Source organism: Zonotrichia leucophrys, chromosome 2 (assembly GCF_028769735.1).
Source record: "Zonotrichia leucophrys gambelii isolate GWCS_2022_RI chromosome 2, RI_Zleu_2.0, whole genome shotgun sequence".
Lineage (NCBI taxonomy): Eukaryota > Metazoa > Chordata > Aves > Passeriformes > Passerellidae > Zonotrichia > Zonotrichia leucophrys.
This window is the reverse complement of record NC_088171.1, coordinates 151,834,213-151,903,620: the sequence shown is the minus strand read 5'-3', so window position 1 is coordinate 151,903,620 and position 69,408 is coordinate 151,834,213. Positions and strand designations below refer to the sequence as shown.

At 49.2% G+C, this 69,408-nt stretch overlaps 2 protein-coding genes across 6 annotated transcripts; one reads left to right on the top strand and one right to left on the bottom strand.

Annotated features, from left to right (window-relative positions):
• Window positions 1–20,479: 20,479 nt before the first annotated feature.
• Window positions 20,480–46,988, bottom strand: RHPN1 (rhophilin Rho GTPase binding protein 1). 4 transcript variants are annotated; one of them, XM_064706773.1, is made up of 15 exons: window positions 46,000–46,987; window positions 38,265–38,383; window positions 34,321–34,449; window positions 32,112–32,187; window positions 31,766–31,843; window positions 30,800–30,924; window positions 29,957–30,123; window positions 29,307–29,494; window positions 29,045–29,201; window positions 26,870–26,989; window positions 24,804–24,998; window positions 24,487–24,563; window positions 23,610–23,756; window positions 22,595–22,753; window positions 20,480–22,504 (listed from the first exon to the last, which is right to left on the bottom strand). In XM_064706773.1, exons 1-15 carry the CDS (start codon window positions 46,087–46,089, stop codon window positions 22,313–22,315), a joined length of 2,019 nt encoding a protein of 672 aa, XP_064562843.1. In that variant the 5' UTR covers window positions 46,090–46,987; the 3' UTR covers window positions 20,480–22,312. The 4 variants fall into 4 exon arrangements, with proteins under 4 accessions (XP_064562843.1, XP_064562844.1, XP_064562840.1 ...); XM_064706774.1 differs by having other exon boundaries at window positions 20,480–22,501; window positions 46,000–46,986; XM_064706770.1 differs by having other exon boundaries at window positions 20,480–22,753; window positions 46,000–46,988.
• Window positions 46,989–49,764: 2,776 nt separating this feature from the next.
• Window positions 49,765–69,172, top strand: TOP1MT (DNA topoisomerase I mitochondrial). 2 transcript variants are annotated; one of them, XM_064706769.1, is made up of 20 exons: window positions 49,765–49,899; window positions 50,453–50,550; window positions 50,780–50,843; window positions 50,964–51,040; window positions 51,471–51,564; window positions 53,635–53,693; window positions 55,630–55,702; window positions 55,828–56,798; window positions 58,738–58,853; window positions 60,084–60,205; window positions 60,774–60,896; window positions 61,215–61,402; window positions 62,154–62,298; window positions 63,590–63,733; window positions 64,257–64,442; window positions 64,923–64,991; window positions 66,136–66,250; window positions 66,726–66,853; window positions 67,517–67,611; window positions 68,075–68,228. In XM_064706769.1, exons 2-20 carry the CDS (start codon window positions 50,510–50,512, stop codon window positions 68,226–68,228), a joined length of 2,964 nt encoding a protein of 987 aa, XP_064562839.1. In that variant the 5' UTR covers window positions 49,765–49,899; window positions 50,453–50,509. The 2 variants fall into 2 exon arrangements, with proteins under 2 accessions (XP_064562839.1, XP_064562838.1); XM_064706768.1 differs by lacking the exons at window positions 49,765–49,899; window positions 50,453–50,550; window positions 50,780–50,843; ... (2 more) ...; window positions 53,635–53,693; window positions 55,630–55,702 and adding an exon at window positions 68,426–69,172 and having other exon boundaries at window positions 56,566–56,798; window positions 68,075–68,224.
• The last annotated feature ends 236 nt before the right edge of the window (window positions 69,173–69,408 follow it).

The following is a 69,408-nucleotide window of genomic DNA, read 5'->3' as shown; positions in this document are numbered from 1 at the left end:
CAACAGGACCATTCATCATCCGGAAAAGGCAGCGGCGACAACCCCAGCACCAAAAAAATAAAAAAAAACGGGGAAAAAAAATTAAGTTGTGGGTTTTATCCAAGCTTAAATGATCTCGGCCATTAATATGACACGACAGGCAGAGCACCACGCTTCCCTGGCTTCCCTGGTTTCCTTGGGATCTAACAGAGGTCTCCAGGACAGCGGCTCTATTACCTGGTCACCTTTGCTGCTGCGGTTTCCTGGCTCCAGGGAGGTTTTTCCAGGGGATTTTGGTACCAGTGTTTGTGTTGAGCTTGTGTGGATTTCTAGGATGGGTACAGAGCAAGATGAGGAGTTGGTAAAGAGACAAGGGGGAAGTTTCTGAGCAGAGCTTTCCACCCAATTGGGAATGGAATTTTTCCGGGGATGGTTTGGAGTAGAAAGATTCCAGACTTGCTAATTTTTTTTTTTTTTTTCCACAAGCCACACTTCCAGCTTGACATCTGTTGATCTGTCAGAGCTTTGGGATGCTCCCCCATCACCAGAAGTGCTTAAGACCAGGTTGGACAGGGCTTGGAGAAGCCTGGGATAGTGGAAGTTGTCCCTGCTCATGGCAAGGGTTTGGAATGAGATGATCTTGAAGGCTCATTCCAACCCAAACCATTCCATGATTCTGTGACCACTCCTCAGCTTGGAGGGCACGCTCCTTGTAAATCAATCAGCTGTCACAGAACCCTCTGTTTTCCTTGTTTGTATCCCATGGGATTAGTCCAAACAATCCTAGATCTTCTCTCCAAATATCCAGGGCTAAGATCCTTCTGTCTGTCTTGCTCTTTTCCCTCAAGATGCAGAATCCTGTAATTATTTGGTTGGAAAACACCTCCAAGATCATCGGGTCCAACCTGGGAGCAATCCCTTCCTTGTCACCAGCCCAGAGCACTGAGTGCCACATCCAGTCATTCCTTGGATACCCTCAGGAATGGGGACTCCAAATCTCCCAGGCAGCCCCTGACCACCTTTTCCATGCGGAAATTCCTCCTGATGTCCAACCTGAACCTGCCCTAAATGATCCTGCATTTGGGAAGGTGAATATAGACATAGATTTTCCAGGAAGTGACAATGACACCTCTGGATGGTCCAGCTGCATCCTGAAGGTCTGACCTTCCTCCTGGGCACAGGTGGGATTCTCCCTTCTCTCTCCCTGCTGGGACTTTTCCAGGTCCTCACATGGGACCCATCACGTGGAGCACATCCATGACCACCTGCAGGACCATTCCATGTGTGGCAGGAGGACGTGGATCAGGATTTTATTTAGAAACGCTGACTGATAAGGAGCTTAGATCCAGATCCCGTGGATCTTAATCCTCTGGGAGTTTTGAAGGCAGAAATGAAATCAGAACCAGAAGAGGAAACTTTCACTTTCTTCCCTCTCCAGGAGCTCTTGGAATGGGTGGGATTGGTCCCTTGCCAGCATGAGGGAGATGAGTTGATGGGAATTTCTGGTCACTCTGTGTCACCCTCACCCAGCTGGTGTCATCACCAGGTCAGGGAGACTTGAGTGGACCTTCCTGGCCTCAAAATCTCATCCCAATCTTTCCTCATGGCTAAAATCAGCCCTGAGCTGTGCCCAAACCCCGGGTCCTGCCCTTGTGACCCATCCTGTGCCTGGTGACAGTGACCTGAGGGGCTGGCAGGAGATTTGTCACCTGCAGGGCTACGTGCAGTGGATCTGTGGTGACGTTTTGTCCCCAAGCCGGCTGAGCTGCCCCACATTTTCAGCTCCACGTGGTGACATCACCCCTTCCACAGCCCCACGTGAGTGTAAGACGCTTTCAGGGGCTTGCAGGATGATGAAAATCCCAACAGGAGCCTGAGGATCAGTTTTAGCAGTGGGAAAGTTTCCTTTCCCTGGGTGCAGACACTTTCCCACCATTCCAGACATTCAACTTTTCTATTTCCTCAAGCCCAGGGAGATCCTGGAGGGCTCAAATGTTGCAGCCCAAACCTTGATGTGCCACTCACAAGGGTGGAAGGAGAATCATGGAATGGTTTGGGTTGGAAGGGACCTTTAAGATCATGGAATTCCATCCCCCAGTCATGAGTAGGGACACCTTCCAGTATCTCAGGTTGCTCCAAACCTCATCCAGCCTGGCCTGGAGCAATTCCAGGGATGGGGCAGCCACAGCTTCTCTGGGAATTCCATTCCAGGGCCTCACCACCACCACAGCCAAGATTTCCTTCCCAAAATCCCATCGAATCTCACCCTGCTCCAGTTTAAAGCCATTCCCTGTGTCCTGTCACTCCATCCCTTGTCCCAAGTCCCCTCCAGCTCTCCTGGAGCCCCTTCAGGCACTGGAAGGGGCTCTGAGGTCTCCCTGGAGCCTTCCCTTCTCCAGGCTGGACATTCCCAGCTCTCCCAACCTGGCTCCAGAGCAGAGGGGCTCCAGTTCTTGGAACATCTCCATGGCCTCCTCTGGATTTGCCCCAGCAACTCCATGTCCTCCTTCTGACATTGGAGGTCACAGAACTGGATGCTCCAGGTGGGACCATCAAGGCTTCAACACCCTCAGGGCAGATCTCCAGACCTCTCTCTCCCTTTTCCCAGGATTTTACAGCTCAAACCCACAAAGGATTCTCTGTAGTTCAAGGTCTTTTCTTTGTCTGTCCTGATCTTTTTGATCCCAAGGATTCCATGATTGCTGGGAGGAGTGAACAGGGAACATTGGGAATGACATCATGATGAGATTGATTTTATATTTATCTTCTGTTGTCTCAGATCACACAACAAAAACCTCCAAAACCCAGTCCAGCTTTTTTATTTTAAACGAAATATCTACCTTGGGCTTAGCCACACTTGAGAACACCTCATAATTTTTCTTTAAATCATAAGTGGAGCATTTGTCAAGACAAGAAAAAGTGGGAAAAAGTCAAAAGTATCAAAAATCAAAAGTATCATCCTAAGGTGTTTGGGAAGCTGAAAAGTTCCTCATTACTCAGTCATGGTATCAAAAAGCCTTTTCCCCATCCTTATAAAATAATTCCCTGGATCTAAATTTAAACAATTTTAGGCCATTTTGTGGGAAATCTTGGGGAAAAAAATTTAACTGGTGTCTTATGAAAGTCAAATCAGTCAGGTCTTTTTCTTTCTTTTTTTTTTTTTTTTTTCCTTTTCTTCAAGGTGATTTTCCCCTTTGGATTTTACGGATCTTGGTGTTCTTCCTAAGGGAAGCAGGGAACAAAGTCCTTGGGAACAGACGGAGCTCTTCCTTGGCTGTTTTCATACTGAGCTTAAATCTGTGGAGGAAATTCAAATGGATATAGATAAATTTATAGATAAGGATATGGGTATATGTGCAGGTATGTGAGAAAAACAGAATTAAGACAGGGCTTTGCTTTAGCTTAAAATATTAATATTTAAGCTGAGCTCCCTCTCCCATCTGCCTCATTCCCAATTTAATCCACTTTAGACATGGGGGAAACTGAGGCACGGCCATTCTGCCCACATTCCCAGTTACCCTGATTGCTCAGCTCTTGGCTTGGCACCTCTTGGTGCTGGATCCTGGTCTCCTGGAGGATGAGCATCCTCCAATGACAAGGAACAAACCTTGGGAATGTCACGAGGCAGAACCGCTCGATGACGCCGAGCCCATGCTGGGAAGTCCCTGTGGCTCCTGAGGTAATTTCTAAGCAATTCCCGACCACTCAAGCATTTAAATCCTTTGCAGACTCAATTAAAAGGTTTTGGGGGAGTTGCTGGGGTGTTTGGGGAGGTTTGTTTGGTTTTTTTTTCCCCTAAAAGCCTTTTAAACACCACTAAAAAAGTCTTTCCTCATTTCTGCCGCAGGATTGGCGGAGTGAGGACAAGGAAAGCGTGGGGTCATTCCAGGAGTCATTAATCCTGCTGGACAGGAGCTTTGTTGGCAATATTTCCCTCTCCAGCTGGGTGAGATCCCACTGTTCCCGGGAGCCTGGAGGAGTCAGACCCAGCTTTGGGCCCAGGCTGGGGCAATAAAGCTCAAAGTCACCCTACAATGCTAAACTGGGCTTATCTTGATTTTGTGCTGTGAGGCACGACGGGGTAGAGACAGAAATTTCTCCTTGCTGAGGGTTTTCTTCACTTTTTATCTGTGGTTGGAGGAATGTGGGATAGTGGGAAGTGTCCCTGACAATGGAAGGAGGTGGGATGAGATGGGCTGGAAGTCCTTTCCAAGGTGACCCTTTCCATGATTCCAAGGCTCTTCCTTTTGCTGGTTTAACTGGCCCCGTAAAATGGGATTTTTCAGCTGCTCTGGTTTTCCTTCCAGGCTGTCACATCCATGTGGGAAATTCCCTACAGATGGCAGAAGGCAGGACACTGGAATACTCTCAGCCAAACATCTCCTGGCTTGGAGAGGAAGACAAACTCTTCCCAAATCTTTTCCAATCCATCCCGGTGACCAGGCTGCTCCTTCATCCCCCTACTGGGATCAGTCTTGGAGCACTTTCCAGGTGATGGGAAGATGCTGTGAGTCCCCCTTTGCTTCCTCTTTCCCACCTGGGATTGCTCCTTGCATTCCTGGCAGTTTTGGGTCATCTTTAGGAAAAGCAAAGCTTGATCCTTCTCTTTTCCCCCTGTCATCCCAGTCCTTTCAGGAAGCTGTCCAGAGCAATTCTCATCCTTGTCAATACTGCCTGGGTGAATCCTGTCAGAATCCACCCCAGAAAAATTTCCAGGGATATTTATTATTTTATTAATTTATTAGGGATAAAATCAATCATTCCATGAATGACTCATTCCCAGCTGGCACAGTCCAGGCCTCCTGCATCCCAGTTTTGGAATAAATGAATTTTGCTTTTTCCTTGCTCCACCTCGGTTTCCAGCAACCCCTTTCCCTCCAAACATTCCTATTTCCCATCCCAAGCCCTGGAAGGTGCCTCTAAGGAGCCAGCTGGGCTCCATAAGCCCTTAAGCAGCTCGGGGCCATGCCCACGTCACCGAAGGCGCGGCTGGGATGGTCGAGGTGAGCAGGACAGATTTTCGGGAGCTCATCTCCCACCGGGATGCTCCAAGGCTGGGACAGACGTTGGATTAGGGGTTATTATCCCTCTCCAATTATAGCAACGCCTAATCCAGGGATGATGCTTTTGACAGGTGGAGATGAGGGATGGATCCATCCCTCCTGACATTAAGGAGCTTCCAGTGGCTCTGGTGCTGTCCAGACTTCCTGTTATCCACGGGGATCCCAGATCTGCTCCAGGTGAGGCCCTTGCTGCTGCTGGACCCTCACCTGGGGATAAAAAAATCCCCCAAAAGAGTTTGGGACAGAGTTCCCAGCAGGGACAAACAGGAGGGATCAAATCCAGGCCGTTTTTCCTGGGGAAGGTGGCTTTGGGACACAGCAGCTCCAAGGATTTTTCCTTCAGTGCAGCACCTGACGTGGCACTTTTGCATCTGTGTCCTAACGAAGCAGTGATTAATTAGCACTGGGATCCTCCTAAAAACAGCCAGCACATCCCAAACCCGGCCCTGGCTCCCCTGGATCGGAGCTGGGCTCTCTCCTCTCCCCCTTCCTTGTTTTTCCACTCTGCCTTCCCTCTCCCACTAAATTAATCTCCATTGCTCCAAAGGTCTCTCTGGCACACGCCGCTGACCCAAGCTCAAATTGATTTTTTTCCCTCACCCCTCACCCCTCGCTGTTTTCTGCCAGCAAAGCACAGCGAGGATTTTATTTTTTTTTCCCCACCTGGAATTATTTTGATTTTTTTTTCAGTTTTGGAGGGACTAAACTTTGACCTTTTAGAAGTGAAAAGGAATTATTTCCATTTGGGGAAGTGGGGAAGGAGCCTGGAGGGTGGGGGCTCTTTTTTATGGCTGTTTAAGGGGTGAAATTATGGAGGCAGCTCCTGGGGATTCATTTTTCCTGGTTTTCCCCTGCTTGTCCGGATCCGACCGTGAGTTAAGGCAACAGATTTCTCCTGTTTCCAAACAAATCAGTGGAAAACCATCCTGTCCTGTGGCTCAGGGGTGTCCTGGTGGCCCTGGTTTTCCCTTTTTTTTTTGGAAAATCTTCAAATTAGGAAGAAATTCCTTACTCAGAGGGTGGTGAAATACTGGACCAGGTTGCCCAGAGAATCTGTGGCTGCCCCATCCCTGGAAGTGATGAAATCCAGGCTGGATGGGGGTTGGAGCAACCTGAGATAGTGGAAGTGTCCCTGCCCCTAGAAAGGGGTTGAATTCCATCATCTTGAAGGTCTCTTCCACCCCAAACCATTCCCTGGTTCCATGACTTCACCATTCAAATCCTCTCACTGACCAAAATGAGGCTCCTCTGGCAAATCCCTGCCTTTGAGGAGGTTTTCCAAACCTCTGGAAAGAGCTGGAAATGTTTCCTGCAGGTTTCCCTCCAAAGGTTCCCATGTCTCTGTGAGAAAGGAATTTAAATTTTTCCATAAAAGAAGAAATCTTCCTGCAGATGTGGAGCAGGATGGTGGGATGGGACTTGATCCATTTCCACTTCCAATTTTTCCTCTTCAGGGAGGAAAATCCACTAGCATCGGCAGGAAATGTCTCCGTGAAGGAGAAGGAAATATAATTATTATCCCTGTTCCATAAATTAGGGATGAATTAAGATAAAAGCTGGTTCATGGTGTGCCAGAGAATTCCCAGGACGTCCCTACAGCACCAGCTCCCATTGGGAACACAGAGACTGCCAAGGGGAAAGAGGTGGATGTAGAGAGCAGGAAAATCAAGGAATGACTCTGATCCAGTGGTCTCCAACTTGGATTTTTCAGCACTTTTCTAGGGAATTTTTCCTCCTGGGAAGTTGGAGGGAGATGGAGAGATGAATGTGGTTCTTGATCCAACTTTACCTACCTGGGATAGGCACTGGGAAAGGGAGCATGCCTGGATTCCCAGGAATTCCTCATCTCTTATGGGGGGAATTTTTCTCTTCCCATTTTTAATTTTTTTTCCCTTTTATTCTTGTCTTGCCAAATGCTCCACTTATGATTTCTCATCTTCTCTTCCCACTCTGGATTCTGGACACACTGCAGGAATACCTCTCATGGAGGAGCACAGGGGAGCTTTAATCCTGGATAAAACATTCCAACATCCCACTTGGCATGGCAGGGCCTCCTCCTTCCCTGCACAGCATTCCCAGTGTGCTTCTCCTGGATGTGAGGCAGGGTGTTCAGGAATTCAGGAATGTGTTCCATAGGATGAGAGCAGCCTTCTCAGCCCTGGCATGAAACAAGGGATTCATCTTGGCCAAAATCCAGGAAAAATAGGACCCTATGGATCTTCTCATTCCAGGGCTTGGACAAGGAGCCAGCGATGCTCTTGGCAGAGGCACTGAGGGCAGTGTTAAACTGCATCAGAATCCAAGGAATTTTTTGTCCAGGGAAGGGTCTTCCTGCTTTTTCTGGGTCTGAGCAGGTCTGAAAAAGGAGTGGGAATGTTGGAAAGCTTGGCCTGATCCCACCACGGGATTTGGGAGCAGCATCCTGGCAGGGACAGGACATTCAGCAGCATCCCAAGGGTCAGCCTGGTGTTGGATTTCAGCTCCAGGGCCCAGGTGGGGAAGCTGCTCCCAAAATTCCTCCCTGCAGCCAAGTCAGCAGCTCTGGAATTGGCTCCTCAGCAGGATCTGGGGGATGTCTCAAGGACAAGGCTCCCGCAGAGGCCACACGGGGCTGGGGACACCAGGATGTCACACGCGGCGTGGTGTGAGCAGGGTGGGATTGGTGGAGAGGAGGGAAGAGGGAAAGAGAGAATTTTTCAAGGAATTTTGGTTGGATTCATCCGTGAATTTGTACAGGAGTGAATTTGGGATAGGTGGAACTGGGAAAGTGTCATCTCTAGAAGTGTCTTGGGGACATTTGTGCTGCTGAGAAGCACCTTGGGATTGAGACATTCAGGACACCCTTTCCTAGATCCCTAAAGCAGGAATTCCGGGCAGAATCCCTGATCCAAGTGGTCTCCGAGATGGGACCTTCAGGAGGGAGAACCTTGGAATCACCCATTCCCTAAACTGAGCTCCTTGCTGGGAGCTGGAAAATCCAGGTCCCTCTCCTGAGGTTCTTTACCATTGACACTTCACATTCCAGAGTCTGGTGGTTTCAGAAAAGGGTTGAAACATCCAGACAGGAAATATTTTGGAATTCATCTCCTGGACAAAACAGATCCAGGTTTTGTGGTGTCCTCAGGAGCTGCTCAGGTTTCTTCAGCTTTGCTGGGCCAAAACCTGGAATGGAGGGCAGGAAAAGGGAGAAGTGGTGGCTGGGGAGGAGAATTCCCAGCTGAGCTGCTGAGAAATACTGGGATGAAAATTCCCGTGTAATTCTGGCCTGCAAATGAGGGGTTGGAGCAGCTGGGAGAGGATTTAGGGAAGGATTGAGACCAGGAACTTCCCATGGGATATGGTGGAGTTGGAGGAATTTTGTCACCATCAGAATTTTTGGGATGTACCCATGTCACAGCTGAGGGGATCAGTGTGGGGGGTCTCCAACAATCATGGAATGATCAAAAATAGACCCAGCCCTGCTTCCAGAGGCTTTGGAAAAGCTGGGAAATTGTGGAAATGGCAGCACGTCCTGCCAGGTTAGAGCCAGGCCAGGCACTTTGGAATGATGCTGCAATCCTGGAGCAAAAATCTGTGTAGGCATCCCCTCCTCGGAACAGGATCCCCAGGGAATGGTCAAAACTCCAAGGCTTCCGGAGCTCTGGAAAAGTCTGGAAAATGTCCTCATGGTGGAAATATTGGAGTTGTCATGTACAGGGCCAGGAGTTAGACTCAATGATCCTTATGGATTCCTTCCAAATTTGGATATTTTGAATCTCCTGAAGATCAGCAGGAATCAGGTCAGGAATTGGGGTGATGGAGAGAAGGCAGACAGCAGCAAATTCTCCAAATGGAGAATTCCCTGGAAACCTGGCCTTTCTATCCCAGGAGAAGATGCTTATTGCTCCAATCCCAAGGATCCCCACCTTTCCCGAGGTTTTCCATGACTTGCTTTTCCATCACTCATGAGGATGTTCCTGGGATGGGTCTCTTGCATTTTTGGGAACAAGTGGAGGCATCACCCCCCAAAGTGTCTCCAATCCCAATCCATCACCATCGACTCCAGGGATTTTGTCTCCGTTCTGCTGAGCTGGTTGGAATTCCAGGTGTGGGTTGGCATCAGGATCACATGAGCAGAGGGAAAACTTTCCTGTGGGCATTGCTTCCCTTGGGTTTAGGATGGAAAAAACCAGAGAGGATCCACAAAAAAAAAATAAATCCACCTGCCCTGAGGAAACATCGCTGTGGATTTTAATCCCAGCAAAATCCGGGCTGGATCAGGCCAGCCCCATTTTCACTCATTAATTTGTTAAAAATCCATTAATAAGGGCAGAAAAATCTGTGGATTTACCTCAGGTGAGATTTTCTCTCATTCATTTTTATTTTCCTGAAATTCTCTGTGTTTTCCATGAGAAAATGAAAAGGCCTCAGTTCCCAAGTTTTTCCTAAATGAAAACACTTCCTATCAAGTCACCAGAGGAAACCAGCTGACTTTAAAAAAAGACACAGAAATAATATTATGGGATCATAATATCCTCGGAATATCTGCAGAATTTGGGCTTCTAAAGTCCATCCAAACACCACTTTTTCTGGGAATTTTGTTTAAATGGCAAATTACAATTCCCAATTCTTTTCTTACTGAAGTTCTGGAGGGTTTTCACTTTTATTTTCATTTGTCTTTTCCTTTTTTTTTCCATTAAAAAAAACAAATTCATCTTTTCATTGGATATTCCTGAAGGAAATCCACCATGAATCCACTCAAATTCTACAACTGAGGGCCAGCAGGTGTGTGGGGACAATCCAGCAAGAATTCCACAAATAGATTCCCAAGGGGAAGTGAAAATCCTGATAAAATATTGGCTGTTATTCTCTTTCAGCAGACTTGGAATGTTTAACATCCAGGGAGGATCGTGGGGAAAATGTGGGATCATGATCTCGTTGCCACTCCATAAATACAGGACTGGGGAATGTGGTTGGGACTTTTCCAGCTGTGGATGTTTGGGATTGTAGGAACATGAGCAGTGGTGCTCGTATGGATATGTTGGGGAGCATCATCCAGACTTTTCTGGGTGAAATCCATGAAAATCTGCTCAGTCGACAAAAATTCTTCCTGGTAATCACCAGTGAGACCTTCAGGGATGGGCACAAGGAAAATATTCCATGGGGAGGTGTCAGATGTGGGATGAGATGAACGGGAATGATTTGGGAAGAGGGCAGGATTGTGGGATTCATTTCCTAGACTGGAAGGAGAACTTCTGCAGCTGCTGGAGGCTCTGGAATTATGGGATTCATCCCTGCCTTATGCCTGAGCTGCAGAAAGGATTTCAGATTTCTGGGATTTGCTGCAGGACACAGATCCCTCCCTTCCTCCCCCCACCAGTCTCCAAAATCCTGGATTTTCTCCCTCCAAAGCTGCTCCCAAAACAAAGCAGCTCCACGGGCAAACAGGGAATTTTGGGAGTGTGCAGATCCCCAGGATTATTCCTGACCATCCCCACCTTTCTGAGGTGGACCTCACTGGTCCTTCCCCTCCTGAACTGAGTTTTACACAGGAATTTTATATTCCAGGATTCCAAAGGATGAGGAAAGGGTTTAGAGGACTGGGAGCTGCTGCTGTGGGGCTGGGAGTGGGGGTTGAGGACACTCCTGGGAATTCTGCCTCATCCACAGCCCATTTCCAGAGGCTTTTTCCAAGCTTTATTTACCTGTTCAATATCAGGGAGCAATTCCCGCTGCAGCCGTAACATTCCATGCTCCAAAGTGCAAACTCCACAAAATTCCCCTCTCCCTCTTAAAGGAGCACATCCCACAGCCCCCTGCATCCCTCCGTGGGGCATCCATGCATCCCTAAAAATGCTCCATGAGGCACCAGCCAGCTGCAGGGACCATCTGCACATGGATTTGCACGCACAGCACTTTTCCAGGGAATTTGTGTGTGCTCGGAGTCAGATCCAGCCCCACTCTGCAGGAAAAGCTCATCCGTGGAAGCGAGGACTGAGCACACACAGGGAATTGGAGGGGTTTTCCTCAAATTCTGCCTGGGTGGGAATTTCAAAGTGCTCATTCCAAGCCCATCCAGCTCTGAATGTGTCCCTTGGAGGTTATCCAGGGAGATGTGGAAATGGGATCCCACTGTGGTGTCAGGAAGTGAAGGAAAAACAAAGAACTACAAAGAAGGGGGGAGAAGAGGAATCCCAGAGCTCTCTGGGATTCTTCAGTGGGATCTGGTGAGTTTCAGAGAAAAAGGGGGCTGGAAAGCCACTACCAGGATGAGGAGATGCCCCAGGGTGGAATTCCCATGTCCCCAGCAATATGTCCATGATCCATAGGGACAGACAAGGCTCAAAAGGCCTCACTCAGCCCTGGCTGCTGCATTGGGAACACCATTCCCAAACCCTGTGGAAAATCCAGGATTCCTTGAGCCACCAGTGTGTGACATCCCTGTCCCTCCTCATCCCTGGATTGTATCCAGAGCGAAAAATCCCATCTCATCCCACTGTCACCCCAATTCCCATCCCGAGGTGGGATCCTTGCTCCAGCTGCAATCCTTCACTGCAGCTCCATTCCCCAAACAGGTGCTTTTTCCTGGAAATCAGGATAATGGAGGGGTTTTTCTTGGACAGGGATGTCCCCCCTGCCCTGCTGCCAGATGTGCTCCACAGCTGGTGGTTCCAGCTGCCGGTGGCTCCTCTCCTCATGCCAGGCTGATGGATGGGTTTTCCCAGCAGGAAATTGCTGGCAGCGGCTCAGCTCGATCCATCAGCTGCTCCTTGCTCCCCATTTTTCCCTTTCCCAGCTGAGCTTGGCATCCTTGTCCATTCCTCAAGGCTTGGAAAGGTCTGGGAATGGGGATGGTTCAAGGAAAGGAGGAGCTGTCCCCAGGAAATTGGGACATCCTGATGGGATTCGAGCTCCCCAAGGGCTTGACGTGGTTTCAGTGCTTCCAAACCTGCCAGGAATCATCTTGACATCCATGTGTTTATTCCCAGATTTTGGATGTGAAACTCTTCAGGGCAACACTGCCATTGTGTTGATGAGTTTTCCTTCCTTGGAAAACCGGATAAGAGGCGGGGGGTTTCCTGCTTTTCCCTCCATCCCTGAGGCTGGAAAAGGGGTGGTGGAGAAGGGCAGAGGGGCTGGAGAGGGGATCCTGCTGGGAAGCTGCTCCCTGCTCCTTGGCAGAGCCGGAGCCTCAGGATTAATGCTTGTCCTTGCATTTCCGACGGAATTCTGTCTGCTCCGGAGGAGCCGGCTCGCCTGGTACTTTTCCTGCTGGAGCCGGAATGCTGGGACAGGGAAAATCCTTTCAAGGTGAGGGGGAAGGTGCTGGGGCTCCAGCTTGGATTCCTCGTGGCATGGGAGAGCAGCTCTGGAGGTCGGTGCAATGTGGATGCCGGCCTGGATTTGGAGGCGGAAAAGGGAAAATTCTTTCATTCCAAGGGAAAATTCTTTCATTCCAAGGGAAAATGTGGAAGGGGTGGGATGAGGCTCTGAACAGCCAGATCTGGTGAAGGTATCCCTGATTATTGTAGGTAATTGGACTGGATGACCTTTAAAGGCCATTCCCAAAACCACCCTGAACTCATGGAACAGGAATTGCACAAAATTCCAGCCCAGATTTGAGCCAAGACCCTCCTATTCCCTCTGGATGAACTTGAAGAGCCCAGCTGGTCTTCCCAGCTCCCAGAACCATCCTGGTGCCTCAGGAAGTGTCTCCCTGGAGAGGGGACTCTGAGGATCCTGCATCCACGCAGAGATCCCTCTTTTCCACCCTCTCCCAGCATTGGGATCAATCGATACCTCTGGATCTAATGAGCCACAGGAGCAGAGTCCGTGTGGGCTTGGGGAGGGTAATGGATGGAAAAAGCCCGTTCAGCCAGAGGGAAAGTGGGAAAAAAGGAAGGAAAAATCAATGGGAGGATTGGGATGACATCATAGCACCATTATTATGTCATCAGCCCCACTCCAAGGATTTATCGCTCTGGCCATGGTTTTCCTTGGAGCTTCCTGCTCTTCTCATTCCAGAGCTTTCCCAAAGCTGCTCTTGGCTTTAAAAAAACAGGGAACAGGGACATTCCAGCCCTTGTGACATCCCTCTGGCCTCCCCACGCGCTGCAGGTGTTCCCAGAGGAATTTGGGAAACAACGCTGCTGGTTCTTCCCTATTTTCCTTTTCACCTTTCATCCTTTGGGAATGAGCCTGGAAGCCTTCCTGAGCCTGCCCTCTTCTCTCCAACCATGTTTTCATCCTTTTCCTTCCTTTTCCTTCATTTTTTCCTTCCTTTTCCTTTTCTGTGAAGAAAAACATGGAAAACAGAGCCCAAACCTCTTGGAATGGGCAGGTTCAGGGATCAAAACCTTTCTGGCCATCATCTGTTCTACCTGTCTTGATATCAGGATAGAAATCCAGCTGGATGAGTTTCCCACTTTCCCGGTTTCTTTTCCCATTATTTTCTGCTCAGTTTTGCTGGGAAAAACCATCAGGATGACACAACACCTGCAGTGTTTCCCTGTGGATAGGGAAGGGAAGAGACTATTTTGGGATACCAAAACCACAGGAATATTGCTGTTTGCCTCAGCCTGATTTAAAGGAAAGATTAAAAAAAAAAAAATAAAAAAAAATCAGGATAAAATCAACACATCCCAAAATGGGTAATTAAGAAATCCAAGTCTCTGTAGGATCATTATCCAAGCAGCATTCCATGTGGATGGCAATTTTTAATGGCTGTTCCAGCAATTTAATATCCACTTTAATATATTCGTGTTTTCCAGCACACAGAGCCGGGGCAGGGAGGCAGATTTGGGCTCAGCAAGGATTAAATGATGGGATTGTATCCCATAAAAAGCTGAGGGAACAACTCTCATCCCTCAACCTGGTGATTAGGGAAGATGAAAGATAAGGGGCAGCAGCAAAGCTGCCCCCATGTGCCTCAGTTTCCCATCCCTATGGAGCAAATCCAAGGGATTTAGGGGGTTCAAGCCAACCAGGAATGGGAAAAGCCAAATTTTCTGGCAGGACTGACCTGAATCCAAGGAAAACCCACCCAAATCCTTGCATGCCACACAACCCTCCCTATTTTCTCCAAGCTTTGAGTCACCTCCCATCCCAACCAGTTCCCACTGTGGGAAGAGGCACTGAATTCCCAACTCTCCCAGTCTCACATCCTGGTAATTTTTGAGCTTTGCCAGGTGGTGACTCCCTGCTTTTCCCCACATCTCACACCTGTGGGAATAGCTCCATTCTCCCAGTTAACCCTGGATTTGTTATTTGATCCCAAAAATTCAGCACTTCCAGGCTCCGGAGGTGTTGAGGCCCCACCTGATTTCCTGCAGGGCTGGGCAGCATCCAGATGTGCAGGGCTGGATTCGGTATCCAGCTGTGGCAGGCTCTGGATTCCCATGTGGAGCTCAGCATCCAGATGTTCTGGATTCACTTTCCAGCTGTGCCAGGCTCCTCAATCCCACACGAGACTCGGCACCAGTTCAGGATCAGCGCCCCCCATCATCCAGATGTGCAGAGCTCAGCATCCAGCTGTGCCAGAGCCGTACCCAGCTGTGCCAGGCTCCTCATGCCTGTGCAGGATCCATGCCCAGCTCAGCATCCAGCTGTGCTGCATCCAGCTGTGCAGGATTTTCCTGGGGCATTCTGGCCGTATGAGGCAACAGGTTTGGAATTGTTTTGGATGTTTTTCTCAGACATTCCCACTAAAAGACGACTCCTGGGAGAGGCAGAGACGATTCACAGCTGGTGACTGACAGGGATTCACTCCAGGGAAAGGGCAGGGAAAGTCTGGGGAGAGTGGGAATGTCTCATCCCTGAGATATCATCAGTCTGAGATCTTTCCTCAGGGAATTTTCTTTTAACAGAACATTTTCTGAAGAGCTTTTCCTTGTCCGGAAGAAAAGGATACCTGTGTGTTATGGGAGTTGCAGTTTTGTTTTCCTTCAAAAAGTTGGGATACTCAGCTGAGCTGGTGGCCGGAGGTGACAATGCCACCACCCTGACCTGTACCCCGGGCTCCGGAGGTGGGAATTTCCCCAGGGCTCGGCAGCACAAGGTTATGGACTCCGTGATTTTTAATTAATGCCATTGACTCTGAGCGTGTTGGGAAAGGGGAGGGCCTGGGACGGGAAATTGTCCCTTGGAGGGACAAAGCCTGACAACCTTGTCATCCCCAATTAGCAGCTAATTACCTCCATGACGAACATCTTTATTAATCCAATTAATAGCGCGGGTGGCGTGACCTCGGCAGAGCTGCTGACTCAGGGTGGGGCTCGCCAGAAGCGGGATGGGGGGAGGAAGGAATGAATTCCTCCTTTCCCAGCTCCTCCTCTTCACTAATTAGTGGCTGATTCCCACTGATCTCCCAGCCTGATCCCAAATATTTCCTCTTTCATTCCTCCTGTCCACCCATCTGCTTCTTCTCTGTTTGTCCCTTTATCCATCCAACTTCCAACATTTTTTAAGGAAAAATAACCCCATCTCCAGGTGTTAAACCACGGATCATGATGATCCAGGACACTGGGATGTCTCCAAGCTGGAATGTTGTGCTTATCCCTGGTCCCAGTGTGCAAATTTTCCCTGAGTGGGGAAAAGCTCGGGATAGATGGAGAAATGGATGGATCAGTGGAAGGATGGAGGTGGATGGATCTACGGATGGATGGATTGATGGGAAGAGAGATGGATGGAAGGATGGATGGATGGATGGATGGATGGATGGATAAATAGGAAGCTAGATTGGTGGATAGATAACTGGTAGAGGTGAATGAATGGATTGATGGATGAATGGATATTCATGGAGTTGGAGAAAATGGATTGATGACGCTGATGAGGATGGGACCAGGAATGCAATGGGAATATCTGGACACTGAAGGGTCACTGGAAACCACGTGCAGGTCGGACAGGTGGGATGACAGATCCTCATTCCTCCTGTGGGGCCTATGCTTCCCAGTATGGATGGAGGCACTTCCAGCACTTCCCACTGGGCTTTGTGGATCCTCATTCCTCATCCCAAAGTGGGATGTCCCCTCTCAGGCAAGGCACAATCCCATAGAGGCACCACTGAATATTCCACATTCCCAGGGCCACCACCAGAACTGGGAATTGCTGCAGGAATATTGTTTTTTTTCCCAAGCTCTCTTGTGGAGTGACCTCTCCTCCGTCTTCCCCCACAGATGGAGCCTCAATTAAATTCGGGAATCCATTTTTTAATAGGACTTTCACCTCAGCTCCCTGCCGGACCATTAAAGCCATTATGGCAGAGTTAAGTAAGGAATCCTGGGAGCCTCTGGAGCTGTCATCCCATGTTTATGGCCCAGGCAATGTTTGCTTTATTAAAGATTCAGGAGCCATTTCCGAACGCCTCCGTTCTGTCCTTCCCATTACAGGCCGGACCCTGGAGAAAGGGTGACTGCAGGGAAAAAGAGGATTGCTCCTGAGATGGGAAAAAAAACAGGATGGGATTGCTGGGAGAGTGTAAAGGCATGGCAGGAGCTTGAGAAAAGGAGGAGAGGCAGGAATTTCATCCCAAAGCGGTGCTGGGTGCTACGATGAAGCTTTTCCAGCTGCTGCAGGGTTTGGTTTTCCCTGGTTTCGAGGAGTTGAGCAGGATCCAAAGGCAAATCCTTGCCTGGCCCAGCCACACAGGTTGCCCAGAGAAACTGTGGAATCCCCATCTCTGGAAGTGTTCAAGGCTGGGTTGGATGAAGCTCTGGAATAGGGCAAAGTGTCCATGGAAGAGGCTGGAATGGGATGGATCCCAACCCAAACCATTCCATGATTCTGTGATACAGCACTACAGAGTGAGATGACACCATGTGGGATTTTTCCAAGCCATGACAGGGTCCCCACTGACTTCCAGGCCCCTAAGATTCCCTTCTTCCCACCACAATCCCCCATTTCCCCATTCCATGACCGTCCTCCCTCCTCTTTTGGACTACAGAGCACAAACCCTTAAAAACCACCAATATCCTACAGAAAACAGGGATCCAAGGACATTCCCTTCTCCATCCCTATCTTGCTGCCAGCTCAGTTCCACCTGGGCCAGGTGTAACCTGCTTCTATATGGGAGACACTTGTTCCTATCCACGGGAATGATTGGGATGGGATAGGATGGGATGGGATGGGATGGGATGGGATGGGATGGGATGGGATGGGATGGGATGGGATGGGACGTTATTCCCAGGTTATCCCCGAGTTCCCATGCATGAGAAGGCACTCCTTATGGATCACACTTGGGATGGGATAAGGGGTTATCCCCATCCCAGCTTTTGTTCCCTATAGGAGGTAGCTGAGGATGTGGGACGATGGGGACAGGCAGGTCCCTGCTGTCCCTCTGTCACCCCAATCCCAATTTTTGGAGCTGTGCACCCTTGGGTGCACCTGAGCCTCCACCTATGTGACACCCAAGGGTGGCCAGAGGACTTGGAGCTACACCTGTGTCCCACATGTGACAATTTGGGATCAGAGTGGCTCAGGGTGACGGAGGGAATGTGGAGAACACGATCCAGCGTGTCCCAGCTCTGCCCTCTAGTGCAGCTCCACCAGGCGACATCACCACTCCTGAACCTGCTGGTGTCACCCCTGCAGGTCCCACTGCCACTCCTGAACCTGCTGGTGTCACCCCTGCGGGTCCCATCAGCATTCCTGAACCTGCTGGTGTCACCCCTGCAGGTCCCATCAGCATTCCTGAACCTGCTGGTGTCACCCTTTCAGGTACCACCGCCACTCCTGAACCTGCTGGTGTCACCCTTTCAGGTCCCATCAGCATTCCTGAACCTGCTGGTGTCACCCCTGCAGGTCCCATTGCCACTCCTGAACCTGCTGGTGTCACCTCTGCAGGTCCCATCAGCATTCCTGAACCTGCTGGTGTCACCCTTTCAGGTCCCATTGCCACTCCTGAACCTGCTGGTGTCACCCTTTCAGGTCCCATCACCACTCCTGAACCTGCTGGTGTCACCCCTGCATGTCCCAGTCCCCCAGCCCTGGTGGCTCTGGTGGCTTCACACCCCCCTGGTGAAGCCCCTCTTGGTGGTCTGATGAACTTCTCGGTATTTTCTGCCACCTGAGGTGACACAGAAGGGATTTTGTACCTCCAAGGTGTTGGGGGGACAGGGCCAGGAGGGGACTTGGTCCAAAAGGGGACCTTGGACCAAGAATTGACCTTGGAAATCTCAGAGAGCACCTTGGCAAAGCTTTTAGGATCAGCCCAGAGGAGCAATTCCCTCTCAGGGGGATGAGGGATGAACGCTCCAGCTTTTAGGAGCAGGGTGGGGCTCCCACTGCTTCCAGGAAAATTCCAGCCCTTCATGGGATGGGGCTTGCTGTGAGCTCAGGGTGTAGCTGCATGACAAATGTTTGGTTTCACTCCTTGCGCGCTTTTCCCAGCAGGATTTTTCAGGATATAGGGACAAACCCCGCTATTTATGCCCCTTTTGTTTGGGATGCACCGGACTCCAGAGCACCCCAGGGACACCCGTGCCCAGCCTGGGGTGCCAGCGTGGGTGGGGGGTGCCCGGCTGGGCAGATCTGGGGGGGCTGTGGGCAGTGGGTGCATTGCACAGGGTGCTGCTGCCCTCCAGTGGGCTCAGGCTGGAGAGGAGCCTGGAATTCCATAAGGATGCTTGGGAAAGCAGGGGTGGGGCTGAGGATGTCCCTTCCCATGGGGTGGAGCAGGCGCCGGGACAAGGGATGATCCCACAGAGAAATCCTGGAGCAGGAGAAATCCTGCTCTGCCCCATCCCTCTGCTCCTGGACCAGGAGTGGTTGGAGGCAGCTCCAGCCCTTGATCCCTCTAAAAAATTCCAAATTTATCAGATTTATTAGCAGTAAGAGCACCTGGCTCGGCTCCAGTGTCCCACCACCAACTCACATCAACCCTCTTTTGCTCTTTTCCCTCTGTTATCCTCAGGGAAAAGCAGGAGCATGGATTTGGAGCCAGTGACAGCTCCAGAGGAGCCCGTGGGATGTGAAGGGACAAGGACAGCACAGGGACCTTCTCCTCTTGTGTTGTGTCATTAATAAAGGAAAATCAAATCCCTGTCCCACCAGGCTGGCAGGGCTGGTCCATGGGCTGGGAGATTTTTATTATGGAGGCTGAAGCTCCAAGAGGAGGAAAATCAGGAAATTTGGGTGAAACCCTGTGGTTTCCAGGATGGGATTTTCAGGCTGTTTGCTTACTCAAAGGCCCTGGAAATCATCAGTGATTTAAAAAATTCCCCAAATCCTCTTTCCATCTCCTCTCTGGTCATAAGAGCTGCATGAACTGATGCCAGTCCAGGATATCCAAACATTCCTTGTTTGCTGATTCCCTGGAGCTCCTCTCTGCATGGACAGAGACACCTCAATTTTTTGGTAAGTGTAAAGTTATTTTTGCCCTATTTTTTGTGGTTTTGACCATGTTTCACCCTACAGAACCTCTCTGCTTCCTGGTCAAGCTGGAGAAGACAGGCATGGGAAGATCCAGCTCCATGGATTTCAGGAAAGAGGGAAGGAGCAGCAGGCTCTTGCTGATGGAGCACAGATCCCATCTGAGCACACGCCACCAGAGGGGGAGGCGATGCCAGCTCCGGAGTCACGAGTTTCCCACATCCACTGGACGTGGGTGGGAAAAGGATCTTCAGCAGCAGAACGACTTCAGTGTGGGTGGCTTCTAAAACCTGGCACAGGAGGGCTGATGGAAGGGGAAACTCCTTCAATTCCAAAATTATGTCCCCCCCAAAAAAAGCTGGATGCTGTTTTAACCCTGACTTGGTAGACAGGACAAAAAAAGCTCCCACCACATTCCATAAGTAAATCTGATTTTGAAATTTCTGGCCTTGTTTTTTTTCACATTTAAGGGGCTTTAAACCCACCTTTCTCCTGTGAGATGTCTATTCCCATAATCCAGCCCCAAATCCATGGGTTTGGTCATGCTCCCAGGATGGTGGGGAGGTGGTGTCCAGGTCCCAAGGGAAAACAGGGGGTCCCATGCCAAGGATTTGCTACTTTCCAGCCTAAATTACAATTTATGAACTCTTACAAATAAAAGGAATCAGAAACCCTTTATGGAACCAAAAGCAGAGTTTAAAACCTGCTGTGTGAAGCAAAAATTACTTTCTTGACCAATTCCTTTTTTTTTTGCAGGGGAAAAGCCCCCAAGGGATCCAACCTGAGCCCCACCCTCCACTTCCCACGTAATTTCCATGAATTCATGTGACAAAGCCACCATCTCCATTGCATCCCCCTGGAGATGGGAGACCACAGCTCACCAAATTTAATTTGGATACCTGGGACCTTGGTTTTCCTTGGAGCAGCCCATGCTGGATCCAAAGGATTTCTCCCAACCCCAACAGCTCCAGATTTGTGTAAAAATGACCCAAGGAGCATTAGGAGCATTAGCCAAGGCTTGTTTCCCATCATGGGTGGTGCACCCGCAATTCCCAACAAAAGTGCTACAAACTGGATTTGAATCAGTGCTTTTTAATCCATAAAAGGTGAGAATCCATGTACAAATTAAAAAAAAAAAAAAAACACCAACAAAAAATCAAAACCCAAACCAAGCCCAACATAAAACCCTGGAATTAGGGAAATTACCCCAATCCCACAAAACTCAACCCCTTTGCCAACGCTGGGGTTGGGTGATGCGGGCGGAAGGCGACGGCTTCTCCTAAATCAATCCCTCTCCAGCTCGGAGACGTCCGCGTGGCATCCCACGTTTTTAGGATGGTGGGAAGATGCTGCTGGGATGTTTTAAGGGCAAGGTGGCCTTTTCTGTGACCCCACCCCCTCCTTCCCTTCCCGCTCCCACGCCGAGCAGCCGGGAAGATGACGTGGGAAGCTCGGCTGCTACAGATGGCCCCGCGCTGGAAGGCGGATCCGGAATCCGGTGTGGTGATGCCTCAGGATATGGAGAGGCCTCTTGGACAACAGCAGAGCTAAAACCTCCTCCCTGAGCTCACAAAATCCCAGGATGGGTTGGCTTGGATGGGATCTTAAAGCCCATTCTGTTCCAGCCCCTGCCATGGGACAACTTCCATCATCCCAGGTTGCTCCAACCCCGTTCAACCTGGCTTTTTTTCCTGGAAGTTTTCCTTAAATAGAATCAGGGTTAAGAGCTTGGAAAATGGACAAGGAGCCACTAGAAGAAGTCACAATCCCAGGGGACACTGTGGCCACAAGATCCCATTGCTCCTTTAAACCACCCCTAAAAATTCCTTGAAAAGTACAAAAATACAATTTCATCTGTCCCAAGGGAATTTTTTACCTCCCAAGATCATCCAAGCACTGAAGACCAGACAGCTCCTCAGCCCTCAGAAAAAATAACAGGCAGAAACAGGATGGAGGACATTTTGCCAATCTGTTTTGTGGATTCAGAGTCTCCCAGTGTTTCCAGGACAATTACCAAGATGCCTGGATCCATCAGGCCAGCCCAGGAATGCTGACAGCAGTGTTAGGGAATTAGCAACATGTACAAGATCCAACAGCAGCACAAATTTAGGAGTTTAATAATCTGGAGGAGATATCTTCCTGGAATTTTAATCTCCTCCCAGGAAAAATAAACCCCCCCCAAGGCTCTTAGCTATTAATCTCCTCACACAATATTTAGGGCAATCCACGTATCCTGATTAAAAAAGCCAGACAACAACTGCACGTTAAGTCCTTCTCTTTTCTTCCAAAGAATCTGGCTGGGCAGCTGGGCTGGATTTTCCGAGTCAAGGTGGGGGTTCATTCCCCCCAAAAAAAACCACCCCAGAAGCACTAAAATGATCAAACCATCCTGCTTTGTTGGGATAGCCCCACCTGGGAGATACTGCCTGGGTTGGACCCTGTGATGGGATCACCATAAGATATCGATGCTGTGCTGTCCCCTCTCCCAAAAAATGGGAGTCTGGGAGGATTCATCTGAAGGATTCAACTCCTCCAGTAGCTCTTGGAGAGCAGCTCCATCTTGTACCTCACAGAGAAAGCCCAGGAGATGCTACAGAAGGTGACACTTTTGCTTTAATGGCTGGGGCTGGCTTTGGCCAAGCAGAAGACACAAACCGGGCCCTGCTTTAGCACAGCTCCCCCCAACCCCCTTGAAAACAAAAAAAAAAATCATCCCAAAATTAACAATAAACCCGAGTTTCCCCCAGATTGAGGGGATCGTTGGACACAGGAGCTGGGAGGTGGAGGTGCCTTGCTCACCTCTCAGCGCGGATCCGACCAGCGGCGCATTCCCGGCTCTGGGAGTCCTCACAGCCCAGCCAGGCTTGGGAAGCTTCCCGGGCAGGCAGCCAGTCCTGGAGCTCAGGGGACACCATGGAGCACGGTCAGTACATGGCCTCGTTGTCCCCCACGGCGGTGAAGGGGACACCGCTGTAGGTGCTCTTCTTGCTCTTCTTGCTCCACACCAGCAGCGTGCTGGCGCTCTTGCTGTTCATCAGGCTCTTCCTACTGTTCTCCTTGTTGCTCTTCAGCATCCCAGACCCCGAGGACATCACTGCTGCCTTCCTGTCCACCTGCTTGGGAAAGGTGGAGAGGGGAGTGAAGCCAGGGCAGCACCCAGAGAGCTCCAAGGAAAGAGCTCCGCATCCCTGTGGGATGTGACTTACGGCTTTGGGACATTCCGAGCCCTGCAGGGTGATGACTCCAATGTCCACCCCCTCCTTCCCGGTGCTCTTCAGGAGCTGGACAACCTCGGCGTGCTTGGACCACTTGCAGTCCTTGCCATTCACCGAGATGATGTAGTCCCCCTCCTTCAGTCCAGCTTCCTGCAGGGAATGAGGGAAAACATCCAAGAGAATCTTGGAATGGTTTGGAAGGGACCTTAAAGATCATCCAATCCCACCAGGGATGCTTCCCGCTATCCCAGGTTGCTCCTTGGACACTTCCAGGGATGGGGCAGCCACAGTTTCTCTGGGCAACCTCTGTCAGGGCCTCACCATCCTCACATCCAGGAATTTCTTCCCAATACCCGTCCAACCCTGCCCTCTGGCTTTGGGAAGCCATTCCTTCTCATCCTGGCACTCCATCCTTTGTCCCAAGGCCCTCTCCAACTCTCCTGGAACCTTTTAGACACTGGAAGGGGCTCCAAGCTCTCCCTGGAGCCTTCCCTTCTCCAGGCTGAGGAGAAGACACAACTCTGCTCCAGATATGGACCATATCCAGTCCACATCCCAATCTTTGGGGAGATTTGAGTTTTCCAAAGAGGGATGTGATCCTGCTGCTAAGTAGAGTGTTGTTCCAGAGATGCTGGGATTTGGATGGATGGGTTGGGTGTGGAGCAGAGAGACCCTTAGGGAATCTCACCAGGATTCTCCAGCATCTTCTGATGGAAAACATGTTTTCCCTGTTTTTCGCATGTGCCATCCTGTTCCAGCCACTGTCACATCCTAACATGAGGAACAAGGGAGCTGGATGGGCTTCCAGCAGTTAAAAACTGAGCAAAATTCCATGTTTTCTCCTTAGCTATCTCCTAAAAATTAATCATTTCATGACGCCCACCTGAGCTCCAGCAGGGATGAGTCTCCTCCTGAACCATTTTAAGACCTAAAAAACACCTGGAATCCCTCCAGGCAGCTCCCTTGTGGCATTCCCATGGGAATAGCAAGAAATTGGGGTACTCACAGCAGCGCAGCCCCCTGGGATGACCCCGGCAATGAGGACGGGGGAGTCTCCTCGCAGGGTGAACCCAAAGCCGTTCTCTCCTCTCACCAGGTGGACTCTCCGAGCTGGATACCACTTGTTCTTGGCTGAGAACACGGACAGGGGGCCCTGGGATGAGGCAGAAACATGGAATGCATCTTTTCAGCTCCCTGGAACTGCGCAGCCTTGTAAAAAAAACCCAACTCCAGGGATGGGGAGGGGCAGGGGAAGAAATTCTGTCTTTTGCAGGGAAAACAGTCCCTTCATCCAGGAAGAAATGATGGGGGCTGAGGCTGTCTGGATCTGGGGGATGCCACCAGGGGTTGGTCCAGGAGCAGGGTGGAGGGACACTTCACTAGTTCAGAGTCGTTTTCCCCCAGTTCTTTCCCATTTTCCCCTCTTTTTCTGCTTTTCCATTCTTACAGGAGCAGGATATTCATGCCTGCCCTGGGGCTGAGATGCACAAGCTCTCCCTGGGGTGCTCAGGAGATGATCCCACCACAGATCCCACCACTGTCCTGAATCCCAGGACCCTAAAAACTTAAAGAGAGCATGGATCAAGTTCCAGTGGGATTTTCCTGGTGCTTCCTGCCACCAAAACCCTTCTTCCCAAGGATCCCTTGAGAAAAGCCCACCCAAAATTCCCGAGCCTGCTCCCCTGTCACTAGATGAGCTTTGTGACCCATTTGTGTCACAGACACAGATCGCAGCCCTCCTCCTGCTGCTCCTCCTTGCAAAATTGCTGGAGACAGGGAGAAGAGGCTGCAGGAGGAAGGAATCCAGGCAAGCAGAGCATGCAGGGGAGGAGGAGGAGACGGCTGCTCCCTCGGGACATTCCCGTTCCTGGAGCTGTACGTACCAGCCTGTGGAAGAGGTCGGTCACCTTCACCTGGGAGAAGTTGGGGGATTTGATTTCGGGTTTCTGGTGAGTTTTGGCTGATGGGAGGGAGAGAAAAGCACAGACAAGGGGGTGACCTCAGGCAGTTGGGGCAGCTGCTGCTGTCCCAAAGAGGGACAGTGTGATCCCATAAGAGCCAGGACCTAAAACCCTGGAATAGTTCGGATTGGAACTCAGAGATCATCCAGGCCAACCCCCCTCCACAGCAGAATTCCCTAGGGAGTCTTCCCACCCACAAACCCCCTCCTCACCCACAATCCCAAAAAACCCCCACTCACGATGGATGTCCGGAGCCTCTCCCGTCTCAAAGAAATCCTCCTCGTGGTCGATCTCGGAATATTTGCTCAGGGAGCGTTTGTGGGCGAAGGACAGGACCTCCTGCAGGATATCCATCTTCCTTAGGATCTTGCACAATCCATGGATCCTCATGGCCTCCTCGTGCTTCATGATGGCTTTTTTGAGGTGAGCTTTGCCTGCGAGGGAGCAGAGGGAGCTGAGCCCGACGGAGCGGCAGCTCCGGCGCCGTTTCCCGCTCGGCTGCCCACGGATTTCAGGAGCGGTGCCACCACCCTGCTGTGACTCAGGGACAGCCCAGTCACGTTCCCAGCCCTAAATGGGGTCGGTCCCAGCCCGATGGAGGGCTGGGAAGGGACCTTGAAGGGTGACCTACTTCGCTCCCCTGACGGCAGAGCTGGCCGATGTTCCTGAAAAACCACCCCCGACGTCCCTCCTCACGCTTAACCTCAATCTCCTGAGCAAATTAACTTCTCTCCCTCGCCTCGGATCCCTCGGGAATGGGAACACGGAGAACAAGCCAGCCCTGTCCTCCTTGGGAAGGTGCAACACATCCCTGTTTTCTAGGCTAAGCCTCTTCCTTGCCCTGCAGGTCCTGCCCTCCATCCTCTGCTCTTTGCTCCTCTCCACTTGCCTTCAATGCGTTCCCACCCTCGGGAAATGGAAGTGGTCGGGAAAGAGGAGCTGCAATTCCAGTGACCCACGGATATCAACGCAAAGCATCTCCTCCATGGGAAACTGCAACCAAGGCAGCCGTATCCAAGGCTAAACTCCCAGAAAAGCTCTCTCCGTGTGTGTCTCATGGAAACACGTGTGCCTGTGGCATTTCACGTTCAGGACACACGGTGGCAACAGAATCCAGGGAGATGAGGGCTGCTCCAGACTCCCGGAATCCACAGCTAGAGGAACTTAAATACCGAGGGAATGTTTTGGGGTTGGATGGAAAACAGAGAGGAGATTCCCCCCACTGAGAATTTTTATAAAATCTATAAGTTGTGAAATTATGAAATTATGAAATCTAATTTATGAAATTGTGAAATCTATAAATTGTGAAATAATGGGTAATAATAATAATAGAATCATGGAATGGTTTGGGTTGGAAAAGAACTTAAAGCTCATCTCATTCCAACCCCCCTTCCATAGGGAGGGACATTCCCTCATCTCCCTTCCACCATTTCAGGTTGCTCCAAGCTCTGTGTGACCTGATCTTGGACCCCTCCAGGGATGGAGATCCACAACCTCTCTGAGTTTTTCCCTTCCTGTAAACCAAATCCAAGCTGAGCTTGGTGTCTGCACATGTATTTTTTACCAGGAAGGTTGAACAGAGCCTGTTTTCCCCAGGAAAATCAGGCAGAGCTGGAAAAGCTGATGCAAACCACATCTGAGGGTGTTGGGGTGCTGTCACCACAAACCACTTGGATTTTGGGGTTTATTTGGAGGTTTCCAGTGAAACCTGGCTGAGCATCCTGAAGGATTTTGCTGAGGCCAAACTCATTCCTGGTGGGATCGGCCTCCTTCCACACGTGTGCAAGGAGGGACAAGAGCTCCTGGGGGAGGCAACACCCCAAATTCTGAGTGCTGAGTTTGCTCTTGGTGCAGCCCTGTTGAGGAGGGGCTGCCAAAACACGACTTCAGCTGAATAAGCAGCGTCTGTTCTTTCCCTGGAGCTGAAATCCCGCATGGGAAGAAGTTCTTGTCTCCCGAGAATTCGCTGCAGCTGAAAAAGCCACCCCCTGAGCATCTGCTGTGTCTTGTTTTCCAGCCAAGTCAGCCCAAACCAAGGAGCTTCCAGGATCTCTGTGTCCCTGTGGATTTCTCTGTAGTGTTGGGTGATGTTACCTGGCTTGGAACACCTGGAATTTTTCCTGTCAGAGCTGGACAGGTTGGGACAAGCACCACGAGTCAGTCCTCACACCCTCAAGGGGACTGTGATGCTTTCCAGCTTCCCAGGATAAGAAATTTCCGGAGAAATTGCTCTTTGCATAGAGAGATCCCCCTAAAACCTCATAATTTGTGGGAATCAGGATGGGATCCAGGAATTCGTGCTCACCCAGCTTCCTCCTCTCCTCGGGATCCTGCAGCAGGACACGCAGTGATGGCCCCTCTGGCATGGTGACATGGAATTGCAGGAACGCCTTCTCCTGCTCCAGCAGTTCGGCATCCGAGGGAGCTGTGGGAAGGAAATGGATGGGGATGGGATTAGGGAGAGGTCAGGGCCACCCAGCCCCCTGTGGCAGTGGGGACAAGGAGGTCACATCCACATTCAGGTGGCCCTGGCAGCACCTTCCTGTCATCCAACCACAGCCTGCAAGGAATCAGGGATGGGCCCAGGGATGATCCCAGTCAGGGATGCACCAGGATGTGAAGTTAAGGGTAGGATTTGTCCTGAACACAGCTTTTTAATCCTCTTTCCTGCCTTCCTTTGCTCCAGTGTGGAAGCAGGACTGGGAATGGAGAGCCCTGGGAGGTCACTGACAGGGAGACAAATGAGACAACAAAATCAGGGAATCATGGAATGGTTTGGGTTGGAAAGGCTCTTAAAGATCATCCAATTCCAACCCCTTTCCACAAGGAGGGACACTTCCATTTGGCTTCAAGCTCCAGCCATTCTGGCCCAGGATAATTCCAGGGATGGGGCAGCCACAGCTCCTCTGGGAATTCCATTCCAGGGCCTCACCACACTCCAGGGAAGAATTCCTTCCCAATATCCCGTCTATCCCTGCCCTCTGGCAGTGGGAAGCCATTCCCTGTGTTCTGGCACTCCATCCCTTGTCCCAAATCCCTCTCCAGTTCTCCAGGAGCTCTGTGAAGAACTGGAAGGGCTTTAAAGTCTCCCTGGAGCCTTTTCTCTAGCCCACAGTGCAACCAAGGAGGTCATTCCATGCAAAAACAGAGATGGATGTAGCTTTCCCAGGCTCTCCAAATCCCACACTTTAAATCTCACTCTTTAAACCCTTTTTTCTAGGAACAAATTCTTCCTAATCCTCTTTGGCTGCACAGCAGCCTCTTTCCCTGGACACAGATTGGGATAAGAAACAACCCAAAATATTCCAGGGAGTTTTGTTGCTCCAAACAGAGGATCTCAAAAGCCTGGTGGGCACAGGGATCCAGAGGGTTGGGAACTGGCAGCTCCAGGGCTGGCTCTCCCTGTGCCAGCTCCTGCCATGTCAGCATCCCTGAGGGATGAAACTGCAGCGTAAGGAATTTATTCCCAGCTGGTTATGGAAGCAGAAGATTTGTTATTCTGACAGGGGAGAGGTGGGAGCAGGAACATGAGATCCCAACAGCAGGCAAAAAAATTCCTAAATTAGGCATCTCCTGCAGATTTCTGCTTCCCACAGTGCCTAAGGACACCAAAAATTTTAGGGGGAAGGTTTGCCCTGCCCCTTGGTACCCCATGGAATCCCATCTCCATCATCACCCTCTCCTGTTTGGATCTTTAAGCCCTTCCAGCTCCACATTATCCCCCTCTCTCCCATCTCCTTGCTCAGCCCAGCTTCTGCAACGCCCACGTGGCACAAGGCAGATTTTGGGCAGGCTCTGGAGCGGGGGAGGGTGTGAGGACAGTCTGGCAGCCACTGGTCACAGCACTGGTTTTGGCAGCCAGCCCTCAAAAATCTTCCCAGCCACCCACCAGGTGACACCAAAGGCCACCAGGAGCATCTGCTGCCCACCCCCGGATCCTCTGCTCCATCCCAAAATTGCTCCCAGGGTGTTGGAGGTGGCAGAGATGGGGATCAAGGGTCACATCTTGAAGTCACGCTCCAAGTGACTCCATGGAACCATGTGTACCTTGCTGCCACCACCCTGAGATTCCCAGGACGCCCATCCATGAGGCTGGAAGTTAAATCCAAGGTATTTTTGGATTTATTTTTGGACTTTTGAAGCCCTCAGCTGGTCTAACACAAGGTGACTCACAGTAGGCAGGTAGGTGACCCTTATTCCCCCACCCAGCCCCACCTGTCACAGCAGGTGACATCCCTCCAGCAGCTTTTTCCTCCATTTTTTTTAAGGATTTTTCTCTGTGGAAACCAGAAATATGGAAAAATCTGCCTTGGGGATGAATTGCTGGGTCCACTAAGAATATCCACAGCTCAGAGCATTCAAAAAACTTTAGGTGTTATACCCATAACATCTTTATTTGGGAATCCCTCCCCAAAACCCAGGAATAAAGTGGAATTAGTACTTGGATGAGCAGGAAGCTCCCTCCAGGCCAGACACTCACCGGGGCACTCACAGAGGGCGATGGCAGCGAAATAATGGGAGAGGGCTTTGAAATGCTCCGACTTGACTTGGACCATGGTGGTCCAGGAGAAGGGAACGTAGTCCTTGACGTGGGGCTGGCTCATGGTCTGGTGCACCAGGGAATAAACATCTTCCACCTGGGAAGAGGGAAGGGAGAAGAGATGGGAGGCAGGTTGTACTCTCTGGGAAGGTCCTGCCAACTACAAAATCCCACCAAATCTCCTCCCTCCCAAAATCCTCACCCTTGCTGCCTCCTGAGCCAGCTGCAGGCGGGCCAGGAAGTCGTTCTGGGCACGCAGCAAGGTCATCTTCTCAAAGACACACTCTTGGACCTGGGCCACCATCAGCCTCACCAGCATGGTCAGGGAGGCCGTGCTCATGTCCAGGCTGGGAGCATTGGAGAAGTTTTCCTTCAAGTAGTTAAAGGCACCTGGAGGAAGAAAAAAGCTCCTGGAAGTGAGCTTGTGAGGGAGAGAATCAAACTTTGGGATCAGGCAGGTTTCCCTCCAAGAACAGGTTCCCCTCACCATCAGTGGTGGGTAAGAAGATCTGAGGTCCCACCCTTGCCATCTAAACCATCCTTGTGCCCAATTCCTTCTCCAAAGCCCTGGGTGATCCCAGTTCCAGGCTCTGTTTTTTCTGTGGGGATCAGCCTCTCTCCTCTTCACAGGTGGGACACCCTTTTGGATGTCATCCTTTTGGGGGACATCCTTTTTGGCTGTTGGACCATCCCAACTCCTCTTCCCAACCCACACAACCAACGTGGAGCCACCTCGCGCTCCATTTGTGATGTCTTGGGAACACCTCTTCCTACGACTGCTCCCACCCCTTCCTGAGCTTCTGTGGATCATTCCCACCTTTGGGAAAAGGAGGAAGAGGGGAAGGCACTCACCAGCTGCCTTCTGGAAGGCATCGATGGCGAGGTTGAGGCCGGGCAGGGAGGCGCGGTCCTGCCGCGCTCCGATCTGGGTGTGCAGCGCTCCCAGGTTGAAGAGGACACTTCCCTTCTCGAAGGCCAGAGCCCTCTGGTGGGATGGGACCCCCGTCAGGGAGTCGTACCTGGAGAAGGGAAGAGCCAACAGCTGCCCATCCCCTGGTCATGGTCCCCATGCAGCCAAGTAGAAGTGTCCCTCCCTGTGGAAAGGGGCTGGAATTGGATGGTCTTGCAGGTCCCATCCAACCCAAACCATTCCATGATTCCCTGTCTCATTTGTCTCCCTGTCAGTGACCTCCAGTTGGGGAAATCCCAGGGCTCTCCATTCCCAGTCCTGCTTCCACACTGGAGCAAAGGAAGGCAGGAAAGAGGAAAAAAAAGCTGTGTTCAGGACAAATCCTGTCCTTAACTTCAGATCCTGGTGCATCCCTGACTGGGATCATCCCTGAGCACATCCCTGATTCCTGTCCCTGTCACACTCCACACAAAGTGTTCTCCCCCATGGAAAGGGTTGGAACTGGATGATCTTGTAGGTCCTTTCCAACCTAAACCACTCCATGATTCCCATGGATGCAGGAGGTGCCTGAAGGGTTTTCAGTGCTCAGGTGGGCTTGCAGACATCATTCCCATCATGGTACATCCCACGGGATTTGTGTTTCCCTTTCCCACCCCAAATTAACCCACCCAAGGCAACAGCAAATCCAGATCCTGGTGTCCACCAGCTCTGGCAGAGATTCCATCATGGAAATTTGGATCCTGACTCCCTCCCCACCCAGGTGGGACAGGGAAAGCTGCACCCACCAGTGGAAGAAGATGCCCAGGGTTTTGGAGGGAGGGAAGAACCGGCTGTCAAGGAAGTAGAGCTGGTTGTAATATTCCATCAGGAGCTCCAATCCGGCCTCGTTGCGGCTCGGGGTGCGCATGGCCTGCGGGAATAGGAGAGGAGACAGGGATGGGAAAAGAGGGACAGGACACAGGGAATGCTTCCCACTGCCAGGGGGCAGGGATAACTCAGATATTGGGGAGGAATTATTCCCTGTGAACATGGTGATTCCATTCCATTCCTGGCATGGAATTCCCAGAGAAGCTGTGGCTGCCCCTGGAAGTGTCCAACGCTGGGTTGGATGGGGCTTGGAGCAGCCTGGGACAGTGGAAGGTGTCCCTGCCCATGGGTTGGGATTGGAAGATCTTTAAGAGCCTTTCCAACCCAAACTATTCCATGAGTCTGAGTTTCATCCATGGGGAAAGTCTGGGTGCTGGGACACTCAAATGTGGAAGCAGCAGCCTGGGAGCTGTGCTGGAAAAAATCACGGAAATTCTGATTTTATAAATCCTAGGGAATAAACAGGATTTTTTCCCCTCCTTTCCCAGACTGCTTTAAATTCCCTCTTCTCCAAGGCCTATCTGGAGAGAGAGAAGTTGTTCAGCCTTGCCAGGGCTGAATTAATATCCATAAATAATGATTGTACTATAAATTTTATTCCTGCTCATTTGTAGGTCAGCAGGGCACTGAGGATAGGGAAAAATTAACAATTCCTGAATAATCTGTAATATTTTGGAACCTATAAACCAAGTCAAATAATATTATGGAACCTATAAAGCAATCCAAGAACCTATAAACATTCCCAAGTGGGAATGCTGCACCCTGAAATACAAGGACAAATATGGAATTTAAAGAAAGGATGAGGGGAACCCCCCAAAGGAAATGTGAAATCTCTAAGGAGTGATCCTGGACAAGCCAAACTTTGGAACCCAAGGGACACCCACCTGTCGCAGCTCCATGAATTCCTTGATTTCCTTTTCATACAGGACACCCTCCTCTCCATAGTGTTCACTGATGAAATCCTGGATTGGGAAACAGAAGAAAATCCAGATTTTTATTACTTAAAGGGAGATGTCCGGCAATTCTGTGTAAGAATTTTCCACAAGAAAACCTCCACTAAGTAATAATCTCCTCCCTTTCCTGCTCTCCAGCATCTCCAGACCTTCATCTCCCACTTTCCCATGTTTTAAGTCCAGTTCTTTACCATGCTTTTTTTTTTTGGCAGCTTTTCCAAATGGAAAAATGAATTTCAGCTGCTTCAGCATCGATCCATGAAACCCCAAAGCTCACCTTGAGCGGTACCAGCAAATCCAGCTCCTTGGTCTCCTTGAGTCCCAGAGGGATCATGGGAACGCTGATGGATTCGCTGGAAGAAGACAAGAACCTGTTTGGTGGTTGGATTAAAAATCTTGGATGGATCCTGTGGGTTGGAGATTAAAAGGAAGCAGCTCCTTGCCCTGGGCTGGTGCTGCTCCTATTAAGAGACTCCACATGGAAAAATGCTCTTCCCAAAAAGATTTGGGAATGGCAGCATAGGAGAAGAAGTGCTAAAAAAACCCCCCAAAATCATCTTATTTTTCCAGCTCCGGATTTTCAGAGGAATCCTGGATGTTGGGTGGGCAAGGCAGGATCAAGCCCTCACCAACACAACAGCCCCCTCTCATTATCCCCCCAGATTGCTGGTAATTCATTAATCAATCATTAACTGGGGAGGAAAACAAGCAAAGGAAGTTATGAAAACCAGGAGAGCAAGGCAGGGAATTAGCATCCACATTTTCCTTGGAACAAACAGCTCCAGGAGCTATAATTAGTGCAGAAAGCCATTACTGCTCATTTCCTAACGAGAATTCCACTGGAATCCAATGTCTGAAATAAACAAAGCGGGGTTTGTTTGGCCTGGGCAGGGTTTGGGGTTGTTGTTGCTGCTCCTGATTTCTTTTCAAACCAGGGCAAGCAAGTGGCAAATTGGGAAAACTGAGCAGCCTTGATAGGGAATGTGCCTGGAAAAGCACGTGGATGGACACAGAAACGTGGAATTGTGGAATGGTTTGGGTTGGAAGGGGCTTTAAAGATCATCCATTCTCACCCACTGCCATGGATAGGGACAACTTCCACAGGATCTGGCTGCTCCAGACCCCATCCAACCTGGCCTTGGACACTTCCAGGGATCAGGGAGCCACAGCTTCTCTGGGAATTCCATTCCAGGGACTCACCATCCTCCCAGCCAAGATTTCCTTCCCAATATCCCATCTATCCCTGCTCTCTGGCAGTGGGAAGCCATTCCCTGTGTCCTGTCCCTCCATCCCTTGTCCCAAGTCCCTCTCCAGCTCTCCTGGAGTCCCTTCAGGCTCTGGAAGGAGCTCTGAGGTCTCCCTGGATCTTTCCATTCTCCAGGCTGGACATTCCCAGCTCTCCCAGCCTGGCTCCAGCCCTTGGAGCATCTCCAGGGCCTCCTGTGGATCTACTCCAGCAACTCCAGGTCCTTCTGCTATTGGAGCCCGGAGCTGGATGCAGAATTCCAGGTGGGATCTCACCAGAGCAGGGCAGAGGGGCAGAATCCCCATTTTCCACCCTGTGGGATGAGCCTGGGACAGGGGGAATTTTTGGGATGTGAGCACATGTGGATGAGGCATTTCCAGCTTTTCATCCACCAACACTCCCAAATCCTTTCCTCAGGGCTGCTCTCCATCCCTTCTTCCCTGCCCCAGCCTGGATTTGTGCTTGGAATTGCCCCATCCCAGGTGCAGGATGTTGCACTTGGCTTTGTTGAACCTAATGAGGTTCTTCTGGAGCTTATCCAGGTCCTTCTGGATCCCATCCCATCCCATCCCATCCCATCCCTCAGCTGTGTCACCCACACAACACCCCACTCTGCCATCCAACACCGTCCATCTCAGGAAGGGAAAAGGAGGAAAAGAATCCCAGCATCCCAAAATTGTTTGGGCTGGAAAAGACCTCCAAGATCATCGAGTCCCACCTGTGACTGATCCCACCCAGCCCAGAGCACTGAGTGCCACATCCAATCATTCCTTGGACATTTCCAGGATAGTGATTCCCATCACCAAAATGTCCTGTTGGGAAGAGCTCTGGTGGGATTGTCAAGAAAGGGGGTCAGTACAAGGGAAGATTGTACTATTCCTCCTGCTTTGGGATATCAGTGCCCAAAGGATGCTCCATCTATCCTGAAACATTTCAGTATCTCCTAGGAAATGCTGATTTTTCTCTCCTTGCAGCTTTAGAAGGGAATCACTGTGATTCCCAGGATAAAAATTTTCCAGGAATTCTGGCCCACGCCCAAATCCTCCCCTATTCCTCCAGCCACCACCTTGTTGTCCCTGACCATGGAAAGGTTTGGATTGGAAGGGAACCTCTGAAGGTCATCCCAACCCATGGGACAGCGCAGGGCGGACAAGGCGAGAGCAGCCTTGCTTTCATAAAAATTCCCTAACAGAGGGAAAAATGAAATCCCAAGGGAACAGGCTGCTCTTCCCACACCCACCTCTCATTCTGATACACATCCATGCTGCTGTTGAGCTCTTCCAGCTCTTCCTTCAGGAGCTGAAGGTTGGAGTTGACGTAGCTCAGCTCCAGAGCCACCGTTTCCTTCACCTTGTGGTTGCTGGTGGCCCTGCAAGAAACCAATGGATCAAATTTCCCTCTTTTTGTCCATGAATTTATTTTTTCCACTCCAGACTCAGTTACCCAGTGGTGCAATCCATGTCTAGCCCAACATTCCCATGGGATTGTGCGTCTGGTTCTCCAGGTGATGCTGGAAAAGTTTGGGTGGGATGGGACCTCTGAGGGTCATCCCATTCCATCCCCTGCCATAGGACACCTTCCACTATCCCAGTTTGCTCCAAGCCCCATCCAACCTGGCTTTGGACACATCCAGGGATGGGGCAGCCACAGCTTCTCTGGGAATTCTATTCCAGGGACTCACCACCCTCACAGGGAATGATTTCTTCCCAATGTTCCACCTATCCCTGCCCTCTGGCAGTGGAAAGCCATTCCCTATGTCCTGTCATTCCATTCCTTTTCCCAAGTCCCTCTCCAACTCTCCTGGGGCCCCTTTAGGCACTGGAAAGATCTTTGAGGTGTCCATGGAATCTTCTCTTCCCTTCTCCAGGCTGGATATTCCCAGCTCTCCCAGACTTTCAGGATTAGGGAAGTCCAAACATCCAGGTAGAGGCTGAGCCCAAGGAAAACTCATTGCAGTGCTGCATCCAGGAATTCCTGCTCCAGAGCCACCTTCCCTTTGCCCATTCCTGTTTCATCTCCAGTGCAATTCCAGCTTGGGCTGTGACTAGTCCAGGTGCTCCCCCATCCCAAATAAACAATGGGATTTGAGGAGGAAAAACTCATTTTTGGGTGCAAAGAATCCTTGTGGAAAAGAAAGGATTTGTGAGCTCCTGCCCTCCCTTCCCGGCTCCCAGCAGGAGCTGTAAACACCAGGGATTGATTCCAGCTGTTCCCAGCAGGACAAGCTCCCAGGCTGATTATTCCCTGCTTATCTCCTCCAGAGGAAAGCAGGGAGAGATAACCCAGAGCTGAAAGGGGCTCTGGCTGCTGAACCACGCTGGGATCCAGGGAAAACAACACATGGACAAGCTCTGCTCCACCAGGAAACTGCTTCCCTCCTGCTTTTCCAGAGTATTGCCTTTGACATGGATTTTTCATGGATTAAATCCTTCTGGGTGCTGCCCTGCCCTGCTTTGGGGCAGCAGAAGGAGCTCCAGGGTTTTCCTTTGAAAATCTGATGGTTCAGTCTCCTCCTGCCTATCCTTTGCCAGGATTTTCCAAGACCAAGGAATTTTTTGTTTCTAAACAAACCAAACCAAATCAAACCAAACCACAGCACATCCAAAAATCCCCATGGCTCTTCCATTGAAAAATCCTTCAGCATTCCTGCAATTCCCCAGGCACATCACCCTATGTTCCCATAAAAACCAGTATTTAATTAATATAAACCAAGACTTAATTCCTATTTATGCCCCCCACATCCCAACACCTCCAGTACACTGTCAGTCTGATTTCCATCCCATATGGATTAAGGAGAGTTTTCCCTCCTTGTTTCCAGCTGCCAACAATTATTTTTTTTTTGCCCCTGATTATTTTCCAGGCGTCTTAGCACAGTTTCCAGAAGGATCTGCCCATGATTTTTTCAGGAATCTGTTAAAAGGTTTTCCTGGGGTACTTGCAAGTGCCACACACAGCAAATAATCCTGGAATGCTTTGGGTTGGAAGAGACCTTCAAAATAATGGAATTCTACTCCTCTGCCATGGTCAGGGACACCTTCCATTATTCCAGGTTGCTCCAAGCCCTGTCCAACCTGGCCTTGGACACTTCCAGGGATGGAGCAGCCACAGCTTCTCTAATAATTCCATTCCAGGGCCTCACCACCTTCACAAGGAAGAATTCTTTCCCAATATCCCATATAATCTCACCCTATTCCCCAGTTTAAAGCCATTCCCTGTGTCCTGTCCCTCTATCCCTTCTCCCAAATCCCTCTCCAGCTCTCCAGAATTCTCCTTTTCCTGCTGCCCACCCTGTGGGATGAGCCCAGGACACTGGGAATTTCTGGGATTTATTTTGTGATTTATTTTTCTTTCGTTCCAAAAACCTGGGCATTTTTATCTCCCCCGTTCTTCCACTCCATCCCAGCGTTTGAACAGGAAGGAAAAGGTTTCCTCTGGCTCTTCCCATTTATTTGCCCAGCAAACAAATCCACTGAGCAAATACCGCATGGATTTTTTTTTCCCAACACCCCATTCCTGCCAACTTTTCCAGGAAAAAAACATGGAAAGGCTGAACAGGATTATTTTTACCAAGCATCAGGCTAATTTGTTTTTAAATTTAAAGGCAAAATCCCTGCAAATTCAGCTCCAAACTGCTCCAGGCTGGACAACCCACAGTTTTTTCCACCAGCACCAGGCTAAAGATCCAAAGGAATTTTATCCATGCGCCACAAATCTTTAATTTTGAAGCAATAACCTTTAGACTTGCAACATAATCCCCCCCCCTCCTCCTCATCCTTTAATTTCAGGCTTGATTATTCCTTTTTCCAAAGTTTCATAAGCTCGGAGCACCGGAATGCCGAGAAATCGACTTTATTACTCAGCTGGATTTGTGGGAGGGCGGGAGGGAGGGAAAGAGGCTGCTCCAAAGGACACCCAGAGCGCTGAGCCAGCACAAAAAGAGCCCCCTCAGTGCATTTCCCTGATAATTAAGATGTGTTTTGCATCCCGTTTTTCCTCACTCCCACTTCCCACAGCTCTGATTCCAACCCAAACCAGGCTGATTTCTGCTGAGCCAGCACATTTCCCTCTGTTGTTTGTTTGGTTTTGGTTTTTTTTTAATATAACACAGGAGAGGCAGAAGTTGGGTTCTGTGGCTTTTTTTTCTTTAATTAAATGAGGCACGGCAGTGTGGATGGAGCAGTGGGATCTCCTCCCCCAGGAAAACACCAATTTTTAATGGCTTAACCATTATCCCCTTCTTCCAGGAACACTCCATTGATGTTAAATCACTCCAGTTCCAAAGTGGAAAGTTAATTTTATTTTATTTGGGATAAAAACAATCAACAAGTTAGTAAAATATTCCCCAAAAAACTGTATTTTAAGGCAGATTTATGGGATTTTTTAATATTAATGATCTGCCCAGCCTGGAGTGTGCTCCAAATATTAAGGGAAAATGAAATAAACACAAAAGATGCTAATTGTCCTTGGGGACAGGTGGTGGCCTTGGCAATGCTGGGGGAATGGTTGGACTCAATCCTGATGGGATCTTCTGACCTATTTATGATCCTAAAACTGGATTTCATGGAATGGTTTGGGGTGGATCTTCAGAAACTTCCAGTTCCACCCCCTGCCTTGGGCAGGGACTTTTCCCTATCCCAGGTTTGTCCAAGCCCCTTCCAACCTGGCCTGGACACTTTTAGGAATCAGGCAGCTGAGAATTCCATTCCAGGGCCTCATCACTCTTCCAGAGAATTCCTTCCCAAATCCCATCTATCCCTGCCCTCTGGCAGTGGGAAGCCATTCCCTGTGTCCTGTCCCTCCATCCCTTGTCCCAAGTCCCTCTCCAGCTCTCCTGGAGCCTCTTCAGGCACAGGAAGGAGCTCTGAGGTCTCCCTGGAGCCTTTTCTTTTCCAGGCTGGACATTCCCAGTTCCCATCCTGGTTCCAGAGCAGAGGGGCTCCAACCTTTGGAACATCTGGACTCACTCCAACAACTCCATATCCCTTGGATCCACTCACTGGGTTTTCAGACCAGAGCTCTGCATTCCAAGCCCAACCTCAGCCACAAATTCATTCCCATTATCCCATCTGCTCCCATCCTGATTTTTAACAATCTTCCACCAGCTGAATCTTGGATATCAAGACTCTATTCCTGCTTCCAACCAAATTCCAGAGCCAGGGGGATGCCCAGGGGATCAGGACTCACCGGAAGAGGTTTTCTGCCCCCGCTCTCATCCTCATCTCCTTGTTGATCTGTTGGTTGATCCGGGCCCGGCGGTGCTGGAGTTTGCTGCGCTGGGTCTGGGCAAAGGGGTCACAGCCCTGCTGAGAAACAAGGGCAGGTTCTCATCCCAAATCCACATTTTGGGATTCAAAAAATCCCATCAATTCCACAAATTGTGCACTTTCAGAGCCCAGAGTCACGGGGTGGTTTGGGTTGGAAGGGAGTTTAAAGATCAGGGAATTTCATCCCTTGCCATGGACAGGGACAACTTTCTCTATCCCAGGTTGCTCCAACCTCACCTTGGGCACTTCCAGGGATGGGGCAGCCACAGCTTCTCTGGGAATTCCATTCCAGTGCCTCACCACCCTCACAACAAAGAATTCCTTCCCAACATCCCATCTAATCTCACCCTATTCCAGTTTAAAGCCATTCCCTGTGTCCTGTACCTCCATTCCTTATCCAAAGTCCCTCTCCAGCTCTCCTGGAGCCCCTTCAGGCACTGGAAGGGGTCTGAGGTCTCCCTGGATCCTTCCCTTCTCCAGGCTGGACATTCCCAGCACTCCCAGCCTGGCTCCAGCCCTTGGAGCATCTCTGTGGCCTCCTCTGGAATTGCTCCAAACAGCTCCACATCCCTCTGCAGTTGGTCCCCAGAGCTGGATGAAGAATTCCAGGTGGGGTTTCTGCACCTGAGCAGGGCAGAGGGGCAGAATTCCCATTTTCCTGCTGCCCATGCTGTGGGATGAGCCTGGGACAGGGGGAATTTCTGGGATGTGAGCACACATGGCCGGGTCACATTGAGTTTCTCACCCCCCAGACTTCCCCTGCCCCTGGAATAACCATTTTATTCCCTAATCCCACGTGTTGCCAGCAGGGATTTCTTTCCCTGAGCTCTTCCCAAACTCAGCCCTGAACAGAAATTCCACATTCCATTCCCAGACTCTGGACATGAGCCAAGATCCAGGGGGGCTGGAGATGAGCTCAATAGGACCTCAAAGCTCAGGAAGAAATGTGATCCCAAGGCCATCTCCAGGATGTGGAGCACAGGGAGTCAGGAGCTCAGGGGGATGCAGGAACGAGGGGCTCACGGCGCTAAATTGATTCCATCCTTTCTGCGGCTCCGGCTCGGAATTTCTGCAGACAGGGAAAACACGCTGGATTCCCGACTTCAGGAAATAGCAGCCACCTGATTTCCCTCTGGCTCACAGGGTTATTATGGGATGCCTCAGGGAATGGGGCATCTCCAAATCCAGGGCTATAAAAGCTCTGCCCAAGTGGGGATGGTTCCCATTGAAGATTCAGAGGGATGAGCCTCTGGAAGATCCCTGGATAAAAAAATCCCTGGTTGGGAAGGCACAAAGCTGGGAAGTTTAAGAGTATGGGAAGTTCTGAGCCTGAAAATCACAGGAAGATCCCAAAATCATGGAATGGTTTGGGTTGAAAGACACTTTTAGGATCATCTCATTCCAACCTGGCACAGGTTTCCCAGAGAAGTTGTGGATGCCCCTGGAAGTGTTCCAGGCCAGGCTGGATGGGGCTTGGAGCAATCTGGGATAGTGAGAGGTGTCCCTGCCCATGGAATGAGATGATCTTTAATGCCCCTTCCATCATAAACCATTTCATAATTCCATGAAATGCCTGATCACCTCTCCAAAGGGACCTGACAAGGAGGAAATAGAAAATTTTTGCATTTCCATGGACTTCAGCTTCCTTAAAATTAATTCCTTGTATTTGAAGTCCACCGAGCGCTGCTTCCTTTGGAAAAGGGTCTGGGATTAACAGTGGGATTTTCATTTAAGGGAAAGATTGGATCTCCTAATTGGTCCCTTGGAGACTGAGGAATCAGAGTGACTCCAGCTGGTCCATAAATCTGTGGGATTAATGCTTTACAGTGATCCATGAACTTGATGAAAGGAACAAGCTGGAAGCATAAGATCCCAATTATTCTGGAAATGCAGTGGGATTTGAGGAAAACACCCCAATAGCTGCATAAATATTGGGTCTGAAACACTCAGGAGCAAATAAAGTTTGATCAAGAATTGTAATTTCTGGATTTGTCCTGGGAGGAATCCACCCATCCTGTTGGATCCCTAGGGGAATAAAAGAAATCTAGGAACCAGAGGAAAAAGGGGAAAGGATCAGGAAATCAGGCCAAGATGTAAAGAGAAGGTGCTCATTAAAATTTCAAGGTTTAATTTCAAATTTCAAGATGAGATCTCTGACAGCTTGACAGATCCAGAGACAAACATATGCAAATATATGCAAATGAGACAGTTCCAGGTTCCCTCTCTGTGTCTCCAGAGCCACAGGAATCCATGCAAAGCTCTAGAGGTGGGAAGTTTCTCTTCTCCAACTCCATCTCCTCCAGAAAATTCCAGCACCCTGGAGTCCTTTCCACCTCTGACAAAGATTTATTTAGAAGCAGCCAGAGGATTTTAGGGAATTTTTGTGGGAAAAAGGAGCAAAAACCACCTGGAGATGCAGGGAAGAGGCCTGGGAAGTGCAGGTGGGACGATGGAAAAGGCACAAGTAGGAGGATTATCCAAACCCAAAATAAAGATTTCTGTCTGGAGGGAAAGCAGGAAGGAAATGAAGGAAAGAAAGGAGTGGGATGCAGAAGACACTGGGATGGCTCCCCAAGATATTCCAAGAGGGATTAAAATCTCTTCCCTGCAGGAGCCATGAAAGGATTTAGCAAATTAATTTGACTTCTCCTGCTAGGAAGCACTAAAGCTGTTTGCAGAGCTCAGGTTTTTTTTTTTCCTGGCTTCTCCATCAGATTTAATGGGATGAGTTCTCAATCCCTATCCAGGCTCCTAAACCAGCAGCAAAAAGGTGCTGGAAAACCAGAAACCCCTGATATAAACCCAAAGCCTTGTGAGGTTAAGTCAGGAATTCAAGGATTTTTCGTGATCTCCACAAATTTTGTTTTCCTCTACATTTTTGAGGCTGGAAAAGTGCAGGAATGTGAGATTGCTGCACATCTTCCCTCAAGAGGCTCTTCCTTGATCCCAAAAAATCATCTTTGGCTTGCATGGATGAACAGAATCATCATTCCATGAGGAACAATCAAGCACCATCTGCAGGAGCTCCTGGAGCATCACAGGAATGTTGTAATTCCACAAATCTTGGAGCAAGGAGGGAATCTGGCTCCAGGAAAGCAAAAAAGGCCATCTTTAAATCCAGATATAAATGAGGAAAATAAGGAGTCAAGTGAAGAGCATTCCACCTTCCAACAGCTCAAAGGATCCCAAAGCTTTTCCTGTCAGAGCTCCAATGAAAACTGAAAACCACAGAATGAATTTCCAGGGATTTAAACATGACTTACATAAAGGGGAAAAAAAACATCCCACCAAAATCCCACTGTTGGGTTCCAAAAGGGATTTTCCTCACTGAATTCTTTGCTCAAGCTCTCAAGGTCACCCCTGTAAGGTCAGAAGAAAGAGAGGCTCTTTCATCCAGGCTTTGGGGTGCACCTGGGGACACCTGGAAAAGGGAATCTGGGGAGTTTAAGAAGTGGCTCTGGAGATACTCAGACTTTTCCTTCCTGGTTTAAAGGTTTTAAAGGAAGAATGAGCACAGAACTCTTCCATAAATTGTGGAGGAGCCACAGAACGACAGCTTTTGTTTGTACACAGGGAATGATGGAGCAGAAACCCATGAAAATGAGTGAGGTGTGGCCAGCCCTGATGTTTATCACATGTGACAAAGCAGGATTAGGGACAAACATTGGACTCTGTGATTCCAACGAGTCCATTCCAACCCATATCTAATGATTTTATTGGAATAAGGCTCTTTAGGCCCAGAAAAATCAGGGGAAATCCCTCACACGGAAGTGACAATGGAACCAAAAATCCTCATCCAGCCTCTCCACATGAGGGAAAAAAAGATTCCCTAAGACCCTTTCCAGAGGGAATCAAGCTCCCCTGTGAGGGAGGGCAAAGATTCTCCAGCCTTATCTTTGCAGGGAATGTTTGGAATGACTCAAGGGCTTTTGTCACTTCCAGCCACCTCTCCCAGGTCCAGAGGGCCCATCCAGGGTGGCAATTTAGGAGTCCTTAGGGAATGTTTACTCAGGGTGGACTTTGAACTTCCCACCGGCAGGAGATGAAGCCCTGGGTGACTCCTGGGTGACAGCCACACCCTGAGCGTGATTTGTGACCTCAGTGACAAAGACAAGGCACCAGGGACAATCTGAATCACCTGCAGGAAGATGTGGAAGCCAGTGATTCCATGACAGAGGGATTGTCTCTGCTCCTTTGTAGCTGGAAGCAACAGAGGAGAAATGAAACTGAAGGATATTAAGTGATATGTGGGAAGGGAAAAAGGGATCCTTGGAAATCCTGTTAAAATCTCAAGGAATAGAGAAATGGAGATGAAGACCCAGTTCCTGAAGATCAGGAATGTGTTGGTGAAATCCAGGCACAGATCTCTCCAGAGAAATGAGGAAGGGGTTGGTAACTGGGAGTTATACTTCCAGCAGGAATTGCAGGAAAAATCTCCTGAAGAAATGAAACTGAAGGATATTAAGTAAAATGTGGGGTGGGAAAATGGGATCCTTGGAAATACTGTTAAAGTTTCAAGAAATAGAGAAATGGAGATGAAGACTCAGTTCCTGAAGAACTGGCACAGATCAGGAATGTGCTGGTAAAATCCAGGCATGGATCTCTCCAGAGAAATGAGGAAGGGGTTGGTAATTCCCAGCAGAAATTGCAGGAAAATCTCCTGGAGATACCGAGAGAACCTGGCTGGATCCCACAAGCTGCTCCACAGCTCAGCTGCCTGAGCCTGGACCAAGCTGGGCCATGTCCAAGGCCAGTTTTGGCCACAAAGGAGTCGCCACCAGGATTCCTCCCAATTAGGGAAGCTGGGGAATGCCCAGAGAGAAACTGAGGAAGTTTAATTTGAGCGGAGACTGGAGACATCCATGATGTGGGAAGAGGAGTCATCAGCTGGTGCTGAGCTCAGCTCCTCGGGCAGCCCCACCTCCAGGAGACACCTTCCTGTTCCCAAGGACAGGGAATGAAGGAGAGCAGGACTCCAGCCAGTCTGGATCACCATTGTGGGTGTGGGCAAACACATAGAGGCCCTTTCCTGCCAGGAAAAGGGATATTGAAGGGATGATGGAAAGGTTTGGGTTGGAAGAGACCTTCAAAATCATGGAATTCCACCCCCTGCCATGGGCAGGGACACCTTCCACTATCCCAGGTTGCTCCAAGCCCCTTCCAACCTGGCCTTGGACATTCCAGGGATGGGGTAACCACAGCTTCTCTGGAAATTCCATTCCATAGCCTCAACACTCTCAGAGGAAACAATTCCTTCCCAAAATCCCATATAATCTCACCCTGTTCCAGTTCAAAGCCATTCCCTATATCCTGTCCCTCCATCCCATGTCCCAAGTCCCTCTCCAGCTCTCCTGGAGCCCCTTTAGGCTCTGAGGTCTCCCTGGATCCTTCCCTTCTCCAAGCTCGACATTCCCAGCTTTCCCAGCCTGGCTCCAGCCCTTGGAGCATCTCTGTGTCCTCCTCTGGAATAACTCCAGCAGCTCCAGGTCCTCCTGCTGTTGGAGCCCAAAGCTGGACCACAATCCATGATCCCAACCCCATCCAATGGGCCCATGGTCTGTGGCTCCAACCTCAAACTCATAAATTTCTCCCACTAAACACCTACATCCCACTCCAAAAAAATAAATAAATCAGGGATTTATTTCCCTGCCCTCTCAGCAGCACCAGCACTTCCTTACACAGAGTTTTTCCTCCAAATAGGAAGCTCCCAAGTGCACAGATGATTCCAGGCTGGAATAGGATAACTCTGAGCACCTGTTTTAATTCCAGAACCACGCCGGTCTTTAAAGGATTTCCACAGAGCCACAGCTGTCAGCTGGAATTTTTATTCCTCTTTGGAATCCACAAGTTTTTGAGTCAGGCCAGCACAGCAGAAGTGGCCAAGTGACCTTGCTTTAGCCACATTATCCCGTGGGACAGAGAGGAAAACAAAAGCCAGGGAAGCACTCCACACACAAAAACAGGCTTGGAAATCCTCCTTTTTTTTTTTTTTTTTTTTCCCAAGGTTATCCAGAATTTTCTTCCATTTTTTTTCCCAGCCAGAAGCATTTAAGAAATTAATATGAGCTGTTATAAGACAAGCAGGAAGTGACAACAAGTGGGTTTTTACTGCCTGAAAATCCATTTAGATAGGAAATTCCCTGCCATGGAATTAATCTCATGGAGCACCCTGGCTCCGAGCTGCGTTTCTGTGGGAGACAGGAGCAGCTAAAACCTCTAAAACCTTTTATTGAGAATATGGTTACATCACAGAGCCTTTGAACAAATGAGGGGAGGATTAAGGTTTTAAATTTCCCAAGTGGCCTCACTGGTGGTTCATGCAGTCAGCAAGAGGAAGGAAAAAAAATAAACCCAGGGGTGGGAATAAAAAATCTGGGGGATTGGGGGTTTTTAAACAGCACAAACTGCAGTTAAAAATTGAATTTTAGGAGAGTGAAAGTGCTCTGAGGAGGTGGGGGAAGCACAGAGTCAGGGCAAGGTGCCAGCAGGAAACAGGTGGATTAAGTCTTCACTCCTAGGACAGAAAACTTGGCCAAAAAAAAAAAAAAAAGATTAAAAATCACTTTTTCAGCAGCATTCAGGATCCCCTGCAAGGCAGAAAATATGGATCCACGCTCCTGATGTTGTCAGGGTGATAAAAACAGCAGGAAAAGGTTGTATTGATAATTTCTTTTACATAACAATAACAAAAATAAAGTAATACAGCCCATCAGGTGTTCTGCTGCTTTAATTAAAAAATAATCATATTATGACAGAGGCTGCTGATGGCCCTGCCCAGTCCTCCCTCCAAAGCTTGGCAATATTTTCCATGTTTTTCTTTGTGCTCCAGACCCAAAGAGAATAAACTGGGGGAAAAAATTCCCAAATCCCTCCTGTTAATCTTCCCCCACGAGCAGCACCTGCTCTTCAGACAAGGCCCCGAGTTAAACCCCGACCTGGTTTAAGGTTGCAACCTCTTGAGCTGCAGCCCAGGCTCAAGTGACTCCAGATCAGATTGATCCAGGGGGATAAAAAAATGAAAAAAAAAAAAATCCCTTCCAGAGCTTGTCTGAGTTCCCCTTTCTTGGTTATTTGGGATTTTTTTTTTTAGGGGTGTTTTAAGTTTTGGGACTTTTTGCAAGAAGAGCTCAGATTATGGAGTGAACTCGCTGCTGGTTTGTCCTGTTGGATCTCAGGGGGAAAAACTAATGGGAAAAACACTTAAATATATCAAAAAAATATTGTTTTCCACGTTTTCTTGCTCCCTAAATCCTCTCTGACCCCAAGAAATCAGGGGCTGGTGGCAGCCTGAGGACAATTGCCACTGATTCCATCCCAAATGTTGGTCATTAAACAACAACCCCAGCAGAACAATCAGCACATCATAAACTTCCCCTGGGAGTTCCTGGCTGGATCAGCTCCCCAGGGGCACGAAGGAGAGAAAAAACCCAAAATCTCAGGGAATGAGGTGAGAAGCAGGCGCTGGGAAGCTTGGGGATGCAGCCAGCAGAAAAGCCGGGATTCAGGAGCAGAGTTTTAGGGATGAGGAGCTGTTTAGGGCTGTTTATGGGGCAGCGACACCGTTTCCACCCCTAGCAGGGTTGGATATCCCTGTGCCCCCATCCATGGGCACACCCATCCCTAGGGATGGGACAGGGATATGGGGCCATCCTCACCTTGCGTGTGCTGCCGCTCTTCGGGCCCTGCAGGAGGACAAGGCCACCGTCCCTGTCCCCATCCGGGCTCTCCTCCTCGGGGGGCATCATCTCCAGGGATGCGACATCCACAGGCTGGGAATGGGGGGCTGGAGCTGGGGGGCTCCTGCTTGAGCTCACAGGGGGGGGTTTGGGGGCTCGGTGACCCCTCCGGGGTCCAGATCCCAGCCCTGTCCTAATTAGGGGCTGAAACCCCTCCTAAACCCTGCTCTGTTCTCTTGCAAAGCCCCCTGCCCTCAACATCTGGCCAGATGTGAGCCCACAGCTTCCCTCCGAATAGAAATAATTTAGGGAAAAGAAGGGAAACAAACCCCTTTTGTAAAGCTATCCCCCCCTGCCAGGTAGGGGGATGTTAAATCCCACCAGACCCTAAATGGGGGAAGTTTAAAACTCTCCCAAAACCCACTTGGATAAGGAGGATAAGGGAGTTATCCTGGATAACTGGATAAGGGAAAGAGGGAGTTTAACCCCCCCAAACTCCCCTAAATAGGGGGGTGTTTGAGCCCACTACAAACTCCCCCTAAAAGAGTTATTCTAAATGGAACTGGGGAGGGTTTAAACGGAGACCCGGAACGAGAAGGGAGCCAAACCCTCTTAAAACCCCTTTACAGGGCTGCCCCAAATGGGGGCCAACCCCCCCAAACTCCCTTGTAGAACTATCCTAAATGGGGGGGCAGGGAAGTTTAAACCCTCCCAAAACTCCTTTTTAGAACTACCCTAAACACACCGAGTTCAAATCCACCTCATACAACGACCCCAGACATGGCGAGGGGTTAAACCCCCTTTCCCCTTACAGCATAAACACCCCCAAAATCCCCCTCCCAAAGATGCCCCAGCAAACGGGACCCCTCCAAAACCTCGTTCCAGAGCCAAACCACAACTCCACAGCCCTGCCCCACCCCGGGGTGCCCCGGGACCCTCCGGCCGTGCCCCCGCTCACCCCCGGTGCCCCCTCAGGCCCCGCCAGCCCCGCAGCGATCGCGGCGGCTCCGCCAAGCGCGGGGCATAAGCAGGGCGGAGGGGCGGGGCTTAACCGCCAGACAACCAATGAGAGATCCGCAAACCACTGATAGACAGCAGTGCTACCCAATAGATGCGCGGAATTGGGAGAGGCGGTGGGGGGGAGGAGCGGAGGGGCCGTTGCCCGTGGCAACGGTGGGAATTAGAACGCGGGTGACGTCACGGGAGGCGGGGTTCTACGCCCCGCCCACAGGCGCGGCTGGAGTCGGGCCGCCCCTCACGGCTCCGCAGCTGGGTGGGCTCCGAGCCCGGGCCGGGCACATCTGGAGGATCCCAGCTGAAACAAGGGGCGCCTTCCGCATCCCGACCACATCTGGAAGGCCCCCGACACCAGCCAGGCGATTCCAGCCGCGTCTGGGCCTATCCCGCACTCGCTGCCTCACATCTGGGTGCTTGTATGTTCCTACCCCGGGCACATCTGGATGAGCCCCCAGTTCCCATGCCAGCCACATCTGGGCTACTCAATTTCAGTCCTCCGCCATCCCCTGGCCACATCTGGGCGGTTCCTCCCTCATTCTGACCCTGCAACCCCTGCACTCTCCTCCCCCAGCTCCCCCCCTCCTCTCTTCAACATTTGGGCTGCTGCGCCCTTAAACCATAGTTTAATATGAAATATAACAAAAACAAAAAAAAAAGAAGAAATAGAATCAAATCTACTTTATTCCTTTTTGCAGGCAAATCCTGCCCCGTATTCCTGCTCTGAACCTTTGTTGCCGACCACAAGAAGGTCCCTGAGTTTTACGTGGGCCACAATGAAATTAGTGAGTGATGAATCCCATTCATATCAATGGGACACAGGGAATTCTGTGCGGATCCAGCTGCTTATTGGGTGGAAAATGTTAGCCCAGGATACATTAAATATTTTAGAGGGTGTGGATTTATTTTATAACTGCAGCTATTAAGCCTGTTCTGCCTTTCCCAGTTATTTTTTCTCATCAGGGCTGTGTGATCCCAGGGAAGGGCTTCTCTCCCTCAAGGATTTTCCAATCCAAAAGGAACAGCTGTAGTAGAAAAGAGGAATTACTGATTAATCTATTTCAGGGATACATCCCCCAACAGCTGCAGTGGTGTCACCACACAGTGCAGGGATCCCGTTCCACTCTGGTTTTCCCTAAGGATGGGCCGAACCCACTTTGTGCTCCAATTTTCCCAAGCAGAGCTCCGGATGGAGCTCCCATTCCAATTCCAATTCAATTTTCTATAGCAAAGAGCATCTACATAGGGAAAAATCTGTAAGATACACAAAACCTCAGCTTAATTTTTAATGGATTCATCCCAGGTTGTGCTTGGGTGGGATTGAGGAGCAAACTGGAGCTGCTCCGGGCTAGGACAGATTTTTCCCAGCTCACATCCCTGCAAAACCCATCATGGACACGGAAAACTTAGGAGAAAGTAAATTTACTGAGTAAATCTTACAGAATCGAGGGAAAATGGGAGAAATTCAAACCCAAGCTGAGCTGTCCTTGGAAGGAGGCGGACAAGGGCGAACAAGCCCCGGCTTGAATTTGTCCTTCCCTGCTCCCTTCCCCGGGGCTGGCTCCCATCCCTGGACAACCTCCACTCATCCAGCCAGAAAGGTGGCTTGGATGTGTTTTTTTTCCTGGGATGGTGCAACAGGGATCAAAGAGGCTTTCCCAGATCCAGCCCTTCCTCCGGGGGTTTCCGCTCCCGGCCGCGAACCGGGCGGGACCTTCCCAAGGGAATGTGGGGTCCCCCCTCCTCATCCTGGCTGGGGATTCCACGTGGAGCAGTGCCCATTATTGACCCAAATCCCTGAGTTTTCCTGCAATTATGGGATTGGTTTGGGTTGGAATGGGATTGAAAGGTCATCCAGTGCAGAAGGCAGGGAGACCTTCCACTTGAAGAGGTTGATCCAAATCCCTGGATGTTTCCAGGGATGGGGCAGCCACAGTTTCTCTGGGAATTCCATCGCAGCCTCTCACAGCCAAAAACTCCTTCCCAAAATCCCATATAATCTGACCCTCTTCCTGTTCAAAGCCATTCCCTGTGTCCTGTCCCTCCATCCCTTGTCCCAAAGTCTCTCTCCAGCTCTCCTGGAGCCTCTTTGGGCACTGGAAAGGGGCTTTGAGCTCTCCCTGGATCCTTCCTTTTCCCCCTAATTTGGGGAAAGCTTTTGCCCATTATCCCAATTTCCCCCATCCCATTCCCAGGTGTGCTGCTCACACCTGGTTTGGGATGGATGAGGACATTGGGAGGCTCAGCTGGGATGAGTTTCCTGATGACATCAGGGGCAGGTTGGAAGCAATGGGCTCATCCCATGAAAAGGGCTGGAGAGGAGTGGGATGGGTTTCAGGATGAGGGTTCTGGGCAGTAGGACCCAGTGGGATCTGGGCTTTGTGCCCAGATTCCTCTGCATGCAACCATGGAGCTCTGATGAATGAGAGGCAGCTGAGAAAAGTTGGATTTGGGGATTAATTTAATTATGTAATTGAAGAGGAAGCATCTCCTGCCAAGTAGGTTTTTCCTGATTATTTTTAAATCGATATTTTTTTTCACCCCCATTCTCCACCTGAGTGGTCCACAGTATTTCCCTGCTTCCCAGGTCTCCTTGCTGAGGAGCTGCTGCTTGAGGGACACTCCCAAAATTCAGCTTTTGGGCTAAAACTTCATTTCCCAGGGTGCATCCTGGGCTGGGAGCCTCCAATCAGGACGAGGGACACTTTTAAGGAGTTTCCTGGGAGAGGGGGGACTTCCCTCAGGGAAGCAGGTGGGTGAGGAGTGAGGTCTTCTCCAGGCTGGCTGGGATTGGGAATGTTCTCCTGTACCAACTGAGCTTCATCCCAACTGCAGCTGCAAGTGCTCTTGGCACAGCAAAGCCTGGTAAAATATGGAATTTTTCTAAGTGTTTTCTACTCCCAAAAACTTTTTCAGGGTGTTTCAGACTGTTTTTACTTAACTCTTTGAGAAATACTGGGGGTTTTTCCCTCAATGTAGAGGTTTTTCATGGATGGGGACTAGGAATATGACCTGTATTCCTTGCATCCTCTTGAGTTTCTAGGGAAAACAGGGGGTTGGCAGAGTCTGGCTGCTCCATGAGAAGAGGAGAGGGGAGAGGTGGTGGTGGGGGCTCAATATCTCAATTTACCCCATTTCTCTGCTGTGCTTAATTGTTGTTAATTGTGGTGGTGGAAGCTGTGAATTCCTGAACTATTTTAGGGAATTTTGTCCTTTTTTTTTTTTCCTTTTATTGCCTTTTATTTTGCCACCTCCAACCGAAGTTCAGGGACTGAGCTTAAGTTTTTTTCAACATGGGTTCTCATTAAAGCTGAGCTTGACCCTGTGGGCTCCAGACTTTGGGATTGAGCTGTTGGGGTTTCCTTGGAGGGCAAAATTGGGGTGGCACCAACCCTGTGCTGTTTCCATCTCATTCCAGTGACCATCCTTGGATTCTGCGCCTTAGCACTCCCAAGAAATTGTGAATGACGGAGCCATGGGGGTGTCAAAAGCCAGGGAGGTGAAGAGCAGCAGCAGGTGGGTACCATGGGGCATGGCAGGGAATTTTGGGGGGGCTCCTGCTTTGTTATCCCACTGGTTTTCCTGGGAGTTTCATGCTCAAGCAGAGAAATTGCTCCAGAATTCCTTTTGGGAAGCATTTTTTGGTGCTGCTGGGCATGAGGATTAGGAAGTATGGCATCATGCCATGGTTTGTGGTTACCACCAAGGGGTTGGTTTCAGTGGGATCAATTCTTCCTTATCCCAGGAAGCGAAAGAATGAGTTGGAAAACGGGCAGGACAAGCCAAAGGAGCTGGAATGCACAGAGAAGGTACCACAACCCCTCTGTGCTTTGGGGTGACCCTTGTAATTATCCCCAAAAACATCAGTGGGATTCAAACCCATGGCATGAACTTCCTCTTCCTTGATCCTGCTCTGTCCTGGTGCGAAGCCTTCCATGGTAAAAGGGAAGAAGAAAGAAAAATCAAAAGCCAAGGAAAAGCCTCTGCAGGAGAACATCATCAGCAGGTCAGTCCTTGGAATGGGCTTTTCCATCTGGGCTATCTCAGAGTTGTGCATGGGAAGGCCACAATGTCCAGCTCTGCTTTCCTTGTGTTGCTTTGATTATTAAAATGATTTTTTAAAAATAAAGGGCATGGAGTGATGGGAAAAGGGGAATCACCTTCAGCTGAAGGATGGAAGGTTTAGGTTGGATATTGGGAAGGAATTCTTCCCTGGGAGGGTGGTGAGCCCCTGGCAGGTGTTTTCCCAAAGAGAAGCCATGCCTGCCCCATCCCTGGAAGTGTCCAAGACCAGGTTGGATGAAGCATGGAAAAACCTGGAATAGCAGAAGGTGTCCCTACCCATGGAAGCAGCATGGAACAACATAATCCCTTCCAACCCAATCCATGATCCTAAAATATGTGTGTCTCCCTTCTCTGTCCCCTTTGTGGCCAAGAAGCTCCCTGGAGCAGGAGGCTGTGGATGGGAACGGCCTTGGCTCCAGCCTCTGGAATGGGATCCAAGCTGAGGAGGGAGCTGCACCTGGGTCGGTACGTGGTGGTGGTCGCTGTGCTGAAGGATTGGGGAGCATTCCCATGGTTTGTTCCCAAGGGAATTGGGAGGGTTCTGTCTTGTGGTTTGGTGCAAGACCCTGGAAGGAGCTTTTGAGCACCTGGAATTAAATTAAATAATAAATTTCCTGGTTTTGGGGTTGAATACGTCACATTTTGGTGGCACCTGTGGGGAGCATCAGGATATGGGTGACTCTCATGTCCTAAGCAGGAGGTTGGGATTGGGAATCACTTCCTCAGGAATTTGGTTTTCCATGCTTTCCTTGTTCATATCCCCTCTGGAAGTGTCCAAGGCCAGGTTGGATGGGGCTTGAAGCAACCTGGGATAGTGGGAAGTGGGGGTGAAATGAGATGATCCTTAAAATCCTTTCCAACCCAAACCATTCCCTGATCCCTTCCTTGTGCTGGAGAACACAAATCCCAGGAAATCCCCGCTCTATTTTGCTTTTTCCTGTGTTATTTTGTCCTCTTGGTGGAGATCATGGATCTGGACACTCCTTGTCCTGTTGTGTAAATCCAGCAGAGATCCTTTTCCTTTTTCCCTCTTTCCATCCCTCTCACAAACAGGATCCCAAATGTCCCCAAACTCTCCTGGATGGATCAAATTCATGGAGAAGCCTTGAAACCCCCTGTGGTCCTGACATTCCCAGTACAACCATCAGGCATTTTCAGGCAGGAATGACTTTGGAAGGCCATGGCTCTTCCTGAATTTCCCAAGAGCTTTTCTGAAGGATTGTGAATCCGAGAGCAGGCGTGTTCCCAGGGAATGAAAGTTTATGTGCACCTAACCAACCTGTAATTAACTCAGGGTTTTATTTTCCCCTTAATGAGTTCGCCCAGCAGCTTTCAGGAGAAATCCCTGTGTGGTTTTGGCTTGCCTTGAAAGCCTTGGGAAGAGAAACTTGGGGAAGTTGGGATTTAGAGTGAGAACCTTGGCAAGCCCTGGATGAGGCTGGGATGAGTTTTGGGATGCCTTGTGTGGTCAGGAGCAGGAGAAGATGGTTCCAGCTTGGAAAACAAGTGTAAAACCAGTGGGATGAGATTTCTGGTGGCCTCCAAGGGACAGAATTTAGGGCTCTGTGTCCCCTACAAGCTCGGTTTCTTTTAGGTTCTCGTTTATATTTTGATGGGTTTTTTTCCATTCTCCAGGATTTCTGGTGGCCTCCATGGGTCACATTTTAGGGCTCTATGTTCCCTCTGAGCTAATTTTCTTTTAGGTCCCCATTTTCCCTATATTTTGATGGGTTTTTTCTGTTCTCCAAGATTTCTGATGCCCTCCATGGGTCACATTTTAGGGCTCTGTGTCCCCTCTGAGCTTGTTTAGCTTTTAAAAATTTTCTTATAGGTCCCTGTTTTCCCTATATTTTGAAGGTTTTTTCTTTTCTCCAGGATTTCTGGTGGCATCCATGGGTCAGATTTTAAGGATCTTTTTGTGTCTTGTCTGAGCTAATTTTCTTTTAGCTCCTATTCTCATTTTCCATATATTTTGGTTTTTTCCCTTTTCTTTAAGATTTTTAGTGGCCTCCAGGAGTCAGATTTTAAGGATCTGTTTGTGCCCCCTCCGAGCTCATTTTCTTCTAGCTCCTGTCCTCATTGTCTCTATTTTTTTTTCTTTTTCCTTGCTTTCTGCTCATCCTTATTGTATTTCCCACCCCGTGGTTTTGCTCCCCACCTCTCTTTCCCTCTTGCCATCTGCTGCAAGGGTGATTTCATCTTCCAAGCACCTGGAATTTGATCCATCTTTATTTTGGAGCCCTCCCATCCCTTCTGTTCCCTGGATTGCTCTCCCAGCAGTGTTTTCAATGAGCAGGTGGTTGAGGAGGGAGTTTATTTCCTTTATTTATCTATAAAATTCTTTTATTGTGCTGTTGGAAGGGAACCAGGGATTTCCTAACCACGTAAAACCTCAAAACTTGGGAAAACCTGGTATTTTGGATTCCTGGATTCCAGCCAAGGGGGCTGAGGGAGGGAAAAGTGCTGATTTGGGGGTGATGCTGCTTTGGGATACCTGTGCCAGGGAACCTTTCCCAAATCCTTGATATTTTCCAGGAGGAGACCAAAGCAACCTCCCCTCAAGGGCCAGCAGTGGGGCTGGAAGGCCCTTCCAGGTGAGTTGGGTATTTTTTTTATTATTTTTCTTCCAGGGAACTGGAATTTTGTCCTTTTTTTTTTTTTTCTCCTCCCTGTGGAGCTGCACAATCCTGGTTTTCCCTCCTGGATCGCTGGTGCCTTCCCGGAGCATCTTCTCCACATCTTGGTGTTTTCAGTGACTTTAAAGCTTTCCAAAACCAATCCCAAGTGGAATTTGAGGCTCAGTCCTGGGATTTGAGGGTGGAGAGGGAAGTTCCAGCCCCATCCACCCCCCCCAGTCCAGCAGGGTGTGATCGCTCAGGTGCACATTCCTACATAAATTTGGGGAAGTCCTGGTGGGAACAACCACCCTCCCAAATCCTGGGAAATTTTGGCTGTTCTTTCCCTCTAGATCCTGGCAGAGATAGGAAGCAGAATTCCTAAAGCTGATTAATCCTCTCTGCCTCATAAAAATTCCCAGTTGAGAGTTCTGTAATAAAACCTTGGGAGGAAGGAGCTGATCCCAAAAGGTGCTGGAATTTTGCCTTCTGAGTCATGGATCTGCTCCCTGCCAATGGGATTGGAGGGGCTGAGCGTGTTTTGCAGGATGCTTTTCCCCAAGGAGTTCAGTGGGATTGTGTAACAGTGAGCAAAAAGCATCTGGCTCCTGTTTTTTTGGGGTTTTTTTGGGAAACTTGTTTCCATCCCAAGCCAGCTCGAAGGTTTTCCTTGCTTTGATGTCCCACAGCCTGGTAATTAATTATCTGCCTAGATTAATTTATGGAAAGGGGCCAAAATTCATGCTTTCTGTTGCAGAAATTTTGGTTAAAAGCAGGAATTGTGACTCTTCTCTATTTGGAAGTCCAGGAAGAGAAATCATTATCCTGCTTGGGAGGAGGAAACTGGATTTTCACCTCGTTTTTGGGAAGGATCAGGGCAGCTGGCTGTGCTTCCTAAGGGATCCTGCTGCAGGATCCAGGAGCTGGGAAAAGCAGGGAATGGATCTGATCCGTGGCTTGAGCTTAGCTCCAGGCTTAGCTAGGATGGGCCAGAGGATTTGTCTGGGAGGTGACAATGACCCAGAAGGGAAAGGGACACCATCACCTCAACATTAAACTCATGGAATTCTTAGGGTTGGAAAAAATATCCAAGATCACCACTAAACCATGTCCCAAAGCACCACATCCACAGGTTTTTGGAACACTTCCAGGGAGGTGTTCCCACCTGGACAGCCTCTTCCAGTGCTTGACCACCCTTTCAATGAGGAATTTTTTCCTAATACCCCACCTAAATCCACCCTTTGGAGTTTTAGGCTCAGCCTAGGAGACATAAGCTTGGTTTAGACTCTGCTGCTGTTTCCTCATTCTTATTTTGCTTGATTTTTCTGGAATATGCACACCTGGAAGACTCACAACTCCCTGCCTTGGGAGAAAATATAGGGGCAGGTTGGTGCTTTATAAGGGTTGCAAATCCCACAGAATTCCCAAAGATTCACCTGAGCTCTCTCAGAGCTGAACAGGGAAACACTCCTGGGTTCCTCACCCATGTGGATGGTGGAGATCATGGATCTGGACAATCTTTGTCCTGTTGTATTGATAAAGCTCCTTCCCTGCCCATTCCCCACTGGAATCATCCCCAGGAATTGTGTCCCATCTGTCTCCTTTTCCAGTGTGTCCATGGTTGGCCTGATCCCTTCCTTTGTGCTATTGGTGCTGCCAAACCTTTTCTCCTGAGGTTTCTCTGGGAATATTTCCTTAGGACTTCCCCTGTTTTGTCTGGAGACCTTGCGGTTCTGCTCCTTTGAGTTTCCTCATCCTGTAAAATCCAGATTGGGGTCGTTCCCTGCTGCCTCAGGATATCTCCATCTCTGGTGCTGCCGTGGTTGGAGGGAATTGAGGCAGCAATTCCCTGATTTGGAATTTGGATGGAAAAGGGGAATGCTGGTGGTGAGAACTGGCTGTGATGTCGTTGTAGGTCCCAGGACCAATCCCAGAGAACAGGACCTGCAGTGGGACAGCAGCACTTGGAGACCCAGAATGGAATTGGGGTAGGAAAACTGTGGGGGAATGTCACCCCCTGGACCTCATCCTGCATCTCCACCGTTCACTTGGGATTTGGGATAACCTCTCTCCCTTTCCCAACATCTCTTCCCTTTATTCCTGCTTCCCACAGGTCCCAAGTGAAGGTGCTGCTGGTGGGGTTGCGTCCCCCTCTGGAGATCCTTTGGAGAGGGATGTGGGGCTCACAGCTGTGAGGGAGAGTGAGGAGAAGCAGCTGGATCCCCCTATCCCCCAGCAGGAAGAGGATTCCCAAGCCCCAGAAAGAAAAAGAGGGAAGAAACAAGAGGAAAACAAGCAGGAAAGAGGATTGAAGAGAAAAGGAGGGAAGAAACATGAGAAAAACAAACAGGGAAAGGGATTGAAGAGAAAAGGAGGGAAGAAACATGAGGACAACAAGCAGGAAATGAGATTGAAGAGAAAGAGAGGGAGGAAGGATAAATTTGAGGATTTGATGGATGGCATTGAGGAGGAGGAGGGGCATGAAGGCAGGAATTGGGAAGGGGGACAGGGAAGAGCCAAAAAACAGAGGAGCAACAGCAGCCAGGGATGGGATGAAGGGAAAAGAAAGCGGGAGAAGGGGAAAGCAAAGAAGCAAAGCAGGGAAAAAGTGAAGAGGGTGGAAAAGGTAGGGAAGAGGAAGATGAAGAAGGAAAAATTGCTGAAAGAGGAGCAAGAGATGGAGAAAGATGAGGAGGGAGAGAAAGGAGTGGGAGGTGAGGAGGAGAGGGTGGGAAAGGGAAGCGGAAATGGAAAAGGAGTAGAGAAGGAGGAAGAGGTGGATGAGAAAGGGGAGGAAGGATTGGGAGAGGGCAGGAGTGCAGGGATGGGGCAGGAGGTGGAGGAGGAAAAGGATGAAGGGAAGGGAGATACTCAAGTGGAAGAGAAAAAGAAGAAAAAAAAGAAGAAAAAGCCAGAGGGGGAAACAGAAGAGATGGAGAAAAAGAGTGAAGAGGAGGAAACCCCAGGGAAAACTGGGAAAAGGAAATCTAAGGAAGGAGAAGAAAAGAAAGAGGAAGAAAAGAACAATAAAAAGACTAAAAAACAGAAGGAAGAAGAAAAAGAGGCGCAAAACAAATGGAAATGGTAAATTTCAGTGTGTCTTTGGCAGGTCTAACCCTGGACTGGGATTTTAATTTTATTTTGTGGGGTAAAACAGTGAAAATTCCTATTTTTAGCTAATTAATTTTCCTATATTCCTTTGAGCCTTGAACTTGCCACTCTTGGAAATGGGTGAGAGATCAGGGAAGGTCCTGAATGCACAGCAGGATTTGTATCATAATTATTTTTACTTTAAAATTTATTTGTAATATTTATTTCTCCTCCAGTGTTTTTCCTGGTGCCCATCCTGGGAAGGGAGAAGCTCATAATTATTGGAAGGAAATAGTAATAATAGTAATAGTAATAATAACAGTAATAACAGTAATAATAATAATAATAATAATAATAATAATAATAATAAATTCCAAGACAGCAGCACCCCTATCAGGAAGCTGTAGAGGGTCTGAATTCCTTCCCCACTTCCTTCTGCAGCAGATTTGGGATGATCCAGGCAGGTGTTTTGTAGGAAAGGATGTGGAATGTGGCTGCTGGATGCTGGATTATTTTTTGGAAGTGCGACTTCAGCCACTTGGTGTCACTCTCTCCCAGATCTCCCAAAGACCTGGAACAGAGCAGGAGGATTTTTGGGATGCTTTTTGGGAGCCTGTGGCAAACCCTGTTCTGGGAGAAGCCGTTATCCCAGACAGAGATATCCCTGGATATCCCTGGATCTTTGAGGTGGCCCTTGAAGGATCCAGGGTGACGTGAAAAATAAGATTTTATATATTTTTTTTCCTAATCAATGCCTTGTTTGGAATGGCTGGATCCCAGCATGGAGGCTGGTAAATGGGAATTCAATCCCAAAAAAATTATCCACAGCTACATTTCCCATGAGGAAATTCCCATGTGTCACCCTCCTTGGCCTCTGGATGGGCTTGGGGGGCAGCTGTGCAAGGTGAGTGTGGGGGATGCTCTGCAGGGATTTGTGATCCCAGAATTTTGGGAAGAGAGATGATCACAGATCACAGAAATGATCCTGACACTGCCTTTCTCTGAGGCTTTCAGCCCAAATTCCAGAAGTTTGATGGTTTTCCTTGACTATTTAATTTCCTCTGTTCTTATGGTAAAATGCACCTTTGGGTACCATGGATTTATTCCACTCTGCTTCCCATGGGGAAGAAAAAAAAATCACAAATAACTTTTGGGGCATTGTTGAGTGAGAAACAGGAATTTTGCTTTTTCTGTGTGGAATCTTGCTGTGTTTCCCCAGAAATCCCTGGCTTTTTTTTTTCCCTGGAGATGCTGGAATTAAGGGACCAATGCCAGCCTGGCTGTGGGACACAGATCCTGTCCCCTGCTGTCACCAGTGCTCTTTCTCTGACCCTAACCTGTGGTTTTATCCCTCTTTTTAGAGTCCTGCTTTCCTAGTTGGATTTTTTGACATTATTTTTGTAATTTTTAAATTTAATTTTACTGGAATTTTTGTTGCTGTTTTTTAAATCCTCACAGTCAAAACTTGTAGTGGCTTTAAAATCCCATTTGCTCCTGCAGGGGAAAGGATTCTTTAAGATCTTATGTGTGTTAAAATTAAGTTTTCAATATTTATGAGGCATAGCTTTCCCAGAGAAGCCCTCTCTGCCCCATCCCTGGAAGTATTCCTTGGATTGGATGGGGTTTGGAGCAACCTGGATTAGTGGAAGGTGTCCCTGCCCATGGGAATGAGTTGGAATGAGGTGACTTTTAGGATCTCTTCACTCCCCCCCTGAGCTGCTCCATGTCACCACACCTCAATTTCATGGATTCCATTCCAGTTTTCCCTGTTTTAAAGAACAGGGAAACTGAGGCAGCAGCAAAGAAAATGAGATTTCACCTGGAATTTTTATCAGCTGTCTCTGCTCCGAGCATCCTCCCAATGTGACCTTGGGAGGAGGTGCCAGACGCCAGATTTGGGATATTCCCATGGACTCCTGTGTGTTTATTCCAGGTGGGAAGAGGAGAAGAAGGAAGATGGAATCAAATGGATGCAGCTGGAGCACCGAGGGCCCTACTTTGTGCCCCCCTACGAGCCCTTGCCCAAGGATGTGCAGTTTTATTACGACGGTACAGCTGTGGTGGGACCTGGGGCTTGGGGTGGTGCCCTCTCCTTAGGGAATATGAATATCCCATTGGAAAAGCCATGGGTTCCAGCTGGAGGATCTTACATGTGGTTGGAGTCATGGAGGTTTTTCGGGAGCTGATCCTAATTGCTGTTTTTTCTCATTAAGCTGAATTTTGGGTTTGAGCTTTGTCAGCTCATCCATGCTTTCCAACGAGCTGGAAAAAGAGGATTTTACTGATCCATGGCCTCAGTGACTGATACATCCAAGGATTTTGGCTGGGCTGCTCCAAGCTCCTGATGTCCCCAGGGTCACCTCACATCACACTCAGGGTGTCACTGGCAGGACAGATCCAGGCTTTTGCTGCCTCCAAGTTTTCCTGACATTCCCACTGGGATTCCTGCCATTCCCTGCTCTCAGTTCATCCCTGAACTCATTTCTGATGGATCAAAGGGAGGGGGAAATAAGGACATTGGTGGTCAGCCCAGGGATCCTGGAGATGGAAAGGGATCACATTCCCTTGGTATTCCTCAGTTTCCTGGGGCTTCCCATACTTTTTTTACTGTAGGAAAAAGGCCATTTTGGGAAAAGGAGGTGCCTGGCAGCACCACAGGGCACTGCTGGGACATCCATGGGGCTGTCAGGGATTTTGGCTCCATGAGGAGGAGCCTTGAACAGGGTTTGGACCTGCTCTGTGACCTTTGAGGTGTTGTGGATCTGGGCTGGTGGCTTTGGAGTTTGGGATCTTTGATGTTGACTTTTTTTCCTAAAAAATATCACTGTTCCTGGATGGAAAAGTGTTTGTGGACAGGCAACAACCCCAAGTAGGAAGGGCCCATGGATGATCTGGTGTTTGGGGATTGTCATGGAGCTGCTCCAGAGCTCCATTCCCTTCAGTCCAAAAATCCCAAAAACCAGTGGTTCAAGTAGGAATCAGCCATTCCCTGGACATCTCCAGAGGACTTTTTCCTAAAAAAAGTTATTTCCAAGTTATTCTTAGGATGATCTAAGATAATCCTTGGTTTTGTTGTATTTCTCCAGCCAAAGAGCTCAAAAGGGGATAGTGGGTTTGCCTCCAAGAAATGATTTGAGATCCTTAGAAAATCTAAGAAATAATCCAAAATTCTGCCCAGAGAAGCTGTGGCCAACCCCATCATCCCTGGAAGTGTTCCGGTTGGACAGGGCTTGGAGCAGCCTGGTCTAGTGGAATTTGTCCCTGCCTCTCTTTTCCCAGGAAAACCATTGAAGCTGAGCCTGGCCACGGAGGAAATCGCCACGTTTTATGCCAAAATGTTGGATCACGAGTACACCACCAAGGAGATCTTCCAGAACAACTTCTTCCATGACTGGAGGAAGGTACCTTCCCTGGGAGGGCTCCTTGATATCCATCAAACCCATCAGCCCCAGGCTGTGGTGTGGGATGGAGGGAATGGGGGGATTTATTCCTTATTTAGAATTATTTATAATTGTGAGGGTCTAAATCCTGATTTTTTTTCTATGGGGGTTTTGTTTGTTTGGGTTTTTTGTGGTTTTATTTGTTTGTTTGTTTTGTTTTTTTGTTTTTTGGACTGGGATTTGCTTTCTGTGCTCCCTCTGAGTTTTAGTGATGGGTACAGTGGTGGATCTTGCAAACAGCTCCAAAACCAGTTTGGTATACCAAAGATTAAAGGAATAAGCTTTGATCCCAAAACAACCCCAAACTCTTTCCAGGGAATGTTTACACCTCCCAAATATATTTGGTGCTGTCCCTGCAGTTGTGTTTGGGGGCTTTTTTCCATATTAGGTTCTTCCACCCCAGAACTGGCTGTCTTTTTTCAAAAAATGGGTCTCTACTCCCTTTTCCAAGGACAGGCACAAGCAGCAGCTCCATGTGGAATTAGTTTTCCCTTCTGCCTTTTCCCAGCCTCTCTCATCTCTTTCCCAGGAAATGACCTCAGAGGAGCAAGAGATAATCAAAGACCTGGACAAATGTGACTTTGGGGAGATCCACAAATATTTTGTGGACAAAAATGAGGCTCGTAAAGCACTTCCCAAGGAGGAGAAGCAGGTGAGGACTGGTTCCTATGACACGTTTTTGGAATTTTGTCTTCCTGGTGTTGTGCTCTGAGCTTGGACTTCTTTAACTCAGCTCTGTCTCCATGGCCATCGCCCCTCTCTTCCTGAATTTTATCAGCAGATCTGCACATTCCGTGGCTTTGTAGGGTACCAGTCATCCTTGGATCATGTTTTGGAGTCTTTCCCTGTCCAGAGGATTGTGGATTTTGCCAAGGGAATGATGGCACTAAGACTTCTTGGTTGGAATGTTAACGCTCCTTTCCAGTCCAGACCATTCTGATTTGTTTTTTTGGTGGTGTTCTGGTTTCAGAAGCTGAAGGAGGAGGCGGATAAGATCCAGGAGGAATACGGGTACTGCATCCTGGATGGGCACCGGGAGAAGATTGGCAACTTCAAAACTGAACCTCCAGGGCTCTTCCGTGGTCGTGGGGAGCACCCCAAAATGGGGATGCTGAAGAAGAGGATCATGCCAGAAGATGTCATCATCAACTGCAGCAAGTGGGTTGTCCTTGGAAATGCTGAGCTCCTGGGCTTCCCTTGGGACTGGGGGGAGCTGGGCAGTTCCTCTGCCCACAGCTGGGGTCTTTCCACCCTCTAAAATCCATTTTCCACACCCTGAGAGTGTTTTTCCCCCTGAGTTTTGTGAGCTGGAGTGGTCTTAGCCACCCATTTGAAGACCTTGATTCAGAACATTCCCCACCAGTCCAGCAAGCTTTCCTGTTGTTCCCAGCATCCAAATAATAAACACCTGATTTTTGGAAGGATCTGGAGCACCAGGAGCAGTTGAGGGAGCTGGAGGGGCTCAGCCTGGAGAAAAGAAGTTTGGGGGGGGACCTTCTAAAACTCCCTGACAGGAAGGTGGAGCCACATAGGGCTTGGCTTCTTCTTCCAGAAAAAAAATGATAGGAGAAGAGGAAATGTTCTCAAATGGTGGGAGAGGAAGTTTAGGTTGGATATTAGGGAAAACATCTCCACAGAAAGGGTTGTCGGACACTGGAAGGGGCTGCCCAGGGCAGTGGTGCAGTCACCAGCCCTGCAGGGGTGTGAAAGCTGTGTAGATGTGGCACTTGGGGACATGGTTTGGTGCTCCTGGCCGTGCCGGTTCGTGGTTGGACTCGATCTTGGAGGGGTTTTCCAACTTTAATGATTTCATGTTGTGGAGTAATTCTAGGTGGATTCCATGCTTTCTCAGTCTTTGGCTCACTGGAAACTTCATGGTCTGAGGGCTCTAATCGTGCTTTTCCCACAGGGATTCCAAGATTCCCGAGCCCCCAGAAGGCCACAAGTGGAAGGAGGTGCGCTTTGACAACACGGTCACCTGGCTGGCCTCGTGGACAGAGAACATCCAGAACACCTTGAAGTACATCATGCTGAATCCCAGCTCCAAGCTGAAGGTTGGAATAATGCCCTTTGTTAGGTGAACAAAATCTGGGGAAGCTAGGATGTGGAGAATCAAAAATTTTTTTTTTTCTGGCTCTCTTAAAAGTGGATAAACAAAATGAAGGAAAGGACAGATGATTGTGAAGCATCAAACTTATTCCAAGGAATGAGTTGCTCCTGGCAGAGTGATCCTGGTCCCATGTTGCTCATGTGTGTCCAGGGAAGGCTGTTGAAAGCTGGATGGGGGCTGAAAGGATCCACAGGGACCAGAGTTGGGGTTAATTTATACCAGGAAGTGGAGGGTGGGAGGAGATGAGATTGAACTCTGTGGGAAGAGAAAGGGGATTTAAGGCTGTTTCCAAGGGCTCAGGGAAAGTGGGAGTGCTGTCCAGGTGTTCACAGCTGAGCAAGTGCTGTGTCAGTCCACCCTGGTGTCCAAGGAGCCACCTTTGGCCATGGTTTGACTGCTTGGTCTTTGCCACACTGTGCCTGGTGGAGAACACCCTGACTTGGCCAGGATTCAGATCCAGCACGGCCAGCAGAGGGCACAGAAACCCTGGATGAGCTGTTTCTTTTCTAGTTTATTCCCTTCATGGTTTTTTTCCCAAGAAAACAGTGGGGTTTTGTGGGAATCCACAAAATCAGAGGGGTTTGGGAAAGCTGCAAAAGGCAGGCCTCAGAGACAGCAGAACTGTGATTAGAGCTAAGCAGTAGCCATGAGATAGGTCAGCAGAAAAATTATTTAAAAAGTAGAAAAGCAAGGACAAGTAGAACAATGGTCTGTGTATTAATGCTTGTCTAGAATAAATCCCTAAGCTGAAAAAAGTATATCTAGCAAGATATTAGGAAGTTTGAAGCTTAATAATGGAGCTCTGTGCATTGTGTTTTAAGGCTTACAAGCAGGTATTGTATTTGAAATAAGCAGGCATTGTTTTAACCAAAGGCACGTGTGCTTATAGTGGTTGGATGGAACTACTGTCAATGTGCTTTTGCTTAGTGTGATTGGTCAAAAAACTTATAAAGTGAGTTGTAACATTAAGTTCTTGGTCTGCTGCCTGGGATGTGAGCTGATGGCATCTTCCCATTGTCATAACCATGTAATGAGACTGATGCTGAAAAATAAAACAGCTCAAGGTGTGTTCCACAGCAGTCCTGTCCTGTTCGTGATTTGTACATAGACCCCCAGCCAGTGATAGGGTTTGAGCAGGATTTAGATGCTGGAGGTGTTTCTAGAGCAGGACTTGACTGGTAGGAGTGGAATAAAGATGGGGCACTGGATGGAAAATATCCTGGTTTCCATTGCAGGGGGAGAAGGACTGGCAGAAATACGAGGTCGCTCGGCGCCTGAAGGATGTTGTCCACACAATCCGGGCTCAGTACAGAAAAGACTGGAAATCCAAGGAGATAAAGAAGAGGCAAAGAGCAGTGGCCCTCTACTTCATTGATAAGGTATCCACAGCCTCACCCCAGGTCCTCCATCCATGTGGAAATTGGGAATTCACTTCCCTGATCCACCCCACTGTGTAGTTTTTTGTGTTTGCTGGTTCTGCCACCCAGGGTGGCTCCACATGAGGAATCTGGAGATGATTATGGAATCCTGGAATGGTTTGATTGGATGGGACCTTCAAGATCATTTTGATCTTGATCATTTGAAGGTTGGACCTTCAAGATCATCTCATTCCAATCCCCTGCCATGGAAAGGGACACCTTCCACTTGACCAGGTGGCTCCAAGCCCCATCCAGCCTGGATTTGAATATTTCCAGAGGTGTGGAAAATGAAAATTGTCTCTAGTGGAAGGTGTCCACTAGGAAGGTTGGAATTTGGTGATCCTGAAGGTCCCTTCCAAATCATTCTATGACTCTATAGATGGTGGTGATCCATCTCCTTTAGTCCCGATCCACTTTATCAACCTGGCAAAGGGGAATTGAGGTGGAATAGCACAGGATGGATGACTCCTTACCATCTTTCCAGCTGGCCCTGCGAGCTGGGAATGAGAAGGAGGAAGGGGAGACTGCGGACACGGTCGGCTGCTGCTCCCTGCGCGTGGAGCACATCCAGCTGCACCCCCAGCTGGATGGGAAGGAGCACGTGGTGGAGTTTGACTTCCTCGGGAAAGACTCCATCCGTTACTACAACAAAGTGTCCGTGGAGAAGCCGGTGAGCGGGGCAGAAGTAGAGGGAGTGCTTGGTTGTCTGGGTTCCCTCAGTGTTTATCAGTCCCAAATTTCCAGCCAAAACCTGTTACCAAGATGTGCTTTAACCCTGGAGAACGGGAGGAATTTTGGGATAGAACTTCCAAGGTTGTTCTACTTCATGAGGGAGAAGTTCCACCTCTTGCTGGAGCACCCTCAGATGCCTTGTGCATGTAGGACTTGAAATGTCTCCATTTATATTAAATAGTTTTCCTTTGTCCATGGGAAAGAAGATTTTAATGGTGTTTGTGGAGAAACTGGAATGTCGGAGATGGGAAAGATGGGGGGGGGACACCCAGTGGCACCTTGAAGTTGAGAAGGCTGTTGGGATGTGCCAACACGAGGGTGAATCAGAGTCCTTCTGGAGGAGGAGAGAGATGAGGGAGATGTCTGGCAGCAATTCATTCCTTGGCCATGACCAGGGCTGTCCTTCCCCCCTCCTCAGGTGTTCAAGAACCTGCAGCTGTTCATGAAGAACAAGGACCCCAGCGATGACCTCTTTGAGCACCTCAATGTGAGTTGTCACCTCAGAGCTTTTCAAACAGTACTGGTGACCCTGAAGGAGGAGAAGCCAAGCCATGACACCCTTGGCCACCTTTGGTGGTCATCCCTTTGCCTTATTTTATCTCTCTGATCTCTAGGGACACCGCTGTCACTGTTTGGACACCTTTTGAGGTTTTCCAGCCTCTTTTTGCACTGCTTCCATGTGTCCCTGCTGAGGAGCTGGATTTCTGCTCCTTCCCTCCTCTGACTCACCCACTTGGGCTTTTTTTTAGCCTAGGAAGGTCTGCCCACATTTTGGGGAATTACTGGAGGTACCAGACCTCAGCTTTTTGTTGCTTTTGCACCTCATTAGGGCTCCACAGAAGTGGGAGAGGTTGCTGGAGGGATGTGCTGCCTTCCCTCCTGGAAAAACCTCCCTCTTCTTCCTCAGGATGGGATATGGGATCGATGAGCAGCTCCATGTTCTCTGTAGAACAGGGATGTGATATTGGATGTGAGGTCAGGAATGATTGATTGGAAAAGACCTCTAAGATTATCAAATCCAGGCATTAACCCATCACTGCCAGGTCCAACACTAAACCATGTCCCCAAGTGCCAACATGTGTCCTCTTGGACACAGGTGGGCAGAAATTGTTGACTTCCAGAGAGATTTTTTTGTGGATTTAGATGGAATTTTTGGCCAGTTTTGGGTAGATGATGACCTGACCCCACAAGTAGCTCTACAAACTGCAGGATTTAATTTTTTGTTAATGCCTAATTTTGGTTGCTTAAGCAAAAAGCAACTAAAATCTTTAAAAAGACAGTTGTCCTGGCTTCTGCTTTTTCTGTTGCTTCATAGAATCATGGAATGGTTTGGGTAGGAAGGGGCCCTGAAGACTGTGAAGTTCCAAATCCTCACTATGGGCAGGGACACCTTCCATTATCCCAGGTTGCTCCAAACTCCATCCAACCTGGCCTTGAACAATTCCAGGGATGGAGCAACCACAGCTTCTATGGGAATTCCATTCCAGGGCCTCACCAGCCTCACAGGGAAGAATTCCTTCCCAATATCCTGTCAAACCCTTTGTCATTTTGAAGCCATTCCTCCTTGTCCTACCACTAGAATTCCTAATGGTGAATTTCCCTACACTTTTCCCTGTTTTTCCCTCCTCCAGACAACCTTCCTGAACAAACACCTCCAGGACCTCATGGATGGTTTGACGGCCAAAGTCTTCAGGACCTACAACGCTTCCATCACCCTGCAGGAGCAGCTCAAGGCCCTCACCAACCGTGAGTTCCAGTGGCTGTGGTGTCTCCAGAGCATGGCTGGGACCAAAGGGCTCAGGAATGTCCATCCATTGCCTTGGGATCCCTAAAACTGCCCATGTCCCACCTGGGCAGGTGATGCTCCACATAGTGGGGTGGGAGTGATATGTGGGGGTGAGCAGCAAGTTGGGGATGTTGGTAAGTGAGAATTGGTGAACTCGGGGATACTCTGACTAACTGAGGGCCAGGATAGGGATATTTTCCCTCTTTTCCTTGTGTTGCTGGTTGGCTGCACTGTTTCTGCCTCCTTGGGTAGGTGAGGGATGAGTCACAGCACCAGATTGTGATGTTCAATTGTCCTTCCCCAATTCCCACAGCCATTATTGCTCTCCCTGGAGAGAAAATGCGACAGCAACTTGTTTGCCTTTCCTTTTGCTGTATTCCCTGCTTTTCCCAGCTCTTGGAATGGAGTCAGAGTGATGTTTTCCTTTCTTTACAGCTGAAGACAACGTTGCAGGAAAGCTCCTGTCCTACAACCGAGCCAACAGGGCCGTGGCCATCCTGTGCAACCATCAGAGGTCTATACCAAAAACCTTTGCCAGGTCCATGCAAGTCCTCCAGGAGAAGGTGAGAGAGACCCAGCTGAGAATCCAGCCTCTGAATTTGATTTTTGGGCTGGGGTGATACCTAAAAGAATCACCTTGGTCAAGAACACCAGGAAATGTCCTGGGGGCACTGGATTGCAACCCAGGAGTGGAGAGGGATATGGTCACCTCAAATGCTGGGGGAAGCAACTTAGCACAGAATTTGGGTGAGTTTTTATGAGTTTGGGGCATTTTTCATCATTCTGTCTTCAAACCAAGCTGGGGGCTTTTTGTGATGGCAGCTCTGGCCCAGTTGGATCAAGGTCAGGGAAATTGTTTTTCTGTCTTTTTTTGCATGAGGAGTAGCTTGAAAATACCTTAAATTACCACTTGTAATTGTCCTCAGTTTTTGCTCACACCCCACTGAAGGGCTGGGACTTTTTTGAGCACTCTGGTGCTGGCACAAGTCCCTCCGTCTCAGGCAGGTGCAGAAGATAGATTTAGGAGCTCCAAGTGTTTGTGGCATCTGGGCTGGGATGATATTTTAGAAGATGCTAAAAAATGCTAGAGCCCAGAAAATGCTGCAGGGACAAATTGGAAAGTAGGGTTGGTAACAAACTGAGGAATGGTGTGTGAAGGAAAAGAGGGAGGAAGCTGAAACCTTCAGGGAGGTTGGAAGTGTTGTCTGACTTTTCCACCTTGACAGATCGACGCCAAGAAGAAACAAGTGGAGGAAGCCCAGGAGGAAGTGAAAAAAGCTGAAGATGAGTTTAAGGACACAAAAGAAGCCAAAGCAGAAGTGTGAGTGACTTTTCCTTGGAATCCTCTCTTGCAGAAGGATCCAGGGGCCCATGGATGGGGCTGATGTGTCCCCATCAGAACAGAAATGCCCATGTTTGGGATTGGGTCCTTCTTGTCCCATGGAAGTTTGGAAGATGGTTAAAATCTTGTGGATGTTTCCCTTTAGGGACACCTCCCACTCTCCCAGGTTGCTCCAAGCTCTGTCCAACTTGGCCTTGGACACTTCCAAGGATGGAACAGCCTCAGATTCTCTGGGCAACCCATTCCAGGATGCTGGATTTTATTTGCCCACCTTTGATGGTGGAAATTACATTTTTATTGTTAATTTTTAATATTAAGAAAGCATCTCACCAGATCCAAACCCTTGAGAAATGGGTTAGTGCTGAATGGCACCTTTGACTCTGCCATTCCAGAGTATTTCTGGGCTTTGGGACAGTCTTTGTTGTTCCTTCTCTGTCCTCAGGAACGTGGAGAAGAAGAAGAAGCTGTTGCAGAGGCTGGAGGAGCAACTGGCCAGGATGAACATCCAGGCCACGGACAAGGAGGAGAACAAGCAAATAGCTCTGGGCACATCCAAGCTGAATTACCTGGATCCCAGGATTACCGTGGCTTGGTAAGTCTTGGGTGTGAAACCATGGAATGGTTTGGGTTGGAAAGGACCTTAAAATTGGGGGTGTTCAATGGGCAGAGACACCTCCCACTGTTCCAGGTTGCTCCAAGCTCCATCCAGCCTGGCTTTGGAGACTTCCAGGGATGCAGTGGAGAGGACCCTGCTGGGTAACTGGTCCCCACTGGTGTCTTGTGGTCTTCACAGGTGCAAGAAGTTCGGGATTCCCATCGAGAAGGTCTACAACAAGACCCAGAGGGAGAAGTTTGCCTGGGCCATCGACATGGCTGGCGAGGACTTTGAATTCTGAGCCGGTGCCTCCCACGTTAAATCCCAAATCCTGCTCATTTGGTGCTGTTGGGAAGCTGTTTTGTTTTTTTAATTTGCTGCTGCTGGTGGCTGAGGGTTGTCTGAGTTTGGTGCCATTTTTTTTTTTTTGGATGGAAAAGCAAGCACCTGGATTTCCAGTTGAAGCAGGTATTGCTGATTGGGATGTTGGACTTTGGGAACTCTTAATTCCTCTTCAGAGTTTCCATGTACTTGGCCTTCCCCTGGAGTCCTGGAAGGAGATTAAAAAAGAGCCTTAACTGTGCTGATCAACAAAATCATGTCTAATGCTGTCTTCTTGGTGTAGCTGTGCTGCCCTTTCCAGACTGAGTGGGATGGATGGGGAAACACGAGGTGATGACAGCAGGAAAACAGGAACTGCAATAGATGACCCAGGATTGCATTAGGGATGCACTGGGGGCAAAGGAAAAATCTCAAGGTTTTACATTTCCAGGGACTTTGTGCTCTTTCACCTCCAGGAGAGGAGAAAGTTGTGCAATTGCAGGGATATTAAATGGAAAAACCATGGGAGAGAATTTGTGTCATGTCAGGAGAAGGTAGAAGGGAAGATTGGATTTAAAAGCAGTTTCACATTGCAGGGGGTTAAAATTCACCTTGGCCATGAACAAAGAGCATTTTAAGCACCCCCATGTGGTAAAATTTTGTCTGGGAGAACACATCTCACTTGAGGCCATGGTAATTTCCTTATTTTCTTCACTTGGCTCTGGCTCAGCTCCTGTATCCAGAGCAGGATTGCTCTGTCCAGACAGGGGCTTAGGAAATGGGGAATTTCCTAGGAAATAGGATAATGCTGGGCCAGGCTGTGTGGGATGTGTGGTGGGGAGTGGGACCAATATTCCTGG

Excerpts from the sequence above, each read along its gene's own strand:
- RHPN1 (XM_064706770.1), bottom strand. The coding sequence starts at position 46,089 with ATGATGCCCCCCGAGGAGGAGAGCCCGGATGGGGACAGGGACGGTGGC. Across the intron at positions 30,925-31,765 it reads AATTCATGGAGCTGCGACAG|GCCATGCGCACCCCGAGCCG; the intron begins GTGGGTGTCCCT and ends CTATTCCCGCAG. Across the intron at positions 26,990-29,044 it reads CGCCCTCTGTGAGTGCCCCG|CTCCCTCGGATGCCGAACTG; the intron begins GTGAGTGTCTGG and ends TCCTTCCCACAG.
- TOP1MT (XM_064706769.1), top strand. The coding sequence starts at position 50,510 with ATGGGGGTGTCAAAAGCCAGGGAGGTGAAGAGCAGCAGCAG. Across the intron at positions 56,799-58,737 it reads GCGCAAAACAAATGGAAATG|GTGGGAAGAGGAGAAGAAGG; the intron begins GTAAATTTCAGT and ends TGTTTATTCCAG. Across the intron at positions 66,251-66,725 it reads GCTCAAGGCCCTCACCAACC|CTGAAGACAACGTTGCAGGA; the intron begins GTGAGTTCCAGT and ends CTTTCTTTACAG.